The sequence below is a fragment of the Berghia stephanieae genome, chromosome 9, assembly GCF_034508935.2.
Source record: "Berghia stephanieae isolate SIO BIC M18660-M18661 chromosome 9, UCSD_Bste_1.3, whole genome shotgun sequence".
NCBI lineage: Eukaryota > Metazoa > Mollusca > Gastropoda > Nudibranchia > Aeolidiidae > Berghia > Berghia stephanieae.
Genome location: NC_088368.1, coordinates 32,630,462 through 32,692,961, shown reverse-complemented (window position 1 = coordinate 32,692,961; position 62,500 = coordinate 32,630,462). Strand labels below are relative to the sequence as shown.

Here is a 62,500-nt window from a genome sequence, read left to right as displayed (position 1 = left end):
TGTCTTGTCCTGTTCAAAATAGATAGAATGCGCTTGGCCAAGGAGTTCACAACATTGCCATCCGGAAGTATAACGGACCAACACACAAACTCTGTGTAACCATGAACTTTTATAGTCTGGTTAATACAGTTTAGTGAGAACAACTCACAAACGCGGATGGCAAAAACAATAACAAAGGCCTGAGTGACGTCATCTGCATACTATCTATAGAGAAAGGGATAAATAGTTTACCCTCGTGTGTGAGTGGTTGCGTGTCATAGTCATGTTTTTAAATTGTTTCTGTTGTTTATGTGTGTAGTGATGACTCTCTCACACTCAATTTCAATGCCGAAAGAGGAATTCCCGCACACAAGAAAGGGGAATTGGGGTGGTATTTGGCATACATATTGTATAGTATCAAGTTCTAAATAGATAACTGATTAGAATTATATTATGATATATAAACACAATGCCGAATACAATTCCGAAGTTTCCTTATTTCAAATGAAGTAAAGCTCCAAAACCTAATGGTAGTGATTATAGTACTGGTGTCAGTGAGGTGATGTGGTGTTGGTGGTGGTTGTAGTTGTAGTAGTAACAGTGATGATGATGTGGTGGTGGTGATGATTGTAGTTGTAGTAGTAGTGGTAGTGATGATGATGTGGTGGTGGTTGTAGTTGTAGTAGTAGTGGTAATGGTAATGATATGGTGGTGGTGGTGGTTGTAGTAGTAGTGGTCGTGATGATGATGTGGTGGTGGTGTTTGTAGTAGTAGTGGTAATGATGCGGCTATGTGGTCTAGTAGTATGACACTCGCTTTCGGATCAGAAGGTCCTGGGTTCGAGCCTCGCGCTCGGCGCATAGTTGAGTCCTTGGAAAAGGCTCTTTACTCACATTCTCTCACCGTACTCAGGTGTAAAATGAGTACTTGGCCGTTAACAGAGTTGTCTTTGTCCGAAAAATTGTAATATCGCCTAACAGGCGTCATGTCCCGTCCTACATGTTAAATGTTGACCAGGGACCCCTTGTAAAGCGCTTTGAGCACATTTAGTAGATATTGCACTATATAAAGCTCAATTTAAAAAAAAAAAAATTCAATGATGATGATATGGTGGTGGTGGTTGCAGTAGTAGTAGTGGTAGTGATGATAATGTGGTGGTGGTTGTAGTTGTAGTAGTAGTGATAGTGATGATGATGTGGTGGTGGTTGTAGTAGTAGTGGTAGTGATGATGATGTGGTTGTGGTGGTTGTAGTAGTAGTTGTAATGGTGATGATAGGGTGGTAGTGGTGGTTGCAGTAGTAGTGGTAGTGATGACGATGTGGTTGTGGTGGTTGTAGTAGTAGTGGTAATAGTAATGATATGGTGGTAGTGGTGGTTGTAGTAGTAGTGGTAATGGTAATGATATGGTGGTGGTTGTAGTAGTAGTGGTCGTGATGACGATGTGGTTGTAGTGGTCGTAGTAGTAGTGGTAGTGATGATTATGTGCTGGTGGTGGTGCAGTAGTGGTAGTGATAATGATGTGGTGCTGGTGGTTGTGGTAGTAGTGGTAGTGATACTATTGTGGTGGTGGTTGTAGTAGTTGAGGTAGTGATGATGTGGTGGTGGTTGTAGTAGTCAGGGGCGGTTGGTCACATTGTATTTAAGGCGGCACAAATCCGAAATACAGAATCAAATTTTATTGGTCTAGTTACTTTAACTAAATTTGACCTACTTTGTATGTGTGTGTGTGTGTGTGTGTGTGTGTGTGTGTGTGTGTGGAGAGGGGGGTATTGCAATTGTTTGTCTTTATGTGTGCATATGTTTGCATATGTGCGTATATTTGTGTGTGCATGTATGTGTGTGTGTGTGTGTGTGTTAGAATATTAATGAGACATACTCACAAAAGAGCATCAATTATCTTGTACAAAACGTGTCTGTTAACTTTCACCTGTTCGTTATAACGACTCACAGACGCAGCATGTCCTGTTTCCAACTGATTTCTTATATCTACAACGTTGAAAAGTTTATATTTAACAGCATCTGTGACATGGCTATTTGATTCAGAATGTTTCTTCAGTGCCTGAGAGATGTGCGCAATATCACTGAATCCTCCTGTTGTCCGTTATAGCTTACATCACCAAAAATCAAGCAATAAAAACAATGAAGCGTTTTACGGCTTTCACTTACACTGGCAGTAAGCCATTCAACAGTTTAAAAATAATCATTAAATCGGCGCTGTCTCCCCGGAGTGTTAGAAACTAAGTTAAAATTCACTGGTTTGTGTGGACCTAAATCTTTCACCACTATTTTCTCTTGAGGGGATAAGTGTCGGAATTGATTTTCAATTTAAAAATCAACATGATTCATGATTGGTTACAAATTACAGAAATAACTTTTTAAAATAAAATGATTCAAGAAATCTTTCCAAAGATAAAAACAGGTAGGTTTCATAAACAATGACAACAGCGATAAGACATTTTCTCTGAATACTAACGGTATGGCACACAACTTTAGAATAATTGAATTTAAAAATCCACATTAAATTCCAAACGCAAAGTACTTGTTAACTTCACACACAATCAGCGACATCTTTATAATTATACTATTATTAGACAATGCACACAATACAAGTTGGGTAGGGATCGTTGGGAGTGTGTCGGGGATGAAGGACTCCGTGGGGTCAGGGATTTTTATTTATAGTACCTTGGGGCTCTTCTCGGTGCATACTTTGTTTAATGTTCTTTTTGATATTTAATATATATTTAAGCAAAACCAACAATGATAAAATATATATTTATTGCCATTCTCTTCATCCGTATATCTTAGTGAAGCAAAGCCTCTTCTTTCAGTGATAAAACTGATAGGGTTTTAATTTATCCCAAGTAGGACCTCAGGGCGTGCATCGCTAGATTGGCCGTCTTGGCCTAATTATTCAAGCAGTGAAAGACAATAGTTAGTTGGGGAGGGAGGGTGGAGGGAGATTGGGGAGTGGTAACACTAACTTTCTTCAAGGTACAACAGAGTATAGGATAAGGACAGGACGGCCAAACGAAGACTGGCTCATATAAACAACAAAAAACTTCCCCACCACACCACACCCTCCGCTCATTGTCACCCCGCGCAGGCCACGGGGGAAAGATGAAACGTGCCGATTTGACGCCACCTTCGCTGAGCGACGCACGAGTCATCAAATATTATATTCAAAACAAAAAGCAGTATGTGCTAAATTTTTAATTTTATCAAAATTTTAAAATTGAAGTTTTTTGTTTGGTTGACATGCTAATCTACGGAAAATATAGGGCGGCACAAAACAACTTCGCTCTATTGACCGACCGCCAGTGGTAGTCGTAGTGGTGGTGGTGGTGGTTGTGGTAGTAGTGGTAATGATGATGATATGGTGGTGGTGGTTGCAGTAGTAGTGGTAGTGATGACGATGTGGTTGTGGTGATTGTAGTAGTAGTGGTAGTGATGATGATGTACTGGTGGTGGTGTAGTAGTAGTGGTAGTGATAATGATGTGGGGCTGGTGGTTGTAGTAGTAGTGTTAGTGATGATATTGTGGTGGTGGTTGTAGTAGTAGATGATGTGGTGGTTGGAAAACACATTACAGGTTATTATAATACATGATTACACACATTCTCCAACTTCATTTTTTGACAGCTTCATTGTGCCATAAATATACGCAACAGTTCTGAAACATTTTATCGTGGATTTTGATATTGTTTGTTGTTTTTCTTGTGTCGTTATGTTGACATAGAGACCGAATGAATGGTAATGACTACATTCTCAGCCAACAATAAAATGGCGCTGAATGCTTTCATTGGTGGACACTTTTTAGGCTTCGTACGTATTCTCATTCGTTTAATTCTATGGAGATATGACAAGTAATTGGTTGTGTTGATGAATGAATGAATAAATAAATGAATGTCCGGAGTACAAACTGCTGTAACTGTCATGTTTATCGTTGGTTGTATTTTGGATTAATAACCTAAAGAAAACAATTTTCAGTTCAAATGATAATACGGTGATAGCTAAGATCTAAATCTAATAATATCTAATTTTTCTTTTTCTTTTTCTTTTTCTTTTTTTTTGGACGAAATCACTTGATTCAGTTCAATCGATCATCGTGTCCAGGATTTTTTCATTGACTATTTTTGACGGTAATGTCGCTTGAAAATACTGTTCTTTACATTCAATAATAACAGTAACAACAGTGGGCATTCGCGGGAGACCATCCACAAGTTCCTCGCCTAGGCCTGGAGGTAGTTTCGCTTTATATTGTTATTTTAACCGTGGATCTTTTGTTAGACATTTATTTATTCAATTTGTCAATTTTTTAAAGCATTTAAAAAAATATAGAACAAACCTTGATTGATTGGGATGACCATTGTTTTGGCTCTCCGTCAGCCGTCAGTGACCCACCTCGCTCATACACTCAATTTCAATACGTCATAACCAAATCATTCGGTGGTAGAAGTGAATGAGAATGATTTTAGATATTTTAAACTTTACTATGGATTTTCTCCTTAGAAGAAATTAAGCTGCAGGTGCGATTTCCATGACTGCAATGAGATGTGCAATAAGAGAACTAAATGTATGGAATAAGGAAAAGAATGTCAGTGGTGAGGTATTGATCAATAAGGGGAGAGAGAGAGAGAGAGAGAGAGAGAGAGAGAGAGAGAGAGAGAGAGAGAGAGAGAGAGGGGGGGGGGGGGGGGCGAGAGAGAGAGAGAGAGAGTATAAAAATAAACGAAGTGGTTGTTCAGAGTCGACTCTGGATAACTGTAGATGGTTATTCAGAGTCGACCCTGGATAACCATGTGTACAGATATTAAGAGCCGAGTAGCCTATCGAATTATCGAGTTGAGTTCTTGCGAGATGAGTTTGTTTCAATTTGATACCAGTTTACTACGGTTATTTTGTGACTTTGGCAATTTTAATGCCAAATCCTTAAAATTTGGCGATTTTTCAACTTCAGTCGCTTATAAATAAGAATCTTTAATCAATTGCAAATCATATTCCATCAACAAAGCAAATTTAAATTAGCTTATAAACAATCATTTCTTAAATCGATCAACCTAACTTATTATCTCTCTATTACCAAATGATATCTATAAACATAATATGAATGAAGGGTGGCTGAGAGAGAGAGAGAGAGAGAGAGAGAGAGAGAGAGAGAGAGAGAGAGAGAGAGAGAGAGAGAGAGAGAGAGAGAGAGAGAGAGTTAATGAATTGATTTTTTAAAATTGTTTTATAATTAGACACAAGTTGTAATGAATTCTATAAACAAATTCAGAACAATCAAACAAAAACAAAACAAAACTTTAAAAGGAAGAAAAAAAAAGACACGCTTATAAACCTTATAAAATCGTCAAATGAATGTATTATCATGTTACAGCTAAAAAAAGTACACAAATATTTACACCCATTTGCTCCATCCCCTTCCCTTTCGATCATCTTCCCATTCATGGCCACCACGTGTCTTGTGCTGCCTTTGACATTTGGCGCCAGCGTGTCTAGACTAACGTCATAAATAAAGGAGTGTCACCAAAATTCATGCAACTGAGCAGAGGTATCAAAAAATGATAGAAGGCATATTATTGTTTTTTTCCCCCTGAACTACTACTGAGCAGAAAATGTTTGACATGACAAAAAACAACGGAACATTTATGAATAAATCCTAAAATCCCAGAAATCCGCGGAAGATTATCATCACTAGTCCCCACTATATTTTTTAAAATATTTCTTTTTTTTTTTTTTGGTGCAAAATCTCGACAATTTGAAAAAAGTTGCAAATTTTGCGGCCGCAATGCAAATCACCGATGCAAAAAAACTGCCATGACAGAAGAGACAAGAAAATACCAAAAAGTAAAACGATTTTTTCCCGTAGGGTTAAACAGAGGTGGGAGAGAAGAAAAAAACAGAAAAACCGTGTGGTTGGTAACTGGAAATTCATCACTCATAACTGTCTACAGTTATTCAGAGTCGACTCCCCGACTCTGAATAACCGTAGACAGTTATTCAGAGTCGACTCCCCGACTCTGAATAACCGTAGACAGTTATTCAGAGTCGACTCTGAATAACTGTAGACAGTTATTCAGAGTCGACTCTGAATAACCGCAGCCAAAATAAAAGGGAAACTATGCATAGAATAGTGACAAGATTTGATAACAAGTGGCCATTAGATTGATTATACATGTGGCCGCAGCTGTAAGCCACATCTCAGCCTATGTCACCATTTTTTTGTCTTCATATTTTACCCATCCATCTATGTCAGAATTTGGCGTCCGTGCAATATGTACATGTGTGCAGGTCTGACATCTGTTTTCATTTATGGGCCTAGTTTAACATTGTTATAATGGACAATATTTTGTATCATTTTTTTGAGATTTCCATAACAACAATGAGTCCATAATAAATTGGGTTATCAGACCTGCAAAAAAATGCATCTCGTGTAATGTCTTCAGTCTAAATACCCTTTCATTTCTTTTTCCCCTAAAAAATCTCCTCTGTAATATTTACTTGCTCGTTGAAAAATGTTAAAAGTTAATGTCTAATCAAATTACTCCATTGTTGTTTTTTTTCTTAACAGGACGTACAGTCGTTGAAATGACATTTTAAACAATGGATGGAAAAGATAATGCAAACACAAATGCACAACAATGTGAAAGTGTTGTGGAAGAAATGGATACAAATTCAAGTGCTTTCCATGATCGGGATGGAAGCATTCTTTGTGTCGGAAGAAGTAAAGATGATACAAACGTTATGATAGATAATGTTGTGGATGGAGGAAATACAGATAATACAGATATTTTGGTGGATCAGGATTTAGATTTAAGCATTGATCAGGAAGCAGAGGACTCTAATAGTGACAGTGGTAATGAACATGCTGATATAGAAGAAGAGGAGGGGGAGGAAGAGGAAGAATCAGGAGAATATACAGATCAATCAAAAACACAGAAGAAAGTTCCAGGCCAGACTGTGAAAGATTCTGTTTTTGAATCCTTTTCATTTACAGGGGATGGATTAAATAGCGTAGAAAGTGCTGAGGTAAAATTTTATTTTATATAGTTTAGATGTTTCAATTTTGTTTTAGTTTTCTCTTTAGTGTATTTGTTATTTCTCTTAAATCAATATTACTTTCATATTTTTCTTCATGTTTTTGTGTCACTTTGATGTAAAGGTTTAATCTTGAAGGCAACCTTAAAAAGGTCTGAAGATTCCATTAGGCACCTCCACGATATGCTCTTTTAAGAAAGACATTTTGCACACATTGTCCAAGCCGTATTGGTGGATGGTTGGTCAAATTTGGAGATCTGCCTGGTGTAAAGCACCAGTATCTGTGTATTACATGAATACTGTCCCATCATCAGGAAAATAAAAACAAATTTAAGAAATTCATGCTCACAAACGGAACAAGGCCAAACAAAAAAGGAGAAAAGAATAGACTACCTTGCTAAAAAATAACACAGAACAAAAATCAGAAGGAGAGGTTGTTATTTGTTGTTTTTTTTTGTTTTATGTTTTTGATGATGATGGTGATGATGATAAAAATAATATTATTAATGATAATAATAATGATTATGATGACGACGACGACGATGATGATGGTGACAATTATAATAAAATAATAATAATAATAATAATAATGATGATAATAATAAAAATAACAGATAGATAGCTAAAAACATGATGGTATGTGATTGGAGGATAAGTCTTGACATCCTTTGTCCAATTCTCCAATTTTATGTGATATGGATCAATCCCAACACATAAAATTTTTTATGGTAGCATTTTTTCGATACAGTGTCCATTGTGTTGAAAGCATTGGTCGCCATTTTGAAGAAATCTGTACCGTAATCAAGGGACTGAACCGTGTAATATGTCAAATATTAACTCCCTTAGTCCTTACCACATATGTACTCTCTATAGGTCAAATAGGTCAGGGTGAACCAGATGCTGATAATTGACCTTAAAGTGCAAATGGTCAAATTTGAGTGAAGTTAATATCACTTAATCATTGCCATACTAAAGACTGAAATTAAAGTTGCCAATGAAAATATGGGGCACATTTCCAATTCAAAATGTGAAAATGAATAAATACTATGACTTTATCATGTGAAGATGTAAGGGAAATCACTCAGTAAAATAATTAAGTAAATGGAGAATATTCCTAGATTATTATAATGATATGATTTTTAAACTAAAAGTTGTGCGTGTCCATTTATAAAACGAATAGGTAACAAAATCCCTTGAACAGTGGTTTAACCAGAGATTTTACTCCATACGTTTATACCTTCATACCCGATTTTGGATAAAAAATAATAGAAATAATTATAATAGAATAATGATGATATTAATAATAATAATAATAATAATAATAATAATAATAATAATAATAATAATAATAATAATAATAATAATAAAAATAATAATAATAATGATTATAAGTACTGCAAATTATCATAATTTTAATTTATTTGTTTGAAGTGTGTGAAATCACTGAGTGCTGAGTCAGAGCAATGGGTTAATCGAGACGCATGTAACACAGCATATGTCGACACACAGAAACAGTTTATCTGTATTAAGTTTCCAGCTGTCATCAAGAATAAGGACAAGGCATTGACATGCCTGGGTGGGATCGACAACATTTATGAGGTTTGTGGGGAGATTTTGTTGGTTAAACAATTAGATCAGTTCATGTGTTTGATGAAAAAAAAAAATAAAACAAACTGATAATGGTTTAAAAATTACCCTTTATAAAGAACTTTTGTGAAGATTTTGTGTACTATGATGTTGATGATATATATTGCACACAAAACAGATGCTCTTGCTTCTTTTAAATTCTCTATTGTTGAATATGTATTAGTATAACAAAAATGAATATCAATACCCTTCTTCAGCCAAAAAACAAAAAAATATAAAATAATCATTTGGTTATTGTAATTGACAGAAGAAGGACTTAGAAATTTAGAGCAAGAAACATTCCGTGTTTGGTATTTTGTTCTTTTTGAAGCTGTTATATTCATTTTTATTTATTAATTTTTACAGTCCACAGCTTCTAGCATTTTGGTATCATTCTCTTATGCAAATGTTCATATTTATGTCTTTCATTTAAATTAACTTTTTATGTTCTTTTTTTTTCTCTTTTCCTTTAAGGCCAGTAAGGTGGGGAAAATAGATCTTGTATTCCGACCCGATGACCCTTACAGCAAACCTGTCATTGGTTTGTATAAAAAGAATAGCCATGTTCTTGTGAAATGCAGAAGGCGCCGAAAAGTTGGCCAGGAGAATCAGGCATCCACGTCTGCTTCCAGCATGGGAGATGAGGTGGACGATGGCTACGAGTACAAAGTGGAAGTGTTAGGAATAGTCAGTGGGATTTTCAAATTTGATCGTAAGTTGTTTTTTGTTGTTGGTGTTATTAATGTTTTTGTTTTTGTTGTTTTGCTGTTATTGATGATTCTTGTGTTTTTGTCAACGCTCTTGTATAGCTTTTAATTATAAATGTTGTATCAGGAAAACTTATTTGTAATTCTTATCTCAATGACTTCTATAACAAAATGATTTTTGCATAAAAGTTCCTGATGTTTTTTGTCATCTTACATATGCTCCCTTTCTATGAGATCTGTTGAATACCACATTTTTTTCAAAGCATTGGAAATCAAATTGATTAAAAATGCAAAAGTGAAGATATAAAAAGAAGAACCTTTTTATATATTTATTTATTTATATATTAATTAATTTATTTAAATGAAATAATGAATAAGAAGAGAGAAAAAAATTACAAACAAATACACAATTGCCCTTTTTTCTTCTGCTTCTGATTAGTGATGAACCTCGCCATAGAGCTATTTTTATCATGCAAAACGCACTTTATTGATTCACAATATCTACTCTGGTTAGTTACTCCATCATATGGAAAGTTTTGTCATCGCAACAAATTGGAGGGAATACAGTTGTCGTGATTACGAGACATAACTATTTGTTGCTTTTAGTGGGTATGCATCTATTCTAGTTTTGTTCACAATTCACAGGCCCCTGTGATTATCAATACCTCCCGGTCACAAAGAAAACAGACGGAAGCGAGGGGTTTGAGGAGCTTCTCTCTGACTTGATGATCAAGTTTGAAGACGACAGACAGGGATTCATCAACCGCGATGTCCCATTATTTTTGCCACCTTACGTCTTTTCCCGTTCTGAGAGACCTGCTAACTACATTTTCCAAAATGATGAAAAAATGGAGGAAAAGCACATTGGGATGGGTGAGTGAGCATTCTGGGTAGGTTAGATTTCTTTGCAGAATTGGTGACAAAGTAGAATTGTGTGTCGATTAGCAAAACCAAGACAATCAATATTGAGCATGATCAATGACTGGTTGGGTTTCAATGATCACAAAATTTAACTGCATTGTTGTGTTATCGAGTAAGGCATTTTATATATCTTGCCGACAAGGCTCAGGCATGGTAGATACCAAGGTTTATGTGATGATAGATTTGTAAGACTGTTAGTAAAATAAAAATTGTCTAACAGATTGCTCTCCCATGCTTTTTATACTTTATACAAACGGCTGTAAAAGCTGCTTACAATATTATTATTCTATACCTATTACCAAGTTTTACTTTACCACATTCATTTACTTATATTATGTTTATGTGCCGACATTTTATACGTCTGTACAAAAATTTCCTTTTTGGATGAATAAAGTACATTATTATTATTATTATTATTATTATTATTATTATTATTATTATTATTATTATTATTATTATTATTGTCAGAAATAAATACAAATCTTGTTTTCCTATAAAACATGAGTGATTTTTAAATGTATTTCTCCCATCACCAGCCCGCAAGATGCGGAATTCTGGAACCGAGAGGGTGACCTTTGCCTCTAGGGAGGTTCCTCAAGGCCCCAACAAGTATGCCGTGGAAATCCACAAAGCCAGCAAGACCAGCCTGGATCCCTTGAAGAAAGTAAGTCTTGTGTTATAAAACACTACATGGCTGAAGAAAATAACTAGAAGTGAGAAACAGGCGTTTAAATAACTCAACACTGTCTATACAGTTGTTAAAGCCAAAAACCGAAACAAATCTTGTTGTCCTACATGGTGAGTCTTGATGTTGGCCAGGGGCTCCTTGTAAAGTGCTTTGAGCATGTTTAGAGGATGTTGCGATGTATAAAAGCTCAAGTTTTTTGGGTTAAAAAAAATAAAAAATGCCCAGGTCTCTGCACTATAGAAAAGAGCTCAATAAATCTAACATTTCAAAGTTTGTTAGTTTATAATTCCAAAAACTTATTTTGATCTACGTTTGCTTCCAGTTATTTGAGGAGCGGCCCCTGTGGAGTAAAGTAGCCATTGTGGCCAGACTGCAGGCCATTAAAAAGGAGCATCTCAAGAAATACGCGAATATGGTGGCATACAGCTTTAGCACAGGGCCGTGGATGCACCTGTGGTGTCGGTTTGGATACGACCCCCGTCAACACAAAGAGGCCAAAATCTATCAGACTGTGGACTACAGAATCAGGAAAGGTAACTTGGAATTTACCAATTGCACAGAGCTGCCAACTATATGTCAAAAAGGCGTATTATTACACTTTTAAATCAAATCGCACATTTAAGCTTTTATGTTCTAGTTAGTGGGAAGCAAATTGTTGCCTATATTTTTACATTTCAAAATATCACTGCTTTATGGTTTAATTAGAAAGAATTAATCTTTTTTTAAAGTCAAACAAAAAAAACAAACCCTCTATAAAATAACAGAAAACATACAAAACGGCAAAACCCCTCCCCCCCCCCCCCCCCCAAACTCTGGCGTAAATGATTGGACAGGTCACTTCTGAGTAGTAATACCCATAGATTCAAATTTTAATGTATTGTTCACCTAAACATAGTACCAGATTGAAGGATTGAGTAACATTTGGAAATCATTTATACAATCAGGAATCTGTAATCGCAATATTTTATCAGAGAATTACTCTAGTCTCAATCTGAGTCACCTGGGTGGGGTTCCTGACCTCCCATAGCGGGCAGGGGGGTACATACTGTGTCTTCTACCCACCTATATATCTGTTTTCCAACATGCTTTCTATCTTTGTCTTGGAATGAGATTACTTGGTTTTGTCCTGGTCTTGACCAGATGCCCTGGCTGAGAGGGAAGCAGTTCAATGTATAGTTAGTTTTGGGAGATGATATTTTTTTCATTGTAAATCATCTCTCTGTTATGCACTGTATTATGCTTTCTTTATATTATATATGATTTGTCAAACATTTGAGTGTGTTCCTCTCAGCGGGGACCTGTGCTTGTGTCTGGATGAGACTTTTAGTGATCTCAAACTAAGTACTTTGATAGAGTGCTTTTGGAATCTACATCTGTTTCTTATTTGAACCAATTCCCCTTTGTCTTCCCTTTTCTTGGATGCTTTATTGTAATTCTAGAACTTTTTACTATCCCATTTTCTTCCTTTTTACTGGCGCTGATATGACCTTAATGTGTTGCAAGCGCCGTAAAACCCTTAAAAACAAAACAAACAAACAATCTGAGTCACATTTTTAAAATCATCTTTTCTGTGCCTTCAGAATTAGAAAGGTACCTTTTCCTTTTTGTTTGGTTATGAAAATGTGATATATTATCAACTGTCCTGGGAAGGGATGGAGTCTTTTTAAAAGCAAAAAAAAAAGAAAATATTGTATAATTTTGTTATTCTCTTCAGCTTACAATCGTGAGAGGGTAGTGGCCAAACGATCCATGATGACACATCAGCTTGGACGACGAGGTCTCAACAATATCAAAGGTCATCGGTTACCTCCTATTGATACTTTGGGAGCTCCAAAAACTGATGAAAATGATTCAGAATCAACATCACAGGTATAGGTTGCTATGTAAAAATGTTCAGATTTGCACTTATACAGATTAAATTGGTTAAAATATTTAAAATAATTTTGGCAAGCTAAATTTGACCAAACTCACATATTTTTTTTTCTCTACAGATTCTGATTCTGCGGAAGAAAATTGTCAAAAGTATTTTTAAAAAGTGAATTAAACATTGTGAATTTGTAGACATGTGCCATACAATTCATCATGTATTATTACATTAAAAAAAAAATTGTACTGAACCACCCTCATTCTTCCTCCCTTGATTAGTCCATCAACGTCCAGTACCAGTTTTCCCCAAACACAATGCCTCCCCATCGCCAGATGTATTACCAGGTGTGCGATGTCATGCAGGAAGATATTCAAAGACTGGTGCATCTCAACGATGGCAAGGTTAGTGGTGGTAGTTGTGGTAATGATGGTTTTAGTGATAGTGTAGTTGTAGTAATCTTGATGGTGGTGATAGTAATGCTGGTTTTAGTGATAGTGTAGTTGTAGTAATTTTGATGGTGGTGATAGTAATGATGGTTTTAGTGATAGCAATGGCTTTGTGGTCTTGTGGTATGACAGTCACCTTCTGACATAAGATCAAAGAGCGAGGGAATGGAGATACCCATCTCAAGCGCATAGTGCACGATGCCCCCGTTTCGAGCCAAAATAAGTCCTGACAACAATGTACATAGATTCCCTGACTTCGGACTGACATGCATATATGAGATGAAGTTGGTTTGGATGAATTCAATACCTCGAGGGGGCGGGGACATACACTCCTCGAAACTAGGTGAGAAGTTGCCAGGCTTCTCCACCAGTAAGAGGAGATACTGGGTGGTAGCAAATCGGCTTCGGTCGAGGACCTCCTAATGGCAAAATCACTTATCAGTGGGGACTTTCCATCAGTCCAACATGTACCCGATATGTTTTTTTTGTTTGTTTGTTGCTTTAGGTCTCTTCCAACACAATTGAGGTTATATGAGAGACCGCTGAAACAAAAAAACAAGCAATCCAACAAAAATAGTACAAATGTCAATCAAAATCATAACCTAAAGATATCATAAGCTAAATTATAAATAACCAAGAACAAACAGGCAGAGGATTTACAGGAAAAAAAATATCCCCTGTCAAAAATACAATCACAAACCAAAGAAGCAGGATAGGCTAGTAAAGAGAAGAAGAAACGACATCACTATCGGATCGTACACCCATGCGAACATCATAGGTATATGATTCAAGGGTGATGCTCCCATCCAACCACCCGCTACCCGATATGGGAAAGAACCCGAAACCACAGAGCATCTAGTTGAACAGTTTGTTGTGAGTCCTTTGAAAAGGCTCTTTATTCATATTGTCTCAACGCATTCAGGTGTAAGTGTAATTTTCCTTATGATTTCAAAGATATTTGACTTATAACCTTAACTTTTTAACTAATTGGCTTTGATATGTCAAAATTTATAAGATCTATAATGTCTCTGTGTGACGTAATCACTTTTGTCCTATTACGTGGTCAACAACCTTGGTCAAAACAAAAAATGAAAATGGCTGCACTAAAAGATATTTGATTATTTATTATTCCAGTTTTCCCTTGGAATAGACCCTAGAGACAAATTTTCCCAATGGGATGAATAAAGGGAATTTTATTTTTTAAAACATTTTTATTAACATATAGGACGAGACATGATGTCTATTAGTTAGGCGATATTACAATTTTTTTCCGACATAGACAACACTGTCAATGACCAGGTACTCATTTTACACCTGAGTACAGTGAGAGAATGTCAGTAAAGAGTATTTTCCAAGGACTCAACTATGCATTGCTCAGAATGGGACTCAAACCCAGGATCATCCAGTCCGAAGATGAGAAGACGACATAGCCGCACATGTATTTAAAATGTCAAGGTTTGTGTTTTGTTTTTTTTTTTCATTGATCATCATAGTTATCTTTCCCTCCCCAGGAGACGGTGTGTACAGAGCGTGACGGTTGGTGTGTGCCCGATTTCTTGGTATTGAGTCGGGACATTCTGTCTAATCACGCTGATAAGTTGTTGGGGACAGATTTTGTGGCTGATACAACAGTAGTTGGGGATGGGGTGGAGGGGGAGCAAGAGGAATTTATTGAGTGATGGGGGGTGGGGGGGGGGGGATTGAAGGCAGAGGTGATGAATTGATATTGTGAAGGGGTAAAAGTAACATAAGGGTAAGAGGGGGACAAGAGAGAGAGAGAGAGAGAGAGAGAGAGAGAGAGAGGGGGGGGGGGAAAGGAGGATACCTGAATATATAAGAATGCTTAATTAAATTTTATAATTCTTTACTGTTTCTTTGTTATTGAATTATTTATTTCATCATTGCAAAAATCAATTTAGTACAAAATTATATTTAAAAAAACACAAAAACATTATAAAAATATATATCATTTTTATTAATATAAATTCAACTATAGTAGTTTATTCAGTGGAACAGTCGTGGCTCTTCATTTGTTTTTGTTTTTGTTTTTAAGGGTTTTACGGCGCTTGCAACACATTAAGCATATCAGCGCCAGTAAAAAGGAAGAAAATGGGATAGTAAAAAGTTCTAGAATTACAATTAAAGCACATAAGAAAAGGTAAGACAAAGGGGAATTGGTTCGATATGGAACAGCTGTTGATTCCATGAGCATACCATCGATGTACTTAGTTTGAGATCACCTAAATGTCTCATCCTGACAAAAGCACAGGTTCCCACTAAGACTAAGAGGAACACACTCAAATGTTTACAAATCATAATAAATGTAAGTAAAAAATAATACAGTGCATAACAGAGAGATGATTTACAAGACAAATAATATTATCTCCCAAAACTCTAACGATACATTTGGCTGTTTCCCTCCCAGTCAGGGTCCGTCCAGGGCCAGGACAAAACCAAGTTATCTCATTCCAAGACAAAGGCAGAAAGCATGTTGGAAAACAGATGGAGGGGGACAGAGAACACAGTAAGTGCCTCCCTGCCTACTATTGGAGGTCAGGAACTCCACCCAGGCCAGTTATCTAGTCAAAACTAATAACTGAACTTCATTCAACACAAAGAGATTTACTTTTCCCCATAGTCGACCTCTAGGTAATTAGTTGTAGACTATATTTTATTTTTTCCCCCAAAAGAGTTGAAATTTGAAAAATTAAACAAGTACGTTAAAAACAGACACATTATCTAATCTCTTTGATTATAAAATAATGCAGATAATATATTAAAATTGAATGTATAAAATATTATTGGACCTTCTTGATTACATGGATTATCACAGCTTGCGCCATTTGTAATATTGTAACATACTATAGAAATATTGGATGGACAAATTACATGACAAAATTGTCAATTCGTCGGTACAAAACAAATAAATACATATGGTTAAAAACATATATCTATAGAATTGTCTCCCCAGCCTCTTTAAAATTATATTTTATTGAAATTTAAACCATCTGATATTTGACACCCTTAACAAATTTCTAATAATTGATTCTCGTTTTCAAAATTTACAAAAAAAGCATTAAGACATTTTCATTTTTAATTATCACAGCTTTGTATTAGTTTAAATTTGTGTATTTGGACTAGGAAAAAATGACTACAAAGAAATTTTTCATGATGCTTGATGAACAACAAAGATTTTTCATTTCAACTTTTTTGTAAATCTCGAAAGGTTACAAGGATTTTAAAATCATTTTCATCACTCAACTTTCCAGGTGAAAACAATTATAAAATATCTTCAAAAAAAAAAGACGTTTTATTTTTTAAAAACTTTTTTGATACTTTCGAGGTTAAAAATAAATAAAAACAAAAATATGTTTGGCATTTTGGTGAAGGCCATGATGAGTTAAAAAATAGAATAGGCACTGATATCTAGGATTTTAATTTTAAAATAATAAAAAAAACATATAACATACACACAGAATAACCCATCAACAAAACATGTAAGGTCTAGTTTGGTCCAATGAAGTGATCTTCCTTGATTTTGTTAAACTAAATTGATGTCATGAAGTACATTCCTATTCCCAAAAATTCCCTGCACGAATTATATTGTAAATTATAATTATAACAAAGAGTGTGGCAATAAAAGGGGACATTATACATAACAGTTGCTAGATTTCTATTCAGCCTTCCATTGATTGTGCGGTATTAAGAATGCAAAACCCAAATTACCCCAAAATTCATTGAATAATCGGATGTTCGCAACTGTTATTAAAAGCCAACTTACCCAAAAATCCTTTGAATAAACAGATATTTTGAGATATACGGAAATGATATTAATGAAATAACACATTATTTTCCAGGTGAAAAAATAATATTCCATGGGGAGAAACAAAGATAAATACAGTAGAGCAAAAATATAAAAAGAGCAACCCCAATCAGTAAAAAGAGTTCTTTACACAATATCAGAAGTTGTACATTAGGGGGAGAATGAGGTACAGACACGCATTTCCATCAATTCTGAATCTGAATCTGAATCTGACTGTTACTCAAAAGTCAACCCAATTCTTAGTATTTGTATTTGAGGGCGGAGAGAATAATCAAATGTGGCAGCCATTGTTGGTGTTTAGGCTGATGAATTTTGATAATCTTCGCTTGAAGGTGTCTAAATGTTCACATATGATTCAGGAAGAGCATTCCAATCTTTGATAGTGCGGGTTGCAAATTAACTCACTCAATCCTAGGGATTTTTGCTTCTTTTCAAAATTGAAAACAAATGAATTAAAAATGAACTTGTGCATAGATATTATCATTCAACTACCATTAACATGTAAAAACTAAAAACATTAGCTTTGATACTACGCCTATAATCTGTCTCAGAAAAATGTAATAAATAGGCATTGGGTAAAAGTAACCCGGGTAGACTACAGATAAAGTCGGTGTCAGGGTTGAGTGAGTTAATATTTGAAGATGTTTGAGATTGCCGAGTGGTGTTTTAGTGTTTTTGAGTTGGTTTTTCAATTTCTTTCAGCGTGTTCATTATAAGTGTGCTCTACTGTATGTGGAGATCTAGGAAAACATCACAATCACACACATCGAGGTAGTACAATTCAGCTACTTTGTCTTAAAAGTTGATTTTAGTCATTTCTAGAACATTGACATTTCTTCATCGATGAATCGTTTTAGATTTAAGCAGTGAAATTGTTTTATTTTTAATTACATTTATGGTACATTTAAAAAATATTTTAAACACCACACAAATTTGTTGGATGGTTAAACTTATTTAGCTGGATTTATTGTTTTTCTCTTACCATCTTTGACAAAATTGTGAGATGTCAGAATCCAAATGGGATAGAAATTTCGAATAAAATTAAAATTTTCAAGAAGAATAGTGGATTTGTAATAATATAAAGAAAAAATCTCACCATTAGTTTCCTAACAATTATGCAAGGCTTTCTACCTAAACATTTTATATCACATTTATTGATTGCTTTCTTTGGAAATGTATGAAAAATTCAAAGACCTTCATAGAAAAGCGGACTTAATCCGTCTTAGAAGTGCATAAGTATTCATTCAGTAACAATTCATTGCAAAATTCACTAAAAACTTAGAATTTTTCTATGTCACAGAATTCTGTGAATATGGTAGAGACCATCACAATGAAAACGGTTTGGATTATATATAACTACAGTCAACTTCCATAAATCCAATATTAATTATTACAACATGGACTGCAACTGTGAAGGTAAATAAACAAAACTATATTCATACTATTATTAACAAATAAATAAATATCTCAATGTTGCTAAGATGTGTTAAATAAATATTACCAGGACCAGACAAAAATCATATGAGGAAAAAATATGCATTTTTTGAAATCCGGACGGAAATTTAAAACAGTTTTTTGTTATTGTGGTTTATTTATTATCTCAATAAAGACATTCATGGTATAGAAAACACATTGAAATATAAAATTTCATTTGTCATCTACATTACAAAATTTTAAAATATAAATTAAAATGTATTCAAATACTATCAATCACATATTAGCACCGTAAGCTAGCAATAGTAAAAAAATATATAATAATAATAATAATCATCATCATTGAAAAAAATAAATAATTAAACTTAATAAAATTAATATTAATAATAATGATAATAATAATAGTAATAGCGACATTACTGCAAAGCCGGAAATTGGAAGAAATTTTTTTCCCCCTATTTACAAAGACATCTCAGACTATTGGATATCTTAAATACAACAATAAACCAATATTAGTCTCAACAATCACATGGTTGGAAATATCCCCCTATGTGAGTCATTGTATGAGTGTGAATGTTCACATATTAGTGTGTGCGTGCACATATACATGTATTGATATTTCAACAATCTTCTGATCCAAAGCCCAATAATTTCTGTGATATCTATAAAATGTGAAAGTAACATTTAAATATCGAAAAATAATTCCCCCCGACGCACACACCTACAGGAACATATAAAAAATGAGTAAATAAAACTGACCAATCTCCATTCCAATTTTTTTAAAAAGGAAAGCTTTCACAAGTAGATTTGGTTCACAACAAAATACAAACAAGCATGACATTTATAAAGAAATATTAAGAGGTAAAAAACTGACCAGCGGTTGCTTGCTTAAAAGTTTCACAATTCTTGTGTTAAATAAAAATAATTTCAACGCCAATAAAAAAGAAGATGATGGGATAATCAAATGAAAATTGATTAATGTAGATAATGGTGATTGATTCCAAAATAGAACAGAGACAAATAGATTCCAACAACGATCTATTTGTGTGTCTAATTTGAGACTTCACGAAAGTCCCACCCAGATAGAAGGACAGACCCCGTTAAAAGGGGTACATTCCAATGGTCAATAAATAGCAATTAAATATAATTTACAATACCATACTACAATGCAATCAAAGTCATTGGAGCTAACAGTCAAATTATATTGAATCTGAATTTTAGCTCAATGCGGTTGCTTATACTTATAGTAAAGTTTATTACATAAAAGTTTTAAAAAGGCTTTTTCCTGTCCTTGTTGAATCCGAGGCAATTTTATTTGGATTACACTGTATGGGGAAATATTTGGAAGTCCACCAGCCTTGGTGTCAAAATGAAAATTAGAATTTTAAAAGGGTAGTCTAATGTCAATGACCCTGTGTACTGCTGTATGGTTCTGAGTATAGGAAGCCGACAAATGTAACCGAACAAAAATTAGAAGTGATCCAGACCAAATGTCTGTGAAGAATCCTTAAAATCTTCTCTCCCAATGTCATCAAAAATGAGGATCTCTGCAGAATACTGGGATGGTACAATTCCAGACACTGTCAGAACTAGACATTGGAGGGGGTTCGGTCATGTGTGCATGATGCCAGCGAACTGCATCCTGAGAACAGCGTTATGCTGGACTCTGCAAGAATCAAGAAAAATGGAACTGAGGTGAACCTAAGGAAACCTGGAGAAGAACTGTACAAAGAGAACTAAAAGCCCAGGGGCTCAGCCTGTAGACCAAAAGCCATAGAGCAAAAGACCGAGAACATTGGCAATCACTTGCTCTTGCCTCAGACACCCGAAAGCGCAGAGAGGATTGAGTGACATTGAGTGAGTATAGGGAAATAATTAATTAGGAAATAAAATCTTCAACAAATAAAAAATATATAATAATCTGACTGTCTTTCTTATTATTATTTATTTCTGATTTGTTAATTTTTATTTTTAAAAAATCAAAACAAATGTTTGCGACGAAACTTCAAGATTTTCTGGCCAAACACAATCTCAAATGAGGACCTGAGAGCGGAAGTGTAGTCTCTGGAGAGTGTCATTAAAAAGAGAAGATGGCAATAGTTGGGGCATGTCTGTCGCAGACCTGATGAAACACTGATAAAAAAGGCTATGCGATGGGCACCTCAAGGAAAGAGGAAGCGAGGCCGCCCCAAGGAGACTTGGAGTTGGAGGCATACCGTAGAGAGGGACCTAAGACAGAGAGGTCTGTCCCTCAAGATGGCCCCAAAGATAGCAGCAGACCCAGAGAGGATTGAGTGGGTGAGTGACTGTCTTTCTCCTAGGAGAAAAACTAATGAAGTTTGTGATTGAAAATGATTTGATTCCAGAATATGGATGCAAAGCCACAATTACAATACAATGAAGGGACAAAATGCTAACCGACCATCTCTAATCTGGGGATCTCCACCAATTATGTCATCTTCGACATATATAAATAATCTTGGTTAATAAAATATACAAGCATTTTTCAAAGGTCAAAAACCTTTGACTGGACGAAACCAGGTATCGTTGACTTTGTAATAAATCTATTAGTTATACCACCAACTCGTTATATTGCCTATTTTGCCCTCTTCCCCCCCCCCCCCCCCCCCCCCCCCCGAAAAAAACAAAAAACAACAAAAAAACAAAAACAAAACCCAACGAAAATACAAATACAACTTTTATTGTAGCTTGAGAACTTAACTTAAATTAGTGATCAATTAAAATGACCCTCAACTTGTAAAAAAGAATCAGACCCAAGACTTCCAGTCAGAATGATATAAATATGGCAATATAACGAGGTTTTGCGCTACTTTCCATAGAATAAGATAGGTAATCTGAATAGGAACGGTTTTCTGACACATTAGGTTTGACAATTAAAAATAATAAGCAAATATGAATATAATAACAGCTTTAAAAAGTAGGATAAAATATACCAAACACAGAACATTTCAGGCTCAAAACCCTTCTTCAGCCAACAAAAACGACAAACCCAAAAAAGCAATGAAAACATAAATAATACATGAATAAAAAACCAGATCAACGGCATAGAAATATTTGGCACATCTACTTTTCTATTAATCCTTTCAGAATATTAGTTTTGTGAGTCGTAACCGAGTAGTTACTTTGTCTTTGTATCACATACAACAGAAATGACGCATGTGCATTGCATAACTGACAGAATGCTTCAAGTTACTTACTTTTAAAAAGATAATAAGAGACCAAATTTTCATCAAACATCGATTGTAAAAACTCTATTAGAATTATGTTCTTTCTAAAGCAAGTATAATTATTTCTTACATTTCCTTTTGGGGGTCGTGGATAGCTCATACGGTAGAGTCACGATCTTCCCGGCCAGGCGGAGTTGTCGTACCAGTAAGGTCACCCGTTCGAGCCCCCATCACCACCGTGAAATTTTTATTCTCTGTTGTCTTCTGGCACTTTCCTACTCACTTCATTGCTAATAGATTACTGCTTTTAAAATGCTTCATTTACAGTAAACACCAGAAGAAGGAGAAAGAATAACAAACCAGAAGAGGAAAAAGAAAGCAAATTTGTTGAACAGTTTTCGCCTTTAGTAAACAGATTGTTAACCTTGCCATCATTATTGTCAACGTTATTATCATCATTATCATCGCTGTTTATGAATGGGTTTGCTGTAGAGGGTGGAGTCTCCAGAAGAAGTGATGATGACGATGATGTTGATGTCATCGAAGGTGATGGTGTTGTGTTCTTGAGAGCTGCTGATATATTCTTTTGAGATGTCGTCTGCTGTTGCTCTTGTGATGTGACAGGTGTCAGTCTTGGTGGAGTCACTGGTGTGGATGTCACAACATTCTTATCCTCTGTTTCTATGATAATTATTTTAATGTCATCTTTTCCTGAATCTTAAATATAAAAAAAAAAGTTAAATGATAAGAAGACAAAAATTAGAATAAATACATAAAATATTACACTAAGAACTCTGGTTAAATTAGAATGTCATCTTGGAACGTATTGTTTATTTGTATTTAAACAATAGTGACTTCAAATCCCGGACTATAAAAGCAGGATGCTCACTGAAGAATGCTAGTACAAAGCTATAACCTATCACCATCCCAATTATATCATTGTCTTAGTCTTGCAGGTGTCATTTCTTGTCCTACATAATTAGCTTTGGACCTTTTTATGAGCATGTCCAGTAGATATTGCTTTAAATATATGCTCATCTTGTTTTTACAATAAAACTCTGATTAGCCGTGTATTGTTATGCTGTCAATTATGCTTATCACTAATTTATGACAATTAACTGTATCAACTTAAATTCATTTGTTATATATTTGTGCGGCTATGTGATTTAGTGTTATGACACTCGCCTTTGGATTGGAAGGTCCTGGCTTTGAGTCCCGCTCTAAGCGGTGCATAATTGTAGTCAGGTGTAAAATGAGTACTGGCCATTAACAGCATTGTCCCTATCGGAAAAAAATTGTAATATTGCCTAACAGGCATCATGTCTTATCCTACATGTTATGTGTTGCTGTTGGCTAGGGACTCCTTGTAAAATACTTTGAGCAAATTAAATTGGTATTGCATTATATAAAAGCTCATTTCTTTTTTACATATCAACATCTCGCTGGTAAGATCAAATGTCCTAAAAGTTTTGGCATAACTAGGTTTTACTGTATTTTATTGACTGAATTGCCTCGATTTCATTTTTATGTATGTATGTTTGTTTGTTTTTAGGAATTTATGGCACTTGCAACACTATTAGGTCATTTCAGTGCCAATAAAAAAGAATATTAAAGCAGAAAGGTTGCAGATCTCAAGTCAAAAGCACCAATTAAAAAATAAGACAAAAGGGACGGGCTCAAAAAGGAAACAGAAGTTTCCATGAGCAACCCCTTAATGTAGATATTTTTACATTACCTTAAATTCCCATCCAGAAACAAGCAAAGAATTCGGGTATGAAGGATACACTCAAACACTTACAAAGTACAATATATTCAAAACTAAAAAATTATTATAATTTACAACAGAGTGATGATTTAGCTAATATGGAAAATAAAATACCACCCCTCAAAAAAAGGAACTATACAATTGACCGCTTCCCTCACAGCTAAGGACCCCCTGTCGGGACTGTGCAAAAAAAAAAAAAGAAAAAAAGAGCAATCTCAATCCAGAACAAAGAAAGAAAGCAACATAGAAAGAGCAAACAAATACAGTGCACTCTGGATACGTCGACGTTGCCTAAGTCGATTTTTACCCAAGTCGATTTTTTTTCTTGGTCCCTCCCCCTTCTTCCTATATAACATTAGTAAAAAAAAAAACAAACTCCACATAAGTCGATGTCGCTTAAGTCGATGTTCTTATCACTCATGACTACAATAAAATCACAAATAAACAAGTATTTCCATTGGTTAAAAAAGCTACCAGTAAGAATTTTAAGTGCTTAAGAATATCAGCGAACGATTGGCGCACATCGATGTGATGTAGGTGCTTTGCCTGACGTCCGTGTTCAATGTACATAAGCAGTATTGAATAACTTTAATTTCCCCATCTCAAATTTTACATTGTCGCAACTTCAAGTTCAAGATTTTTTTGGTTCTAATTCCAGGTCAACAACTACAACAGCAAACCTATCGCGGAAAAGGAAGATTCGATGCATTTGGAAAGTTTGGCATGCGACAGAAAATCATCGCATAGGAAATTGGCATACCAGCTATTTCTGTCTCGAAGATTTACAAGAAGCATGACCTTGACCTAGAGGCTCCTACCCTTCCGCTTTTCGCGGAATAATTTCACTTAATTGGTATACATTCCACATTCAAAGCAAAAATTCCGCTTTCCACCTTTCCCATCCGGAAAATAAAAAAATAAAAATCTCTAGTGAAAAAAAAAGTGAGCTATTGCTTTTTTCGTCAGCATCTCCTATGGTCAATCAACACACATTTTGTGTATGATTAGTCCTTTCAAAGTGTGTGCTGCTGATGTCGGATAATATATGTTTGGGAGGGGGGCTGACCGAAGTATTATTATTATTATTATTATTATTATTATTATTATTATTATTATTGTGCCTCCAATTCGTGAGGTCAATGACCTTGGTAATATTAGGTAGCGTCAATTGCCAAGGACCTTGACAATTGTCAAATCGTCAATTGCCAAGGACCGTGTCAGTTCATCAACTACGCATGTGTACTTTTAACTGCCACGGAGTACCTTTAGTGTCACGAAGTGTTGCATTGCCACAGAGTGATGTTATGTATTAATATTAATTAATACTCTCTTTTACTCTTCTTTCTCTCTCTGTGTCATTTTCTCTTTTTTTTTCTCTATCACACACACACACACTCTCTCTCTCTCTCTGTCATTTTCTCTTTTCCCTCTCTGCCATGTTTTCCTCTGTGTATGTATTTCTCTGTCATCCCCCCCCCCTCTCTCTCTCTCTCTTTCTCTCTCTCTCTCTCTCATTTTCCTCTTTTTGTTACGGACCTTGCCAGTTGGTAGATCATCAACTATTTACTATTAATGCCACGGATTGATCTTGTTGCACAAATGTTTTACGTTAATTATTCCGTATTAAGACGATGTGCAGTATATTTCCTTTAAAATAAAGGAAATCTTACTTTTCTTTTTTAATCTAGGACATCTTGGCAGGGATTTGCCACCTCGTCCTTCTGTTTTTTTCCCCCCCGCTGAATCCGAAATCAACAGTAATTTTTGTTTGATATTATTTTAACTCATCTTGGAATTCGTGAAAAGACATAAAAATTAAAAACAAATGCCAACAAGTGTGGACTTGATCCTTTCCACAACGATTGACAAGGAATGAGTGAATGGCAAATGGAAGAAAAGAAAGTGATGGGGTTCGAGATTCGTATGCGCGCAAATCGAGGCTTGACTGAAATCACCACATGCAGCTGAGTGAGTGAGGCCCGACTGAAATCACCACATGAAGCTGAAGAGTTCCAATTTGACTCCTTGGCAATTGATGAACCGTCAACTACCAAGGACTCACTCCTTGGCAATTGACACTTCCGTAATATTATATGTTGGGTTCAATCGGTAATAATATTATTGAGTACGGTCAGCTTCTTTCCCTATTTAATTTTAGCCCTGTGTACGTGTGTGTGTGTGTGTGTGTGTGTGTGTGTGTGTGTGTGTGTGTGTGTGTGTACCGGCACGCGCGTTTGTTTGATTAGGTGTGTGCGTGTGTGTGTGTGTGTGTGGGGGGGGGGGGGGGGGGGGGGAGGAGGGTCCTGACACGGTTAAATCCATCCATTCAATACCTGTATTCTCTATGAGACGGCCTGGACCTGTGTGTTCTCTATTATTATTTGACCCCATTCTTAGTCTTTACACAATCTGTACAATTTTACACATTTTATATTTTTAATCATTTGAGTACTTTTTGATTGTCTATTACATTTTCTGCCGCAAAGCATGTCATAGTCAATAACAGTAAGCTGATTCCGCTTTTTTATCTCAAATTCCGATTTTTATGTATTCTGATTCCTCTTTGGGGCTATTGGGGGTAGGAGCCTCTGATGACCACTACAGAGGCCGCGCGATATGAAGGGACATACTTATTCTAGATTGGTTGCTTTGTTCAAATGCATATTTGCTCATTTTGGTTACACTCCGGTTAAGTTGATTTTCGGATAAGTCGATTTTTTTCTCGGTTCCCCTGGGCATCGTCTTATCCGGAGTCCACTGTATAAAGGATAAAAAACAGCAAAAGCGACCTCTCCACCCGCCATGGGAGGTCACAAGACCACAACCAGATTCAGTCAATTGTTACCAGGGAATTTTGTAAAACAGTTTTTTAACCTGAGCTTGGTCATCGTTACTTTTTTTTTCAAGTTTAGGCCACATAAATAGTAAGCTTAAAGCAATATTTTTTTGGTTTAGTTGTAAATTGTAGATTATCATTTTCAGTTTTCCAACTATGACATGAAGGAAAAAAATGATAAAAGGTTTAATCTGTATTCAGGTTATACATTATATTTTTTGATTAGTCATTTTCGGTTGACCATGAGATGAGGGTTGCTGAGTGGTTTGACATTGTAGTATGACAGGGGAAGTCCCTTGTGTGAGTCCTGCAGCAGGCACAATCACTCTTTGGCAAGATTATCAACTCTCCATTTGCTCAAATGGATGTTAGTTTGATGAAATAACCATAACTGATTCATGGAACGACATGACGGAACAGCATGGAAAGAAGTAATTTTATTTTTTCATTTATTTTAAACATCGTGGTTATCTTGGATGCACAGAGTTGCAACATAATGAAAAGACAGAGGTTAAAATCTCAATTTAAGCTACAGGCTGTTTGTCCTCTGGAAAGTAATTTTTTTGAAACATTTTTTCCTGGTCAAATCACGTATAAAATTAAATTCTGAGCAACTGTAACTTTGGTGTGAAAGTTTCGCAGTGAAACAACAACGTTGTCTTTTTCTAAAAATATTGTGACAGCAATTAACCAGGCTGTGTGTGTCGTTCTATAATGATAAAGGTGCATTGTGCATTGTTCACCAAGAGTGTATAAATCTTGCATTACATTTTTAACTCTTGTCATTGTCCTTCTTGATGTCTTGTTTTTTTAAAGACTTTCAAGATAGTGTCCTTCAGTCCAATGTCCTGAACAACATGTAGGAAAGTTTTTCAATTGTACCATTGTTACTGTTATACTGCGTTAAGCATTTAACAGTCACTGTGTGTAAGTGCCATTTATTATTTCTTTCAGCAGTATGGGATTCATGTTCCACCAGTCCTGTAATTTACATTAACCAAATGGAAAGGAAAAAAAAAGTCTTACCAGGATCAGGCTGGTGGGGATCGTAGAGGAAGATGGCAGGGGAGGTGATCTTTTTTCTCTGGACAGTCGATGACCTCTTGCGTCTTTTCCCATTTGACGATGGTGATGAAGAAGCAGGCTTTGTGTTGTTGCAAGTACGATCACACTCACTGGTGACATCTGCAGCCAGGCAGATGATAGAATCACACTGGATGTACAGCAATGGGTAATTCACAAACTTAAATGGTTTGAATCGAAAACCAAACTCAAAATTGCTGATGGGATAAGTTGATAAAGTCTTCTCCTCTATACACCTGGGGGATGGGAAGTGGTGAAAGAACAAGAAAAAAAAACAAAAAAGAAAATTTGAAGATAAGTTTAAACCTATATCAAATTTGACCAATACCTCAATATGGTATGAAGTCGAGATGACTCAGAAAACAAAATTTATAATCAATTAAACTAATCAGAATAAAAAGCTCCAGTTATTTTGCAGTTTAATAGATATGTGACTTGACTGAAGTCCTTCACAGCTTAAGCTATATGGAGAGTGCTTCACCATTTAACTCTTCCTTAGGCTGTCTACTCCACTTGCTTTCGTGTATATCCATCCCTCTCTGTTTCCAAAATCATGCTCTGTCGCCGACTATTTCTTGGTGTTCATGGTCTTCTTCCTCCTTAGGGATTCAACGTTAGAGCCTGTCTTTTGATATTGCAAGCAGGTTTTCTAAGTGTCTGGTCTATTTATCCACAATTCCTCTGTCTGATTTGTATATTTATACGTCTTTGGCTAGCAACTTCCCAAAGATCTTCATTCCTGACTTTATCCAGCCACTTGATGCCCAAAATCATCCCCAGACTTTAGTTTATAAAAGTCTGTAGTTTGTCGGCGATGATGCCTTCGACTGCCCTCCATGTTTAAGAAGTGAGTACTTTTTCCATATTTATTTGACAATGCCAATCTTCTGACAAGTGATAATTAAGACTTTAAATCCAAATTTCAGAATCCGCACTTTTCCATTTATTTTATATCGTCGTAGCTTCAATTGATGAAAGCAAATGTAACATAATGAAGTGGGGGTGGAATGGGTCAATGTTCTAAGCAATCATTTGATTGTTTGATGGCTAAAAACGTTTTAATTCTGTTTTTGAGTGCAGAAACAGATTCTAATTTTTTGATGTCACTGGGAAGAGAGTTCCAGATTTTGACTGAGCTTGGAAAAAGCAAATTTTTGTGTTTTTTAAATTCTGAACAAGACTTGGTGGGACTTGATCACCCTGACAATGAAATACAATACAAAACATATCGCTTTAAGTTCAGACCTTTTGTAAGAAAAACAAACAATCACACAATAAAAGCAAACAAGCATATAAAATATATCTGAAAATCTGTTTTCACATGCTCTCTTATGTTCAAAAAGTTCTTAACTTAAAACTCACTTGTCTTTGAAGAGTTCTTTAGTCAGTCTGGTATTGCTGGTGTCGCCAGTGGGTGTGGCCACGCAGTCCTCCACCACTAGTTTGAGTCTGGGGTCAAAGTTCTCCATGTTGATAGCCAAGTTGAGGTATTCACCCAGCGGGATGCGTACTGGGTTCTCTGTCACTGGCTGATTGAAAGAATCACTACGGTAGATGCTCATGCCAGCCTGATGGAAAACAGTGAGAGAGAAGGAAGGGGCAAAGGGTTTAAGGGGTTGGGATCAGAGTTTAAATACAGACCTTGAGAATGCATGCATTCATCACAGGAATAATAATAATAATAATAATAATAATAATAATAATAATAATAATAATAATAATAATAATAATAATAATAATAATATAATAATAATAATAATAATAGTATAGTAGTAGTAGTATTAGTAGTAGTATTGTAGTAGTAGTAGTAGTAGTAGTAGTAGTAGTAGTAGTAGTAGTAGTAGTAGTAGTAGTAGTAGTTAATATAATAATATAATAATAATATATAATAATAATAATAATAATAATATATAATAATAATAATAATAACAATGGAAAAAAAATGTAGTCCTTCAGACCCATTAGGCCCATGGTGCCGGATTTTATCTGGTTTCTATAGCATGAAACGGACAATAGCAATTGCTTATTACCCTTTGGATAGGACGCTGGTCTATTGCAAAGTACTTTCCACTAGATCTAACAGACCCAGCTACCCAATCACTGCATAGTGGCTTTCGGTTAATCAATACTTGATTAACAGAAATAAAGAGGGAAAAATGACAACATTTTGATTTCTTTTCGTTTTATCAGTCTTTTTGGTTTCACTGTTTTTACTGTATTTATCTATTCAAGGAATACCGTTCATATATTTAAACCTTATTGTTATCATCATTATTTTCATATTTATTATTATTTTCAAAACTACAACTACCACCGTTATCATTACTATTATTATTATTATTATTATTATTATTATTATTATTATTATTATTATTATTATTATTACTATTGTTTATTATTCTAATATCTATAAATGGTGGTAATAAGAAATGAAGTGAGTAGGAAAGTGCCAGAAGACAACAGAGAATAAAAACCTCGTGGCAGCGATGGGGGCTCGAACCCACGACCTTACTGGTATGACAACTCTGCCTGGCAAAGGAGATCGTGACTCTACTGTATGAGCTATCCACGACCTCAAAAAAAGTCGTTTCAAACTCTATGTCTATCTTCTGGCGCTTTCCTACTCACTTCATTTCTTGTTAATATCAACATAAGTGCTTGCTCCACTCACTTTTCTTAATGGTGCTAATACTAATTCAATATCCTATTACGATCATTATCTTAAAAAAAGATCACTTATTGCTCCATATGCTACGCTTTGAGATTTCAATTTACCTTCAATAATTCATAAGGGAAAAATCTAACAAAAAATCAACATTAATACAGCATGGATAATAAAAGTCTTTGATAAAGCAGCGAAATTGTGACGAAGAAGAAAAAAAAAGGTCGAAAGTGAAAACAAACATGGACTTCTTCCACTATGGAGATGAAATAGTTACATATAGAGTAAGCCATGTTGAGTAGAATACGTGATAAATAAATAGACAATAAATAGTGTAGTGACTCTGAGAACTGGCCATTAATCAGAGCTGTCTAGTTGAAAGTTCAAACATTCGTAGTTTCCAATGAAAAATAAGAAAAATGCACTTGTTCTGAAGATAGGTTCTGGGGAATGAAACTTTCCTTTTCAATAAGATTTATTGAGTCAAAGAGGTGAATGCAGTTCTGTTGCTGGCGCCAAAAAATCTTATTTTTACGAATTTTTCATAGTACTAGGCAGGCAGTGCTGCCAACCCTAGCCCATGTAAGTGTCTACAATGGAGAGCCAAAATGAGTAAGATTTTGAAAAAATGCGTACAATTCTGCAAAATTGATAATTAGCACTAAATCTGATAATGGGCAATTAGACCATACTAGCAATGATATAATCAATATTTGAAATAATGAATAAGCTTACACTTTATAGATGATAAATAGTATCAACTTCCAGATCCATGTATAAATCTGATCGGTCAAGAAACATTGAGTGTTTAAGGACACCAAAAAGTGAATGAATGCTAAAAATGCTTAAATAATAGAAATTTAATTATGCGTACAATCCTCATCAAAATGTGTACAACGAATGAAAATGCATAAAAATACGCATTTTTTACTTAAGGTTGGCACCACTGGGCAGGTCTGCCATTAAGTCAAAGTCTTCTGATTAAATGGATGCATTTAGTGACATTACGCTATATATAAAACCTCACATTAATTTTGATTAATGTTAATTTTTTTTTCTTGATGCTCCTCCACTTCTTTATTCGATATTCAGGTATGAATTTTGCAAATGTTCCCACCTGGGCTCTAACTCTTCAATTTCCTCAACAAGTAAAAAAAAAACAAACAACGGTTATAGAACAGACGTAGTCTAAAGTTAATGAAAGATGAATGCAGATTGATGCAAGTGATACCATTCAAATATTGGTTTATGTTGTTGACTGAAGAGGTATTTTTATCCCAAAATATTCTCTGTCATGTATTGCATCAATCTCATCTTATCCAAGGTGCTATAGCTACAAGATGTATTTTAGTTGGGGGGAAGGGGGGGGGGGGGTTCTTCTTGATCATCATCTTCTTCACATCAGCAGAAAGAATCAGTCAGGCTGAGGATTACCTCTGTCCATGTTGCATATCCAAGACAATATAATATGATGCCTTCCTAAAAATCTGTAGTATTGCATCTTTAAAGGTATCAATATTGCTCGTAAGCTTGATGCCAGCAGAAAAGTTGTTCCATAAGCGGAATGTGTTTGATAAAAATGAGTACAGTTTAATTACAACAATTGTACATTTATCCAATGTCAATAAGGAACAAAAGTGTGATGTAAAAAAACAGGTTCCTATCTCATTGGAAGTGTAAAACCACTCTTCCGGAGGACTGAATACATATCTTGTGTAAATAATCTTCTTTCAGAGTGATGGCATATTCTTTTCTAGTATAAATATATGCTGCTCTTTCACATCCCACAATCCTTAGAATCTGCCAACATATCATGCTATTAAAAAAAAATATGCCAACTTATGATTCAATAGGAAATCTATTCATTATTAGTCCTCCAAAGGATTGGTTACCTACACACTTCCAAGGATTTTGGAACTGGAGAAGTAGAAGGTGTGACGTCACGACTTTTCTCCCCAATTTGTAGGGCTAACGTGCCTGCCTTTAAAGATATTATAGCAAGAAAATAAAGTGAAAGCAGCAAGTGATGCTGATAAAGAAGAGATAACGTGATTAGAAAAGTCGAGCACGAACTGGCCCAAACCTGTATGATTCTCAACTGAGAGCGGAATTGACTTTGGACGGCCTTCCTAAGCTAGTGGTATAAGGAAATAGAAAGAGAAAGAAAGAGAGTGAGAAAGTGCAGAGTTTAGGATAGATTTTTGAAAAACAATTATATTTTTTAATCCAGCGTTGATGATAATAATATAATAATTATGATAATAATAATAATAATAATAATAATAATAATAATAATAATAATAATAATAATAATAATAATAATAATAATAATAATAATAATAATAATAAAAAATTATGCCTTTTTCGCCACAACATCATAAGATATCGTTGCCTAGGCATTCCACGAAGGAATATAGATAACTCATCAAACAAGACGTCTGATGTCAACAAGAATCACCCATGTTGCCCATGTGAGCAAATTGGGGGTTAATAATCTTACTCAATGAAAAAAACAAACGAGCCTGAGCTGGGGCTCAAACCCGGGTCCTTCCGGGCCACAGAGCAATGCCTTAACCACTCAGCCACTTCGCCCACCACAATAACAATAATAATAAAAATAATAATAGTAGTAATAATAATAATCATAATAATAATAATAATAATAACAATAATAATAATAATAATAATAATAATAATAATAATAATAATAATAATAATAATAATAATAATAATAATAATAATAATAACGCAAGATAATAAAAATACAAGAAAACATACCCAATTAATCAGCTTGCTCGACTGGGGCCAGACGAGGCAAGCTAATTTTTTGGGATGTTTTTGTTGTTGTAATTTTCTTTCTCGCTTTCTCTGTGTCATACAATTTTTTCATATCTTACGCCAGTGACTGCTCGCTAATTTGTCACTTTGTACACATGTTGAGCACATTAAATGGCTATTGTTCTCTCTATATAAAAGCTCATGTTTTAAAAATTATTCTGAACAATTTGTTAGAGTGAATGACATAAACAATCGGATGATGAAACTGAGATATTGCCAAGTTTAGTTATAAGGTCAATTTTTATTTAAAAATTAGTTGTTGTTATAAATGATTAAATCAACCCTTTTTGTAAATCTTCGGGAAATATCAAAACTTAATTTCACTTCTAAATATTTTTTTAAGCTACTCGAGTTGAAAAAGTCTAAAATTTGAGAAAAGTTGCTGGATATCTTTCCCATACATCTGACCATAACTTCATATAAAAATCACCCGATTTACTTCAAATAAAGATTAAAATGCTCTGGGGAGCATATTCTTTCAGAAAATGCAAATCCAAAATTGCCACCTTCCGACTGATTATTTCATGCACTGACACATACAACAACCATAATTCTGGGACCCCATGCATGAACCTGATGAGCCACCTTTTCCTAAAAATGATTCAATGTGAAAAAAATATATTACTCGTGGGTCCTAATTTCTTAACTGTATTTTTTTTCAAGTTGGATAATTATTAGAAAAAAAAATTGTTCCATATTATTGACACATAACTGATAATCAATTATTGATTTCCGTGTAACTTTATGTTTGATTTTCTCAGCTGCATTATATATAATGTGGATTATCAGGTTTATGCGTGGAGCCAAAGAATTAAAAGTAACATCTCAGTATTCCTGCAAGCATATGATTATCCATGTTTTTGACTTGTATAAGTTTCCTAAGGATGTGACGCACAATGGCATGACAAATACTTCTAGTACTTACCTTGACGACTCCATCAGCTTTCTTTGTAACAGCTTGAGTGACAGCCTCTACCCTCTGTGTGACTATCTTATCAACTGGCAAAGCACACTCGACCTCTACTCTATATGGAAAATAGAGGATGGAATGGAACAGATTATTATGAGTAAATGTGTAAGTGTGTGTAAGTAGTGTAGAGGGGGAGAGAGAGAGAGAGAGAGAGAGAGAGAGAGAGAGAGAGAGAGAGAGAGAGAGAGAGAGAGAGAGAGAGAGAGAGAGAGAGAGAGAGAGAGAGAGAGAGAGAGAGAGAGAGGAGAGAGAGAGAGAGGAGAGGAGAGAGAGAGAGAGAGAGAGGAGAGAGAAGAATACTCTTTTTCAACATGTAATTTGTGAGAGTTGGAGTGCTGCATCAATGTTTCTAATTCTCTAAGTTTTAGAACAAAATCTTCCCTTGGTGTTTTAACATTTAAGAAACATCTCAAAACTGAATTGTTTCACAGAAATTTTTATGTTTAATATATATTTATTTTGATAACCTTTTTGTGTATGTATGTATGTATGTATGTATGTATGTATGTATGTATGTATGTATGTATGTATGTATGTATGTATGTATGTATGTATGTATGTATGTATGTATGTATGTATGTATGTATGTATGTATGTATGTATGTATGTATGTATGTATGTATGTATGTATGTATGTATGTATGTATGTATGTATGTATGTATGTATGTACATATGTATGTACAGTGCAACCACTGAAAATGACAACCCCTGGATAGTGACAATGACCTCTGGTCCCGATTTTTTTGCAACATGTTGTAATTAATAAAATCCCCAAAATAGTGGCATACATTTTAGTTTAGTAAAATCCCTGTTCAGAGACATCATTATAACAATTATCAGCAATTGATAACAATGCTTGATACCCGACCATTGTCAACTTGTACTCTTGACAATAAAAACACTTTTTCCCCTTCCAATCACATCGCGTTGTTTCCAACCAATCGGAATTCATGTTTACTACACTGCATGGAATCAGTGCCAGTTCATATGGAACCACAACAAAAGAACTTAATCAGTGAATGGAACTCTAAAGGGCTAATTAACATTCCCTGTTAGCTACCTATCTGAGGTCAGTGGGGGTGAACTGACATCAGGCAATGTCGTGTCCAATGGGGGCAATTATGGATATTTATGGTCTTATAATATGTTGGAATAGCCCGGAAAACAAAAACAGCCTCTTTAACTGTTCCATTTTCATTTTAAAAATCTGTCATTTTTCTAAACATTAGTCCAAATTTGATATTATTGTGGTTATTTTTATTTATTGATTTATTTTTTTGCAAAATGTGGATCTACTAATTTTAAGTGCTTGTAAATTTTGGTGCACTTAAATAGAAATTTTGGTATTCAAACTCATCTACATGGATTTTTATCAAAATCAAAACTAGATATGTCCATCTGTGTTCTTGTGAAGTCTCATCATATAAGCATTTGATTTTCTTTATTTATTCTTAGTTTTGTTAAATGGCCTTCGAGCACTATTTATGATCAAAACAATGACAATACACATTGAAGAGTAAAAGTGTAGCTGGTATGCCCTTTGTAAACAAAAGAAATACACGTTCTAACATTGTTGGGTCGTAATTATTCTCAGGCACTGGTCCGAGCAATGCATTATTATGTATTCATGGGTCTCACCATGGTACCTTTTTGTGTAATATTGGAATCTATGGAATAACGACAGCCTTAATAAAGACATACTTTTCCGGTCCTGAGGCAATGTCGTTATCCAAGGGTTGCACAGTATGTATGTATATATGTGTGTGAGTGAGTTTATTGTAAAGGGCTGTAGAGAACTTTTAAGTGGATGCTTAGGTGCTATTGAAATATATGGATATTGTCATCATATACGAATTAGATAAATAACATCATCAGCATCATTGTTATTATTAATATCATTATCATCATTTTTACTAAAATCATCTCTTTCAGCACATAGTGCGTAAAAATCCAATTTTCTTGAAGATTTGCACCATGCATGTTGACACACTCCATCTCTAGTGAGACTTACTTGGTACAAAACAAATGACACAAACCTGTATGTGTTGAATCTTGTGATGAATCCCTCATCAAAGGTGGATGCATATTTGATATCGTTATTGTACAGGATGTGAGTAGCATTTCTCTAGGAAAATACAATAATGGTTAAGGAGTGAAAAGTAAATGACAATAATTATGGCTGATGACGAGGATGATGGAACTGCTGGTGGTGGTTAAGAGGGTGATTATGATGATGGTGTTGGTAATGATGGCAGTTGTGTATGATAATGAAGATGATATTTTCCTAATTACCATTACAATAACAACAACAGTGAGTGAGAATCATTGCCAAGGGTTACATTTAGTCCATTTTTCCAGATGGACGTTAAATGAAATTGATGATTTTTTTTTTTTAAACTGAGTACCTGGCATTGTCTCTGTCCAAAAAAAAAGTAATATCGCCTAACAGGCCTCAAACCTCGTCTTACAAGTTAAGTGTTGCTGTTGGCCAGAGCCCCTTTATAAAGGGCTTTGAGCATGTTTAGTGGATATTGCGCTATATAAAAGCTCAATTTTTCTTTTTGAGAAGCTGGTGACAACGGGACTGATCGATGAAAAGTGAACAGCAGGAAGACTGGGGATGGAATTGGTGGACAAGATTAGGAACTGGACACAAGAAAGAAGTAATGCGGAGACATCAGGGCAATGAATGACTGAAAGGGTTGGAAAGGCATGATCGCCCACACATACACATTTAGATACCTTAGTGCCACATTTGTTGGAGACACACACATACAAACTTACAGATACATTAGCGACACACTTGTCAACAGGAATGATGACGAGAAACCCACACACACACACACACACACACACACACACACACACACACACACACACACACACACACACAAACATACAGAAACATTAGTGCCATAATTATTTGACAGGAATGACGACAGAGAGACACAGACATAGAAGCTTACAGATACATTAGTGCCACATTTGTCGACAGGAATGATAATGGAGACAAAATCAGTCGTCGTCTCTTTCTGCACATTTGCACAATTGGGATCGTTGAGTACAGACAGATGCTTCGCATCCAAGTTGGAGTCTCGACTTCGATAGAACTTGGCCTTTATAACTCCATTACCACACTCTAGCACTGGGTCAGGCGCTGTGGGTCAAAAGTCAAAGTCGATCTGAGCATTAAGCAAATTTTGAATTATAACCTTTATGCTTTTTTAAAAATTATTTTATAAATTACTATCTTCTTTCCTATGAATTGGATTTTTCTTTCTGCTCTTTCTGGCACTGTATTATTTACACATAATCAAATTTCTATGAAATACCAGAAAGAGGACAGAAAGAAATGTGAAAGCAGAAAACATCTATGGTTTCCCACCATATCCACTTGTAAACCTATAACATGTCGGAATGAACTAAAGACTATGACAGCATTTATTTGAATTAATTTATTTTTATAATTTATCATTCAAATTCAAATTTTAAATATCTGATTCATCCTGCCTTAATACTGGATTGAGATGAATAGTCACATATACAAGGAGTAAGAAGAGACAAAGAGTGTTTGACCTAACTGACATGTCGGAAATTCAAGGCCCTCTGTCTATTTAGGCAAACTAACTCTTGATCCGAGGATGTATTGTGTGTCACTGTGGTGTAGAGGTACGGTTATGGACTTTAAAAGCAACCTAAATTAGAACCACGGGTTTGAATCTGAACTTGGAACCTCAATGGGACAGACAATTTGCAAATTCCTCTAACCAACCAGAGTGATGTGACAACGGAGTCTTTCGGATCTGATCACTGTCTAAAGCCTGGTACCTTCCCATTCACATCTCCTGTCATTAGGGTTAATGTGTTTTAAATGCCTTATCTAAGCATAACGCAAGGGCCAGAGTTTTCCTATCACTGATACCCACTAGGCCATTGACTATGCTCAACATCTCTTGACTTTGTTACTGGACAATATTGTGAATTGCTCGACCACCGACATTTATACAGTGGTGCGGTCAGATCAAGAATTAAGACGTTTGCAATATTGATGCTGAACGCTTAGCAAAAAAACTCACAACATTGTTAGTAGGATATAACATACCAACACACAAAACTAAATGTGACTTGAACGTTGATAGTCTGACTGATGATAGAATCCAGCGAAAATAATCGTAAAAATGGCTGACTAAAAACAACAACAAAGAACTGAGTGACGTCAACTTCATTCATTCTATAGACATATATACAAACACTCACACTCATAAAAATGAGGAGGATACAGAACGCTCAGTTGGTAGAGCACTCGCTTCACACGCAAATGGGGTGGAAGCGATCCAGGGTGAGGTTCAGTTTTTTTGTTTTAAACTTAAACTTTGATACGCTACTCCGTGAGATAAAATTCGTTTTCACGATTCGCACCTCAATGTGAGATTCTTCTGTAATTGTCTACAGGGTGTGAGAATATGGGGCATATCTTGGGTGTGTGATTTTACTGGGAGGATCTAACTTGACACTTTGCTGATGACTGACAGATTGACAATGAAAATTGTCCTTTTTTCAGCAGCCAATTGGAAGGTGACAATTGTAAGAAGCTAATTGGGTGCTACATGGGAAGAAAGCAGTATGGGGAAAATAGGATGAGACCCTGGTGGAGATGAGGGTGGAGCAAATGTGAAATGAATTGATAGTAATTTGGGGCAATGTTATTAGAAGTCGAATAATGCTTTCATAAACAGGGGATGAATCAATACTTTGACCATAAACGGTACGAAAAAATTATCTCTTTCTTTCTTTCTTAAAAAAATTTTCATTTTTTAAGAGAGACACTTAGGCGATGTCAAATTTGAAAAGCAGGCATTTAGAGTTACATTTTAAAAAGAAATCATTCCATTTCACCTAATTAGCGGGCATTTAGGCAAAACAGGCACTAGGCTGACTGGGATATAGGCAATCACCACTGTGTTCATTTAACATTACTGAAACTGAGATCGACTTACTGAGCTGAAGGAATCCTTTTATTCTTAGGACCTAACAGCTCTCCCAGCCTATTGACTACAAGGAAAGAACCAATCACCAAACAACACAATTTCACTTACGATTGGGTGCTTCAAAATTAGCCTCGACACATTGCACACCAGCAATCTCTCCACGGCTGATGGAGCAGTCGTTGCTGTCAGCAAAGTTGTTGCTAGGACAATCCTCTAGTTTAGCCTCATTGCCCTTGCATTTCACATCATCAAGGATAATAGTTGGATTGGCCCCAATGTCCACCTTCAATTCGGCAGGGATTCCTGGTTTGGCTGTGTAGTTAGTCCTGGTGTAGAATGGACATTCAATAAAGGACAGTACTATTTAGTTCTTTTTTTCCAATATGACAGCAATAACAATAATAATAATAATAATAATAATAATAATAATAATAATAATAATAATAATAATAATAATAATAATAATAATAATAATAATAATAATAATAACAATAATAAAGAAAATTATCATTATTTTTATAATGATGATGATGATGATGATGATAATGAAAATAAAAATAATAGTAGTAGTAGCAGTAGTAGTAGTAGTAGTAGTAGTAGTAGTAGTAGTAGTAGTAGTAGTAGTAGTAGTAGTAGTAGTAGTAGTAGTAGTAGTAGTAGTAGTAATAGTAGGAAGAAGAAGAAGATGTTAAGTTTTATGGATTTTATGGCACTTGTGACTTTTAGATCATTTCAGTGTCAATAAAAAGGAAGAAGATATTATTAAGAGGATATTAAAACACTTCTAGATCTACACTTGTGAAACTCCGTAAAAAGGTAAGACAAAAGGAACTGGTTCAAAAAGGGAACAAAAGTAGATTCCAAGAGCAACCTATCAATGTGCTTAGTTTGAGATCACCTAGAGGTCCCGTCAATACAATAAAAGAGCCCACACAAGAAGAAGAAGAAGAAGAAGAAGAAGAAGAAGAAGAAAAAGAAGAAGAAGAAGAAGAAGAAGAGTATGAAGAAGAAGAAGAAGAAGAAGAAGAAGAAGAAGAAGAAGAAGAAGAAAAAGAAGAAGAAGAAGAAGAAGAAGAGTATGAAGAAGAAGAAGAGGAAAATATGTCATTCCTTTGCCGCAAGAGACAAGATATACAATAATTGAACAATATGCAAACCAAAATTAAATATATATTTTTTTCATACAGTCCACTCTGGATAATCGCAACTTTTAGTTCATCACACCATTTCCCAAGAAACAGAATTAATTATACATAAAAGTCACTGGTTAATTGCAACAAAGTTTCGACATCAAAAAGTGGCAAATTCAAGAAATCAATCCAAAAAAAACAAAAACATTATCAATTTCATAATAGGTGAAATCATATCAGGTTGAAGAATCAAGAGTGGAGTTTAATGCTAATTGTCTCTCATCACGGCTAATCTCTTTGACTCTTACAAATGCTGAGAATAAAAAAGTGAATGTGAATCCAATCTGAATAAGATGTCAGCTTGCATCAAAGGTGCTTTTGCTTGTCAAAATTTATAAAGGGCTGCCATGTGGATTTTATTTCAATCAAATTGCTCCGTCTGAGGTGGACAAAGAACAATGTTTAAAACAACTGGTTTGAGTTTACCATATATGTGTAAAATGTAGCATTAGTGGACAGGAAACTCAACTTCGGTTAATCGCAACATTTTGGCTGATCCCAAGGTGTTGCGTTTATCCGGAGTGGACTGTAATATGAAGCAAATAAGTTGGGAGCAGGCATTACTGCAATTTAAAAATCTGAAAATGTACGTGTGCTACAATGCTAAAGTAGATATGAACATACAAGGGAAAAACATCCCTAAAAATCACTCCAGGAAGGCTGATTTTTCATCTAACCATATATAGACAGTCCCACCTGATTCATACTACATATACACACCAAGTCCACACAAACAAAGAAACATAAAGACAAACACATGTATAACAAACACCTAAATTTAAATTCCCACAACAAGACATATACATTGCCACATACAGTAAAATTACTTTAAACCAAAAGAAGCTAAACCAAAAAATACCTTAAACCGCAAAGAATTTAATAAATTGTACGAGTTTCTTCATTATCTTTGTACTAATTCTTACGATGAACCGAAATACTTCTAAGCAGGACTTTCCTTAAACCGAAACAACTTGAGAGCACCTTCCCTTTTTCTCTCTATATTTTTCTTCAAAAATTCGAGAAGGAGGCCACACGTAATAATGCCCGGCGATATTAAACAGAGCGTAAGTATAAGATGAGGGTGATGGGTGGGGTGGAGGCAAACACTTCAATCACTGCACTTGGGCTTGGCCAACACCACAATCGCACAGACTGGGAAAGGAAGACAGCGGGTGACTGACAGGCGAAAAATGAGGAAAGAGGGGGAGTTGGGGTGTAGAATAACGCAAGCGAGATGTTTTCGCTCGTGTGTTGATGCTTTGGAATTGACTGGATTTTCAACACGACGATAAGGAGGGGGGGGGGGGGGGATGGTAGACAACTTACCATTGAAATGCCATTTCATTTCCACTTTGTTTAAATGTGTGTGAGAGGGGGGGGGGGGGAGGTTCTATGTAATTAGGCCTTTGAACCTAATGGCTTTTCAACAAAAGAGGGATGTGTAGTAGACAGCTTAGCATTGACACGCCTTTTCATTTCCATTTCACTTCACCTCTGAGTAGTTGCGCATCATTCATTATCAATTATCACACAAGAACTTTCGATCTTATTTTAGCTTTGCATTTTACTAAAAGTTGTCTAAAAGAAAGCACTGTGCTTACACGTTTGAGTTTAAAATCAAAATACTATGTGAAGTCGATGAAAAAAAAGTTGATCAAGACGGAGATATGTAAATTACAAGGCATCCCGAACTCAACTCTTTCAACAATTTTGAATTGAAAACGAAAACCCCCAAAAATATTTTTAAAACACACAAATTTTTTTATTTTTTTTAAATTAATGGTTACGAAGACGGCATTTATTCAACAACTCCATTTAAGGGGAAACCCATGATACGATTAAATGAGCAAATTCCTTAAATAGTTACTACCCTTGAAAAACATTGCAACACGGGAACTTACTTTAAACCAAAATGTCTTTAAACCGAAATGGTTTAGAAGGTCACCAAAATTTCGGTTTAAAGTAATTCTACTGTACTTATCTTTAACAGCCATGCCACCCAATTTGTCAGCACAAACACACATCCTTAAGCATACATACAATGTAACCTACAAGTAAAATAACTCCGCACAGACAGATTTAGCAGCCATGGCATCCCAACTTAACTCTTACACACATCCACAAACATCCACACAATGTAACTCACGGAAAGCATAATTGAGCACAGACAACTTTAGCAGCCATGGCATCCCATCCATCGTCACACACAAAACCCCATTGATTGGTGTTTGGATTCTTGACTTTCACATAGCCTGTCCCTTTAATTCCATCCTTGTCTGTGTTACCAATCAGTTGGACTGTACGGCTCTGGCTGCTTTGACCTGATTAGAGTACAAAATAAGTCCATTACGTAACAAGGAGATGAATGCAAAATATAATTATAATAATAATAATAACAACAATAACAATAATAATAATAATAATAATAATAATAATAATAATAATAATAATAATAATAATAATAATAATAATAATAATAATAATAATAATAATAATAATAATAATAATATATTCATTATTGTCCAAAACATGGCAATTTGTGATTTGCTTTACAATGTTTTAAATTAAAAATACAATACATAGATAGACAAAAATACATGAATAAGATAATATATAAAAAATCAAATTGATAAATGATATAAACATCAAAATGATAAATGATTTAAACATCAAAATGAAGCTGACGTTTCATAACAGTTTCGAAAACCTATAGATACTCTCTCGCTTACTCACACACACACACACCTCCACACACCTCCTAAACACACACACACACACACACACACACACAAAATACAGGCAAAAGCATAAAAGGGTGGAAAGTTGGAGAGGTATAACATTGACAGAAAGCGTATTCTATTTATAAGGATAAAAAATGTACTTACATAGCTTTATTTATTGCTTTAATCGCAGAGGGTATGAAAGTAAATTTAAATCTATTTGTTCTACATTTTGTCTCTAAATATCGTCTACCAGATGGTAGGAGAGTAAATTCATATTTTAAAGGATGTGTCTTGTCATTGAGAATTTCAAATGCTTTCCTCTCAACAGCTCTTATGTAGCATTGTTCAATGCTTTTCAGTTTGCAATTCATTTTTTTTGCTCACTTCTTTGATTTCTCTTTCACTCCACACCCTCCCCACCAGATTGTTAAACTGAAAGTTAATATACTAAGAAGGGAATTATAGATTTGCAACATTGCCTTTCTGTAAACATCAAAATTTCTACATTTTCAAAGAATTGACATTCTTTGACAAAGTTTCCGAGCGATGCTATCTACATGAGGTTTGAAATTAAGTGATCCGAGCGATGCTATCTACATGAGGTTGGAAATCAAGTAATCCGTCAATGATCATTCCTAAATATTTGAATTACTTGACTAGTTCAACTTTTTTTCTTATTTATTTCAATAGCATTTGGAGGCACCTGACTTTTTCTGAAATAAAAAATGTGTTCTTTTGTTTTCGATACATTAAGTTCAAGGCAGTTTTTCTGACACCAATTCACAAAATGTTCAATTTGGTTAATATAATAATTTTCTGATTCTTGGCTATTCAAAAGTCCTAAAATGGCTGTATTGTCTGTATATTTAACAATAAGACAAAATATACAAAACTGGGGAGCTAGTACATACTTGTTGAAATGGACTCTGCTGCGGAGAAATGTATTCTCATTTTATTGTACTAGGGTCTTTCCAATAAAAAGTTATGGAACCATTAGATTCCATTTGGCATCCTGCAGCACTGCGAAGTGCATTGAGCATGGTATAGGCAGGCATGATCATATCTAAATCTATTTAATTATTCATGAAATATTCAGGTGATCAGGACAGCAGTGGCTGCGGTTAATGCTCTATTTGTGATACATATTTTTGTCTCAAGACTTTACTTTTCCCAACAGTTATTTGGTTATAACAACATTTCACAAACTAACTGTGATTATAAAAAAACAAAAAAAAAAACAGTGAAACCAATGCATATTGAAGAATGTGTCATGTCACACATAAATTTATTACTTTAAATCTAACAGTAAATTGCATAATTTTGTTGCAAAGGTAATTTTTCATATCCATGAATGCTTGCTTTGTGCGATTTATTGTTAGTTGAAGTGCACGCAATTTTGGGACTCTGTGCTAAAGGGTGTAAAAACAATAATTGAACAGAAGAGAGAAAAATGTGTTGTAGAGAAAAAGCCAGTAGAAAGGATGGATTCTGATTGTTGTTTCACGTAGATTATCAAATCACACTTTGTCAATGCAATATTTGATTAAATCTCTTTATTGCAGCTTCTGTCATTTGTTTTCATAGAAATTGAACCAAGGTAGTTCAACATACTTCAGTTCTTCTTCATTAATTATAAACTGTATAATGCATTGATTACTTTTTAACAGCCATACATTCAGCAAATTTTTATATATAAGCTACCCCCTATCACGTCAATGGGGTCCTGATTGCCCTGTTGGTAGAGCACTTGCTTCACTAGCAAAAAGACCGAGATCACCCGTGTGTAGTCAAGATCTTTTTATCCGAACCCCCCCCACTCTCCACCAAGTCTTCTAGATCTGACAGAAAGTACTTTGTGACAGACTGGCGTCCTACGCAAAGGGTAGTTAGAATTGTGATTGTCTGTTTCATGCAACAGAAACTGAGATAAACTTTAGCTCCACAGATCTAATGGCTCTAAATGACTAATTTATCCCATTAAATTTAAAACAAAATCAAATAAAAGGCTTCCAAGATAAAAGGATAATTTGAATGAAACTCACAATTATCACTGATGACACCCGATGATTGTTTTGTCGTGGATGGTGGTTTGAAGGTCGTCACATCTGGCCCAGAATTTTCATTACATTCAAGGGCAACAGCTTTGTCCGTTTTACGAGTGCAGTCATTGCCCTGCGATGACTGACATTGAGCCAGTGATTTCATGTCATTGGAACAAGCTGCATCGTCCATCAGGAAATCACCGATGCCATCTCCATATTGACCGTCCAGAACTGCTTTCCCGCCATTCCTGATGATAATATTTGTAATATATGATAATTTGTGCTCCTTATTTTTGTAACAAGTTTGTCACAAAATTAAGCGTAAAGAGATCATTTGTGAAAAAATAAAGGAATAAATACATAGAATAAAGGAAGAAACATTTCAACATATCATCTCTAATCTTACAAATCCTAAAAATTTGAACATTTGCTCATATTTCAAAATTTTGAACAACGGTGAATGATGCCCAATTATAAAATGGAGCTTGTTTATCTTATAAATACCAATTGTGATTACATCAAATTACATTTTGTTCTTTATATCAAAAAATCTTGGCTGCTTTTATTCTCTAATACTCTCATCTGAATTGGCAATGGAAGGAGTTAGAGAGAACATTTGAGCCTTCTTTTGTTTATTGATCAAAATGAATGCAAAATGAATAAAATCAATAAATAAACGGTAAAAATGAAGCATCTCGAAATTATTGAATTTCCACAATCCCTCATTCTAACCATCAGGGAATGGGTAGATGGGGCAATTAAATCTAGTGGAAAGTACTTTGCAATAGCTTATCATTCCACGTAAAGGGTGCATGCAATTGTTATTGTCCGTTTAATTTTACAAAAGCCTAGCTCAATGAACCCTATCAATCAAAGGAATATTTGTATTTTGTAACATAACAAGACATCATTTAAATGAGAAGAAATCAGTATGACATTTAAACAGCTTTACTTACTCAAATCCCAGTGACCTGCAGGCCACTATAACATTTGCAACGTTTGGTTTCTCTGACCATCCATCATCACAGACCACACCCCATGTTTTACCATCCACCTGAATCTCGAGAACACCTGACCTTACACCTTTGTTGCCCCCGAACCTGACGTCAGTGACGTTGGCACCTGAGTAATTCAACAATAAAAATGAAAGCCACTAAATAAATATATAAAAATCATAAAACACATCTGGTTTCCCCATGCTTAATGTGATTCACAATGTTTTATTTACTACCCTCATAGGCCATATGGAACTAAATTTCACGAGTCATCTATAAGATGTCCTTACTGTTCCAGAATTCTGGCAATATCCTTCACTGACTAGATGATGAAGTCAAGTATGCCTACAGATTCTCATATCTATTGCTTGCATTATATTTCTGATAAAGAAATTATAAGTTTTATACTGAAGTATAAAGTGTGCATGTTACCACAATAATAAGCGGAGGTCCTGTCGCTTCACGGTTTCTAGTATTCACTATCTGAAGGGGATCCTGTCAACTCTCGTTTTTTAACTTCAAATGTTAATACACGTTATCTAAAAGAGTCTGTTATTGGTATCAACATGTTTATTTTTGTTTTGTTATACCCCAATAAAGATGGTGGATACTCATGACTCATACTCATGTATTGTTCGCCACCGCACACTTGATTATTAAATCAGTTAATAAATCATGGTTTAGTCAAAAGTAAGGACAGTAATATACCCAGACAACAGCATTAAAAGCACAAACCCCAAAATAAAAACGTTTGAATTTATCATTGTAACTAAAAAGACCTTAATCCCAACTTGGAGTAGGTGATACCTTTGACGAATCCAGGGTGTGGCGTCCCTAGCAGCAGAACAAGAAATATTGTCAGTGGGCAAAACTTCAATTCCATCGATAAATGTAGAAGAGTCACAGCTTTACAAAAGATAAAGTTGATCAAATCAAATTCATGTGAGGCGAAATTGGCCTTGTGTGAATTTGTGTGGCACCAGGACTTAAAATCACATCTTAATTTTACATGTGTTGACAAGATTAAGTGACAATCTTTAAACACACCGAGAAAATATGTAAGCCAGGTAGTCAAATTACACATTCTGCTTCAAACCGCCAAATTATCCCTAGTTTATCTTTTAAGATTATTTTTTTATTCTCTAAGATATGTTGTTATATAGCTAATTTTATCATCTTGATAAATATTTGATAAAATTTCATTGATATAAAACTATATGAAATTATAAAAGAGGAAATCAGTTTTGGAACATGAGCTGTCTTTGCTATGAAAGGCTAATCTGGCCAGCCATCGGACTATAGAACAGTAAAGTTTGCTGCCCCAAACGTAAACAAAGGTCGAGAAGCACATGGCAAACCATATGTTCCTGTCTTGACAGCTCACGTTCCAATGTAAATAATAGAAAGAAAATAACCTTTAAAATTTGGCTGTTAGGTGGCAAAAGAAACACATATTCATAAATACTCGATCATGCATCAAATACTGTTTAGATATAGATATTTTATGGAACAAAAGGTAAAATTTATCAAAAGTTACGTCTATCTATTTTTAGACCAGAGCAAATTATTGCGCTGGTATGAACAAAACGAGAATTATTCGGAGCCTGATTTTCAGAATAATTTAGTCTTATATTATTATTTCTGCAACTATTAGATTTTATGTAAACATATTTTCAATACTGAAAGTGTATTGCCTACAACTCAAACTACAAAATTGGGAGACCTATATTGTGCGTAAATTCTTCCGGTCCCTAACGGAAATCACTAGCAACTTGTTATTGTTTACGTTTGGGGCAGCAAACTTTACTGTTCTATAAACTCATTTGTACCTAAAAATACATTGAAACGCCTTAGATACAAACAATAATCGGAATCTTCAGTATTGTTTACCTCTCCGACTGTTACCTTGGTCAGTGTTAGTTGTTTTTATGAGATTTTGATATGCAAGATTACACTGCACTAAAAAAATATGTCTCTTATCTGTTCTTGCTGCATTATATCACTATTATCTTTAATTAGCATTAATTTTAAAAACAATATAAACATGTGTAAAGAAGTTGAAGAATTTGAAATGAAAGTACTCGATAATTCATCTCCCATCAATACTTTCTCCGAATTATACCGAAGACATGTTGAAAGACAATTTCTTGCGGCGATAATGTATAACTTGTGGTGTGTTTTCTTTTCGCACGAAATTTGTTTTGGTTTGATTGACGACGACGGACGATTTGTTGTGGGCGATTTAAACATTGAATGAGAACCATGGCGAGTTTAGATGCAGACGGACAGATGGATCGAGATTCCAATGAGAATTGTTTTTCAGAATTACGACGACTCGCTAGCAACATTGACATAGGTGTGAAAGAGGTAAAATCACGTGTTGAAGAAATGAGTGAAGATGACGACTCAGATTTTGTACAACAAGAATCGAATGAGACAGCTGCTTTACTTTTCCTGAGGCGTTCCCAAAAAGACATAAAAGAAATCAGTTCAAATGTTAAAAGTATTCATGATGATTTTAAGATGAGAAGTTCTGCATTAAATTCTGTGAGCAATTTATTTGAATATGCACTGGAATCGTTCAAGGGAAGACTCGAAAACGTGGAAAATTTTATTGAACAATACGGATATAAAAGGCCAGTGTTGACTATCCCGGAAACAAAATCACCATCTGTCACTAACGAGAATGTGGAAACAAATGAAGACATTGAAATAAAGGCTATGACTGAAACTGTTGCTGATATGAATATAGAAAAAATAAATTCTGAAAATGGGATGGTGGCAAACTTAGATCAAGGCACGCCAAAACTGGAAGATTTTGGCCTGTCAGAAGATACAATGTTTAAATTGAATTCAGGATATTATGATAACTTGGGAAATGTTACTCCTCAAAGAAATATTTCAAAGAAAATTCAAGAAGTGTCATCAGAGCACAAGAAAGAGATTTCAACACCCAAACTTGAAGATTATGGCATATCAGAGCACACAATGAAATATTTAAATGAAGATTTAAGGCCGATGGGAAGAGCAAAAAATGATTGCTTTGATTCGCCGCCATTACCCAAACTCAATTCGTCATCAGATTACAACAATTTTGATTTTAATTCTATTAAGATGGAAGAGACACCAAAAGAGCGATTTGATCTCCCTTCTACCCCCAAGCTTGATGGTTTATCAGAACATACTTTGACGTTTTTGAAAAGTGCAGCTGGCAAAGAAAATGTTTGTCTGGATTCAACCCATGCAGTGCCGAAGACTAAAGATTCATATCCTTCTCATCTCTCAGAGACTCCTACATTGGAATCATATGGATTGTCAGAATACACATTACGATTTTTTAGTACAAAAGAAGAAAATAAAAGAAGTAAGGATTACTTTCAAGAATTACTTGAAATGCCTGCAACTCCAAAACTTGATGGTATATCTGAACAAACCATGATGTTCTTGAATGACGATAGGAAATAAATGGAGACATGGAAAGTTGTGTTTGATTCTTTGATGTGAAGGCCTGATTCATGGGATTTTACTGTCATTTTTGTTATCACTTGATCTTTTTAGTCAAGCCTATATATTAGTGCAGTCAAAGGTAGTAATTGCACCAATCTGAGTCCGTATGTGACTGTGATTTAAAAAATATAATTTCCACTGGTTGATCGAACGCATGCCAGTTTACTACTATAGAATGATTTTGGAATGTCAATCGGCATTTTCTTCTTTCAGTTCAGATAACCCTTAGAAAAAATGACTTTAAGAGCAATAACAATGGTATTATTTATTGTTGGTTCACAATTGGTTAACAACTTCCAGTCAATTCCCTTTAATCTTATTTGGGGAGAAATTTCACATGCCTATGCCACTTACATTACAAACAATAAATATATATATGTAGTTACTCACCTTCAATTAGTTTTATTTGTTCAAAGAGTGAAACAAGTTGACTGCTATCAATGATCAAGCCATTTAAACAATGAGTTTTTATTATTTTCATTGTTTTATGTTTTATATTTTCAGTCGATTGAAAGTTGTGCAGTTGTCTTGGTTAGTTACCAGTTGTGCCCTTGAGACTCCGGGTGTTACAACCCTAACAATATAAAGACCCTTATTTATAGATACAAAATTATCTGATTGATATTAATCCAACCAGTCTAGTTTCTTTCTTTGACTAGATAAAACTTTAATTCAACTATATAGCCGTATATTTACTGTTTGTAAGTGGGGAATGTGTATAGTTTATAAATTGGTTGTCTTGCAAAGCGGTGAATAATCAATAAAAGACAGGCTATGATGCAAATGGCTACTTGCTTTTGACGAGCATGCCATGTTGGGTGAAATTATGTAATTTATTGTAAATTATGATGGGACAAATTTCGAGTGTCTTTGATTTATAATGGATGTGTAATGACTGGGATGTATAAATGTGTTGTAATAATATGGTCATTCATTTATTTTTTTTTACATATGCATCTATTATTGTGCTAAAACCCATGTATATATTATTGAATTATTATAATTGAAAAAACAAAAACAAAGCGAAAGCTGAATTTTAGACAAGCAATGGAAATGAAGCTGTGTATCAATTTGTTAAATTTACACTTCAATTACTAAATTATCATAAATGGTACTATTTAGAGTGTATAGAGTCTTGATATTTTTTACCAAATGAAGGCCATCTGAAGCAACCTTGTAATTAGACCACGTAATTTGAATGATTTCTGTATCACTGAAGTTTTCCAGTTTAAGCAGCCTAAATTGTATTTGTTTATGTCAATGAGATGTTTTTTAATTGCAATAGAACTTGTATACAATGTTGTGGGGAGGTGACTGAAAGTCGGAGTATATTGGACCTCAGACATAATCACATTGATAGGACTAAGCTCTCTGTTCTCAAAATGCTATTTCTATATGCAGAGAAAGAAGCTTGTAGTAGTAGTAGTAGATAGAGATTCATTGGGATCATTTGTCTTGAGTCCAAGATCAAGAACTGATTTAAAGATCTTATGAGTAAAGCTTTAAAGCGTTTAAAACAATCTATTGTAATCAATGAAAAATTTTCATCAACAAAATTTGTAAATTTATATTTTTGCTGCCAGGACCCATAATTAGATCGTAGTTGAATCTGAGCCTACGTTCAATGTGGGGTGCCATGTTGGTGGATTAAATTTTTATTAGGAAGGGTAATATTATGGTGAAGGGAGTAGCTCCTCATTTTATTATGAGTTTTTCTGGGTCTGAGTTCATTTTATCAGGGTTTTACTAGTTGCACTGTACTTTGTGTATAGACAATTCAGTATGTTACGAATGGGCAAATCAGAGGATACAAAGCACAATAGCAGAGTTCTATTTGATGCTAGATGCATAATTTTTGTCATGTAACAGACCCTATAGTGGTGTAGCTGGATTTGAGGGTGATGTCAAACCAACACTTATTCTCCGAAAATATAATATAAATCCAGCCCTCACTAATAAACCAGTGGATGGTATTTGTTTTATAAAAATTGAAAGTGATAGTTTGAATTTAGTACCAACATAATGCTGGCATGGCAGTTTTTTTGATCGCTTGCGGCCGCAAAAAAGCGCAAAATATCACTGATATGCATTACGGCCGCAAAATCTGCTAATTTTTGAGATATTGTAAAGTAAAAAAAAAAAATAGATCAAAATTTTTTAAAAGCCAAAAAAAAAAAAAGAAAAAAGACGAATTTTTTTTTCTTTGAATTTGATAGCTCCTGTAGAACGTGAAAGATAATTAATGAAGAGTATTTTCGTTTTTACTATCCATTTTCTTCATTTTTACTGGTGCTGATAATATGACCTTACATTTGTTGCAAACGCCGTGAAACCCTTAAAAACAAACAAATACCTTTCTTCTTCTTCTTCTTCGTTCCCGTCACGTCACATGGTCAGTCCGGTCTGGTGAATGAAGCCCACAGTGGTCCTGAGGTCGTCCTCACTTCCGTACAGCTTCTTTGAGTATGGGGTTGGGTCTCCGCAAGATGAAGTCAAGGTACCACCAGATCGCTTGGGTGGGCCATTGAGGCCCGGCACTAGGCCCGTCCGGCGGGATTCCACGGGCTTCGCACCACATCGGATTTGATTATTGTGACGTGTCATATTGGGATTTAAGCATGCAGTGGCAGTTTCCAGTTTCCTGAGATATTTGCGCCTTCCGGCCCCGCTGCTCTGTCTTCGGCGTGCTGTTTTTCAGGATTTGCTTCCTTAGCCTTTGACCATCCAAGGTCTGTCCACAAGGCAGTGGCGGTTTTGCTTCAGAGTGTCCTTCTCCTAGATCGATTGCGGTCCCTGTTAACGAACTCGATCTGTCCGGGTTTTTGTTCGGAGTGTCCTTCTCTTAGATGGATTGCGGTCCCCCGTTTACGAACTCCATCTGTCCAGGTTTTTGCTCAGAGTGTCCTTCTCTTAGATGGATGTCGGTCCCCCGATGACGAGCTCCATCTACCCGTGGTCAGATGGTCTAAGTTGGGAATCTGGGAGGATGTCCTGTAGAGAGTCAGTCCCTTTTCACCCCTCCCCCACGTCGTGGACAACACCCACACCCAAGGGTGTGGACTAGGGGAAGCTGAACTCGACGGTTGATTTCCTCCCTTCTTCCTTTCTTGTTGACGATGCTTTCTCTTTCATGAACTAATTATGGGTTTTTAGGAGAATTAACCGCAAATTTTTTGCAAATTTTACTGTTTTTATCTTTCAAAATTTGGAATTTCAGACAATGGACCAAAAAGTGAGCACCACGGATAAACAACAACAAAAATCGTCACGAACAAACACTTTGAATTTTGTGGGGAGACAATGAGACTTTAAAATTTCATTTAAGAAGCAGTAACGTTTTCATGTTATTTTATTGAATATGAATAAGATCAAAGAATTATTTTTACAATCAGATAAATTTTAAAAATATCATTGGTTTTTCTTTTACTTTCATATTGTATCAAAGATTAGGGGGGTTGACCGAAGTATTATTATTATGTTGACTTCAATATATGAGGTCAATGACCTAGGTAATATTATTGAGTACGGTCATCTTCTTTCCCTATTTAATTTTAGCCCTGTGTATTTGTGTGCCGGTACGCGCGTTTGATTAGGTGTGTGTTGAAGGGGGTGGGGGAGTTGGGTCCTGACAAGGACCATCCATTCAATGCTTTGTTCTGAGACTACCAGGACAGTCTTTACACAATCGGCACATTTTTGAACATTTTATATTTTATCATTTGAGTACTACTTTAGGATTGTCTATTACATTTTCTGTTGCAAAGCACGTCATAGTCAGTAACAGTAAGTTGATTCCGCTTTTTGATTTTGATCTCAAATTCCTCTTTTCATGTATTCTGATTCCTCTTTGGGGTTATTGTGGGTAAGAGCCTCTGATGACCACTCCAGGGACCTCTACTTCTCTGGTCAATTCAACGCGACCAAGCAACGTCAGCGAAAAGCGCGACATGGAGGGACATATTCTAGATTGGCTTGCTTTGTTCACATGCATTTTTGTTCATATTCATTTGGTTACACTCCGGTTCAGTTGATTTTCGGTTAAGTCGATTTTATTCCCTGTTCCCTGGGCATCGTCTTATCCGGAGTCTACTGTAATATTTTGTAAGGTTCAACTTTATCTTTCATATACTTAATTTAAGTGAACACAACATAACATCTGAGGCACATAGGGCATCCACCAGACATCTCAATTTTTTTTTTTTTTTTTTTTTTTTGCAGTCAGCTGCTTTTGCGGTTCCTGTTTCCATGGTCCTTTGCCAGATTTCTTTGGGTCTCCCCGCTTACTGCTCCCATCTGTTGTCCAGTTCAGGGCTGTCCTAGGAAGTGACCCTTTTTCCATACTGGCCACATGACCCAACCAATGCCATTTTCTTCTTTATACATATTCGACTTTCAATGCTAGTGCAGTCAGCTTTCTTTAATAGATCCACTGTTTTAATTTTTTGTGGCCATATTTTGGCGTACAGAGCGAATCTAAATTCTCTTCTAACTGCTGATTTAGCTATATTTTCTTTTAAGATACAAAAAGAGCACAATAAATATTTGTAAGCACTATAAACGTGGTTTCCACGGCAAGGAAAACTCATTAAAATGAAGAGGTAGTTGTTGCTTCTGGGGTTGTTTTTTTTTTTTTTTTTGTTTTGTTATTTTTTGTGTTGTAGTATATGGATGGATAACTGACATTGTATTTAGGGTTGTAATGTATTATGAATTAAATGCGACGATATACATTTGTGTGCGAGTGTTTGGGTGTATGTGTACACGCATTGATGTTAAAATACCGTAATTGCCACGAAAAAGATTAGTTACGATTCCTTAACTGGCTTATTATTAATATTATTATTATTATCATCATCATCATCATCATCATGTGTTATGCTTAATAAATGCATAAAATGTCCAATTATGAGTTCCCATTTTGCACGGCGTGGAATGGTATTGACCAATTTTCATGATATACACATTTCTATATTTAAGTCCACGAACCCAAAATTGAAATTCATCACTTTTAGAACAGATCTGAAAAGTAAAAGAATAAGACTTGTTTCGACCAGATATTTTGTCATCTGGCAGTCCACAGATATTATTAAGATATATGTAATATTGATAACATCATTTCATTTCTCTACTTGAAAATGGGTGTGTTTTATTATTATTATTATTATTATTATTATTATTATTATTATTATTATTATTGTTGTTGTTGTTGTTGTTGTTGTTGTTGTTGTTGTTGTTGTTGTTGTTGTTGTTGTTATTATTATTTACCTAAGTGTTTGTGCGACACAATCTTTTTTCTTTACGGTTTTGTGTGTGTGTGTGTGTGTGTGTGTGTGCCAGTCAGAAAGAGAAATGAGAGAGAGAGAGAGAGAGATAGGATTTGATATCGTCATTTTTTCCCTTAGATTGTTATGCAACATTATGTGTTTGTATGTGTGTTTATGATGTTTTTTTAGAGATAATGTGTATGCTGTATATTTGAGAGAAGTTGATTGTTAAATTCAATCTTTATTCACCGGTATTAATTTTTTGTATTATTTATTGTCATTTATTATTCCATATGTACATTATGTGAGTGTCCTGGGTGGGGTTCCTGCCTCCCATAGTGGGCAGGGAGGTACATACTGTGTCTTCTATCCCCCTATATCTGTTTTCCAACTAGCTTTCTGTCTTTGTCTTGGAATGAGATTACTTGGTTTTGTCCTGGCCCTGGCCGGATACCTTGACTGGGAGGGAAACAGTCAAATGCATAGTTATTGTTTTGGGAGATGATATTTTTTTCCTTGTAAATCATCTCTCTGTTATGCATTGTATTATGTTTTCTTTATAGTATATACGATTTGTAAAACATTTGAGTGTATTCCTCTTAGTGGGGACCTGTGCTTTTGTCTGGATGAGACTTTTAGGTAATCTCAAACTAAGTGCTTTGATAGTGTGCTCTTGGAATCTACATCTGTTTCCTATTTGAACCAATTCCCCTTTTGTCTTCTCTTTTCTTGGCCACTTTAATTGTATTTCTATAACTTTTTACTATCTTATTTTCTTCCTTTTTACTGGCGCTGATATGACCTAAATGTGTTGCAAGTGCCGTAAAACCCTTAAAAACATAAACATATGTGAGTGTCGATGTTTTTGTGTCTGTGTTTGTATGTGTGTGTGTGTTTGGTTTGTGTGTTAATAAGTGAAAGGATGTTTTCAATATCGTTGTGTTAAGTGTGCCTACAGGCCTCTTACCGGTACCAACTAGCCCCATAGATTATGAGCATCTCTCAGCATTTGAACAATGTTATGCCTAAAGTCACTAGGAGTTGTGATGCAATTCTGTCCGATACAATGTCAAAATATTGTGCTAATTACTCGCGAACTGTTGGGCTCTGTTCATAGCCATCGTAAACGTATAGTTAGTTCGAAGTTGACGTCTCTCAGATCTTTGTTATTGTTTTTTGCCATCCGCATTTATGAGTAATTCTCACTAAACTGTATTAACCATACTATAAGCGTTCATGGTTACACACAGTTTTGTGTGTTCGTACGTTATACTTCCGGATGGCAATGTTGTGAGCTACTTAGCCAAGCGCATACTATCTATAAATAGTATGCTCTTGGCTAAGAAGCTCACATTGCCATCCGGCAGTGTAACGGACCAACACACAAAACTATGTGTAAACTTGAACTTTTGTAGTCTGGATTTAAGTGAGAATTACTCATAAACGTGGATGAGGATGACAATGTTATGAGCTTCTTAGCCAAGCGCATACTATCTATAGATAGAATGAAGATGACGTCACTCATGCCTTTGTTATTGTTAATTGCCATCCATGTTTATGAGTAGTTCGCACTAAATTGTATTAACCAGACTATAAACGTTCATGGTAACACACAGTTTTGTATGCACTTGGCTAAGAAGCTCATAACATTGCCATCCGGAAGTATAATGGACCAACACACAAAACTCTGTGTAACCATGAACTTTTATAGTCTGGTTAATACAGTTTAGTGAGAAGTACTCATAAACGTGGATGGCAAAAACAATAACAAAGACTTGATTGACGTCATCTTCGTTCTATCTATAGCCTGACACTAAACAATACGTCAACAACAACAAAAAAAAAAAAGAAGTCTTTTGCCACGAAAGAAAACAAGTCGTGAGTTGGATTCAATAGTTCAACCAATGAGATCATTTTTTCCTTTATCACTTCTAATAGCCTTCAATAGTCATGGAGTCACTTCCCTCATAATGATGCATAGTAACTTAGCATCTGGTTCTAAACTATCGGAACAATGGCGGATGCCCTTATGAAATACTTCTCCAACGAGCATAAAAGTGTGTCCAGCGGGTGGTTGGATGGGAGCATCCCCTTGAATCATATACCTATGATGTTCGCATGGGTGTACGATCCGATAGTGATGTCGTTTCTTCTTCTCTTTACTAGCCTATCCTGCTTCTTTGGTTTGTGATTGTATTTTTGACAGGGGATATTTTTTTTCCTGTAAAACCTCTGCCTGTTTGTTCTTGGTTATTTATAATTTAGCTTATGATATCTTTAGGTTATGATTTTGATTGACATTTGTACTATTTTTGTTAGATTGCTTGTTTTTTTGTTTCAGCGGTCTCTCATATAACCTCAATTGTGTTGGAAGAGACCTAAAGCAACAAACAAACAAAAAAAAAGTGTGTCCAGAGGAGAAAAACCTTATAAATGTGATCATGTTTTGACTTTTATACATTCTGATCACATGACACGTGAAAACGGTCTGGCAAGCATGGGGAATAAAAAGTGCCGATTTTCTTTGTTTAGAACCAAGCTGTTCGTTGCGGGGCGACGTGACATCAGACTATTGAGTCCTATTCTAACAACTCACTTGGCGCTATAGATAGTATGCGCTTGGCTAAGACTAAGAAGCTCATAACATTGCCATCCGGAAGTATAACGGACCAACACATAAAACTGTGTGTATCCATGAACGTTTATAGTCGGGTTACTACAGTTCAGTGAGCATTACTCATAAACGCGGATGGCAAAAAACAATAACAAAGACCTGGGTGACGTCGTCTTCGAACTATCTATACAAACCTAAAAAAAAATAAGTCAAATGATAAGTCCTCGTAAGTCCTAGCGTAGCCATCGTTAAGTTGTAGTCTGACACTAAAATAAATTTTAAAAAAAATGGCATTTTGACGTCATTATTTGGTTATTGCACCGCTTAGTGAGTTGTCGTTAGTAGTGCTCATGGAAACAAGTGGTCCCATTGGTTGAACTATTGAATACAGCTCACGATTTGTTTTCTTTTGTGGCCAAAGACTGGCTTTTTGACGTCATTTTTTGGTCAGTGTCAGCGTAGCCATCGTAAAGTTATAGCCTGACACTGAAACCCAAAAAGACTGGCATTTTGACGTCATTATTTGGTTTTTGCACCGCCTAGCTGGGTGGGGTTCCCTACCTCCACAGTGGGCAGGGAGGTACAAACCGTGTCTTCTATCCCCTTATATCTGTTTTCCAACATGCTTTCTGTCTTTATCTTGGTATGAGATTGCTTGGTTTTGTCCCGACCCTGGTCGGAGTCCTTGGCTGGGAGGGAAACAGTCAAATGCATGGTTATTGTTTTGGGAGATGATATTTTTTTCCTTGTAAATCATCTCTCTGTTATGTATTATTATATTTGTTATGTTTCATGTATGATGTAAGCATTTGAGTGTATTCCTCTTTGTTGGACTTTGTGCTTGCGTCCGGATGAGACTTATAGGTGATCTCATACTAAGTATATTGGTGGTATGCTCTTGGAATCTACGTCTGATCCCTATTTGTTCCCAGTTCCCCTATTCCCCTCTGTCTTACTTTTTCTTGGGTGCTTTAATTGTAATTCTAGAACTTTTTACTATCCCATTTTCTTCCTTTTTACTAGCACTGATATAACCCAAATGTGTTGCAAGCGTCGTAAAACCCTTAAAAACAACAAACAGCACCGCCTTGTGAGTTGTCGTTAGTTGTGTTCAAGGAAACAAGCTATTTCATCGGTTGAACTATTGAATACAACTCACGGTCCTGGCGTAGCCATCGTTAACTTATAGCCTGACACTGGGACCCACTAAGACTTGTAGTTTGACGTCATTTTTTACGGTTTTTGCACCGTTTAGTGAGTTGTCGTTAGTAGTGCTCAAGGAAACAAATGGTCCATTTCTGACTTTTTGAATACAACTCACGATTTGTTTTCTTTTGTGGCCAATGACTTGTCTTTTGACGAATGTTTGTCATTGTCAGGTCAGGATATACAAATGGACGTCACTGCTGTCTTTGTTATATGTTGTTTTGCATTCCGCGTTTTAGTATTGACCATGTTTTGGTATTATCGGCTATAAAGTTCATGGATACACTCAGTTTTGTTTTGGTCGTTTACTTCCGGATGGCATGTTATGAGCTTCTTAGCAAGCGCATACTACTATAGTATTACGATGGCTAGAAACTGTTTCGGTCCAGTGTGTGTGGTGTTATCATGATGTTTGGCTTTGCGGATCATAGTTGTGTAAGTTGATGTGTTAATATTACGAGTTAAGACAATCCATCGGGTTGTTTGCACTGTGGTTTGATGCGGAATGTGTTTAGTGTAGTTGATATTTTAATTATATTATAGTCAGAAGGATAAATCTTGAACGCAGCAATTTGATACCCGATTGTTTACTAGCCGATTTATTTCTATGTTTAACTTTCTATGTGTTCAAGCTTGATTGAATAAATATTAAACAAAGGGGGTTGAAAATAGAGAGAGAAATGACACACACACACACACACACACAGAGAGAGAGAGAGAGAGAGAGAGAGAGAGAGAGAGAGAGAGAGAGAGAGAGAGAGACAGAGAAGAGAGAGAGAGGCAGAAAGAGAGTAGAAGAGAGAGGGAGAGAGAAGAGAAGAGAGAGAAGAGAGAGAGAGAGAGAGAGAGAGAGAGAGAGAGAGAAAGAAATTTCCTTCAATGAGAAATTTTTATTTTTTCTTAGGGTTAGTTGATGGAATATTTGGGTTGTTTCCCCTAACACGAGGAGTTTACGAAAGGCCTCCCATTATTATTATTATTATTATTATTTTTTTTATTTTTTTTTTTTTTTATTTGGATTTTGTTATGCTTAGAAGCTACTATATTACTATACTATTCTACTATATACTTACTACTACTACTATTATACTATAATATCTCTCTACTACTACTACTACTACTACTACTACTACTACTACTACTACTACTACTACTACTACTGCTGCTGCTGCTACTACTACTACTACTACTATTTTTACGTTCATGATCATGATTGAGTGCCTAATACTAATAAAATGTGAAAATACAATACGGTGTCTATTTATTATTCCTTGATAAAGATTTGAAAAATTACAGTGGAATCCGCTAAAGTGAACTTCTGCTTTGAGTCAACACCTCTTGTTGATCCCAAGTCCTTCTGTTCTTTGTCCAATGCATGTTGCTGGGTGGGGTCTTTTGACCTCTCACAATCGGCAGAAAGGTCTCTATTGCTATGTTTTATAGATAGTATGCGCTTGGCTAAGAAGCTCATAACATTGCCATCCGGAAGTATAATGGACCAACACACAAAACGGTGTGTATCCATGAACGTTTATAGTCAAGTTAATACAGTTCAATGAGCATTACTCATAAACGCGGATGGCAAAAAACAATAACAAAGACATGAGTGACGTCATCTTCGAACTATCTATACCCCTAAATCTGTTATCCTTTTCCACCTTGCTCTTGTCTTTGTTCTGGACTGGCTAGGAGGGAGACAGTCAAATGTATAAAACGTGTATACGATATTTAAAAAAAAACAATGTAAATCATCACTCTGCGAGTGCTTTTTTAAATAGTCATTTTGGTTTTTAATATGTAAACATTTGAGGGTATCCTCCATAGCGGGATTCTTTGATTGAGCCTTGATGGGACTTCTAGTACAGGCGGATTTTTCGTGAAATCCTTGGCTCCCCATGTGAACCAGTCCCTTTTGTCATAATAGGTGGTGTTCCTGACCTGCCATAATGACACTTACTGTGTCTATATCTGTTTTCCAACACGACTTCTATCTTTGTCTTGGAATGAGATTTCTTGATTTTGTCTTGGCCCCTGGCCAGATACTCTAGCTGGGAGGGAAACAGTCAAATGTATAGTTGGAGTTTTAGGAGATTATATTTTTTGACATGTAAATCATCTCTCTATTTTGCACTGCATTATGTATTGTTCACATATAAACACTCACGCACACACACGCATATATATATATATATATATATATATATATATATATATATATATATATATATATATATATATATATATATATATTCTGGGTGGGGATCCTGACCTCCCATAGCGGGCAGGGAGGTACATACTGTGTCTTCTATCCCCTTATATCTGTTTTCCAACATGCTTTCTGTCTTTGTCTCGGAATGAGATTTCTTGGTTTTGTCCTGGCACTGGCCGGAATCCTAGCTGGGAGGGAAGCAGTCAAATGCATAGTTATTGTTTTGGGAGATGGTATTTTTTTCCTTGTAAATCATCTCTCTGTTATGTATTATTAGTTTTATTTTGAATGTATAATGTAAGCATTTGAGTGTGTTCCTCTTTGTTGGATTTTTTTGCTTGTGTCTGGATATAGGTGATCTCAAACTAATTACATTGGTGGTATGCTCTTGGAATCTACATATGATCCCTATTTGTTCTCAGTTCCCCTTTGTCTTACTTTTTCTTGGGTGCTTTAATTGTAGTTCTAGAACTTTTTACTACTCCCATTTTATTCCTTTTTACTGGCGCTGATATGACCTTAATGTGTTGCAAGCGCCGTAAAACCCTTAAAAACAAACAAAAAACAATATATATATATATATATATATATATATATATATATATATATATATTATATATATATATATATATATATATATATATATATATATATATGATTTGTAAACATTTGAGTGTATTCCTCTTAGTGGGCTGGGTGGGGATCCTGACCTCCCATAGCGGGCAGGGAGGTACACACTGTGTCTTCTATCCCCTTATATCTGTTTTCCAACATGCTTTCTGTCTTTGTCTTGGAATGAGATTACTTGGTTTTTTTCCTGGCCCTGGTCGGAGTCCTGGCTGGGAGGGAAACAGTTAAATGCATAGTTATTGTTTTGGGAGATGATATTTTTTTCCTTGTAAATCATCTCTCTGTTATGTATTATTATATTTGTTATTTTGAATGTATAATGTAAGCATTTGAGTGTGTTCCTCTTTGTTGGATTTTGTTCTTGTGTCCGGATGAGACTTATAGGTGATCTCAAACTAAGTACATTGGTGATATGCTCTTGGAATCTACATCTGATTCCTATTTGTTCCCAGTTCCCCTATGTCTTACTTTCTCTTGGATGCCTCAATTGTAATTCTAGAACTTTTTACTGTCCCATTTTCTCCCTTTTTACTGGCGCTGATATAACCTAAATGTGTTGCAAGCGCCGTAAAACCCTTAAAAACAAAAAACAAACCTCTTAGTGGGGACCTGTGCTTGTGTATGGATGAGACTTTTACTTTTAGGTGATCTCAAACTAAGTATTTGATAGTGTGCTCTTGGAATCTACATCTGTTCCCTATTTGAACCAATTCTTCTTTTGTCTTATTTTTTCTTGGGTGCTTTAATTGTAATTCTAGAAGTTTTAACTATCATACCTTCTTCCTGGGTGGGGTTCCCGACCCCCCCCCCCCCCCAATTGCGGGCAGGGAGGTACTTGCTGTCTCTTCTAATAACTTCTATCCCCCTTCTATCCGTTTTCCAAATGCTTTGTGTCTTTGTTTTGGAATGAGATTACTTGGTTTTGTCCTGACCCTGGGGGAGTTCTTGGCTCTCTGTTATGTTTTTTTTAAACATGTGATATCTTGTAAACATTTGAGTGTATTCCTATTTATGGGGTCTTGTTTTGGTGTCTGGGTGAGACTTTTAGGAGGCCTCAAACTAAATACACTGAAAGTGTTCTCTTGGAATCTACATGTTTCCTATTTGAACCAATCCCCTTTGTCTTACTTTTTCCTCATGTCCTTTTAATTGTACATCAAGAATGTTTTTACAATCCAGTTTTCTTCATTTTTTACTGGCACTGATATTATCAAAATATGTCGCAAGCGCCGTAAAACCCTTAAAAACAAACAACTCTCTC

At 35.3% G+C, this 62,500-nt stretch overlaps 2 protein-coding genes across 2 annotated transcripts; one reads left to right on the top strand and one right to left on the bottom strand.

Annotated features, from left to right (window-relative positions):
- Positions 1 to 3,935: 3,935 nt before the first annotated feature.
- On the top strand, positions 3,936 to 14,950 carry LOC144979196 (general transcription factor 3C polypeptide 5-like). The gene is made up of 10 exons (XM_078925806.1): positions 3,936 to 4,117; positions 6,550 to 7,007; positions 8,448 to 8,615; positions 9,117 to 9,354; positions 9,995 to 10,222; positions 10,807 to 10,934; positions 11,281 to 11,491; positions 12,673 to 12,827; positions 13,104 to 13,226; positions 14,783 to 14,950. The coding sequence occupies exons 2-10, from the start codon at positions 6,582 to 6,584 to the stop codon at positions 14,948 to 14,950; spliced, it is 1,845 nt and encodes a 614-aa protein (XP_078781932.1). The 5' UTR covers positions 3,936 to 4,117; positions 6,550 to 6,581.
- Positions 14,951 to 20,823: 5,873 nt separating this feature from the next.
- On the bottom strand, positions 20,824 to 46,861 carry LOC144980068 (scavenger receptor cysteine-rich domain-containing protein DMBT1-like). The gene is made up of 11 exons (XM_078927553.1): positions 46,617 to 46,861; positions 45,771 to 45,936; positions 44,815 to 45,062; positions 42,196 to 42,370; positions 38,968 to 39,185; positions 36,838 to 37,028; positions 35,908 to 35,996; positions 33,826 to 33,925; positions 28,763 to 28,968; positions 27,344 to 27,636; positions 20,824 to 22,433 (listed from the first exon to the last, which is right to left on the bottom strand). The coding sequence occupies exons 1-11, from the start codon at positions 46,690 to 46,692 to the stop codon at positions 22,024 to 22,026; spliced, it is 2,172 nt and encodes a 723-aa protein (XP_078783679.1). The 5' UTR covers positions 46,693 to 46,861; the 3' UTR covers positions 20,824 to 22,023.
- Between the last annotated feature and the right edge of the window lie 15,639 nt (positions 46,862 to 62,500).

What these genes read in the sequence shown, in the direction of transcription:
- LOC144979196 (XM_078925806.1), top strand. Translation starts at nt 6,582, where the DNA reads ATGGATGGAAAAGATAATGCAAACACAAATGCACAACAATGTGAAAGT. An exon ending in ATAGCGTAGAAAGTGCTGAG is followed by an intron (nt 7,008 to 8,447) that starts GTAAAATTTTAT and finishes ATTTGTTTGAAG; the next exon opens with TGTGTGAAATCACTGAGTGC. An exon ending in GCCTGGATCCCTTGAAGAAA is followed by an intron (nt 10,935 to 11,280) that starts GTAAGTCTTGTG and finishes GTTTGCTTCCAG; the next exon opens with TTATTTGAGGAGCGGCCCCT.
- LOC144980068 (XM_078927553.1), bottom strand. Translation starts at nt 46,692, where the DNA reads ATGGAATTGAAGTTTTGCCCACTGACAATATTTCTTGTTCTGCTGCTA. An exon ending in TGCAGGTCACTGGGATTTGA is followed by an intron (nt 45,063 to 45,770) that starts GTAAGTAAAGCT and finishes TATTATCATCAG; the next exon opens with GAATGGCGGGAAAGCAGTTC. An exon ending in TCCCCACCAGCCTGATCCTG is followed by an intron (nt 22,434 to 27,343) that starts GTAAGACTTTTT and finishes TTTATATTTAAG; the next exon opens with ATTCAGGAAAAGATGACATT.